The sequence below is a fragment of the Phyllobates terribilis genome, unplaced genomic scaffold (assembly GCF_046119375.1).
Source record: "Phyllobates terribilis strain yellow unplaced genomic scaffold, ASM4611937v1 Scaffold_252__1_contigs__length_2834547, whole genome shotgun sequence".
NCBI classification, from domain to species: domain Eukaryota; kingdom Metazoa; phylum Chordata; class Amphibia; order Anura; family Dendrobatidae; genus Phyllobates; species Phyllobates terribilis.
Window position 1 is genome coordinate 932,107 of NW_027363012.1, and position 55,278 is coordinate 987,384.

The 55,278-nt window shown below is 48.3% G+C and overlaps 1 pseudogene; it reads left to right on the forward strand.

Moving 5' to 3' along the window:
- Positions 1-484: 484 nt before the first annotated feature.
- LOC141218951 (PIH1 domain-containing protein 1-like) lies at positions 485-22,247 on the forward strand (annotated as a pseudogene).
- The last annotated feature ends 33,031 nt before the right edge of the window (positions 22,248-55,278 follow it).

Consider the following 55,278-nt stretch of genomic DNA (forward strand, 5'->3'; position numbering starts at 1 on the left):
CCCTGGTGTCGAGGGCTGTCGGACTCCCGCACCCCCTCGTGCCGTGGGCTGTCGGGCTCCCGCAGCCCCTCGTGCCGTGGGCTGTCGGGCTCCCGCACCCCCTCGTGCCGTGGGCTGTCGGGCTCCCGCACCCCCTCGTGCCGTGGGCTGTCGGGCTCCCGCACCCCCTCGTGCCGTGGGCTGTCGGGCTCCCGCACCCCCTCGTGCCGTGGGCTGTCGGGCTCCCGCACCCCCTCGTGCCGTGGGCTGTCGGGCTCCCGCACCCCCTCGCGCCGTGGGCTGTCGGGCTCCCGCACCCCCTCGTGCCGTGGGCTGTCGGGCTCCCGCACCCCCTCGTGCCGTGGGCTGTCGGGCTCCCGCACCCCCTCGTGCCGTGGGCTGTCGGGCTCCCGCACCCCCTCGTGCCGCGGGCCGTCGGGCTCCCGCACTCTCCCCTTGTCGTTGTCTGTGGAGAAGATTAATACATATTTTCATTTTTCAGGTTTTCTCTTATAAAACAAGATCCCTGAGCTTCTGTCTTTGACCGAAAAAATGGAGTCTGACAAGTCGCTGCTCTCTGCAGAACTGAACACAAACATGGCGGAAGCGCTGTATGAACAGATGCTGATGAAGGTACGAAAGATGAATTGGAGAGGCCAGCAATCACCGGGTGATTGTCTCCTCCGTCATCCGCCGGGGGCGCGGCAGTCTCCAACATTTACCTAATGTGTATTGTTGGCTTTAGACCCCTCACAGTTGTACTATTTTGTTGCAGGAAAAATCAGTTTGCAGAACCATCCTGTTCATGTTACTCACTGATTCTCACTTGTTGCCTCATTTCAGGCCAAACAGGAGATACAGAGCAGAATACCGAACTTACCAGAAAGCAGACAGATCAGACCCCAGCCTGGTGAGATGGGCGTCCTCTGATTATTATCCAGATTACTTTGTGCATATTATGTGACAGATACCACAGTGGGGCAGTGGGGTCTTATTGACTGCAACGGTCACATGATGCAACCAACGTGGGGGGTCACATCGTTTTTTCTTATACAGTTGATTACATGTAAATGCTGCTTGGCTTTTGCCGATTTTATTGTGTTTTTGTTCACTTTTTGTTTTTATTTCTGTGTTAGGTTTCTGCATTAAAACTCGCACATCCAAAAATACCAAAATCTTTATTAACATCTGCAAGTCAAACCAGATCCCAGCGGCCCCGGACCTGACGGAGCAGGAGTTAGTCAGCATCCTGGAATCTGATGATCCCTCCGGCTATCGAGTCCCCATGAGCCTTGGAGAGCCCCACGTTGAAGTTGATAATAGTACGTTTTTTTTTTGTTTGTTTTTTTAATACAGCGCGTCTCTTTTTAAAGGGGTAGTCCAGAGATATCCTTAAAGGGGTTAAAATAGCAAGTATTACAACTTACTAATCCTCAATGGTCAAAGGTGCCATCTCCACAGGTTCTGGTAGGTCCACTTCCAGTCTGCGGAATAAAGTTTGACATCTTGTTGTTGACTTTTGAACTTTTTTTGGTTTAGATTTAGGACTTAAAGGGATTGTCCAATACTTGGATTCCCCTTTAAGAACTTATACCACTTATTCATAGCAGCCCTACTAAGGTCAATGGATTGAGTCGGCACCGCAAAGTATCTAAGTCCTGGTGCACTTTGTCCTACAGGTGGAGGCGGCTGTACGGCGTACGACATAGTGATTAATGGCACCTTCTTTGAGAAAATTAAGGTAACTGCAATTGCTTATTCCGACATACGAGCTGTCTGCTCTCCTTTGTGTCAGCTCCTTACTTTGTATTTTTTTTTATTAGAATAATGAGCTTTTCAGGGAATTTTTTATCACCGTGGCCATGGAGGGACTAGAGAACAAGTACGAAATGGAGCTGTCAAGAGGTAACGACCGCATCACTGATATTTTCCTTGATTTTTCCATCGACCACACAAGGACTTGTTCTTTCGTGGAGCAAGTTTACCATATAATATATTGAACATTTTTATGTACCAACCTGTTGTATGGCACCGTATCAAATGCCTTTGAAAAGTCCAGATAGACAACATCCACTAAGTTTCCCTGGTCCAACCTAGAACTTACCTCCCCATAGAATCTTTTCAGATTAGTTTGCAGATTAGTTAATCTTATTGAGGTGCTCCAGGTTAGTATCTCTTAGAAAACCCTCAAAGATGTTGCCCACAGAACAAGTTAAACTTACCGGCCTATAAATTCCAGGCTCAGATGTTATCCCCTTCTTGAATATTGGTACCACATTTGCTATGTGGGTGTAGCGCTGGTGGATATGGACCCACTGCCCCACGGGAGGGTTGTGACTAGATGTCTATTGGGTCTCCACTAGAACCTCTGGTGGTGAGGCTAGACTGGGCCGCCGGTAGACACCAGGTACCACTTCAGTGCAGTCCCCTGGACTGCAGCAGCATTCCGGAGGTACCAGGGTACCAGACACAGGAGAGCGAAGACAAGGACTAGGTCAGACAATCTGAGATCGGGGCAGGCAGCACAGGTTCAGGATAGAGAAAAATGGCAAGGGGGACAGGGGTTTTTGATACCAGATTACTCCTTTAACGCTTGCAACCTCTGTTGCTTGACTGCAACTCAAACAGTCAAATCAGTCCGTAAGAATTTAGGGCACTTCCATGGCGATATTTTGCATCAGTATTTGTTAGCAGACGCCAGGAGTGGATCCAAAACAGAAGAGGTGAAAGTGTTTCAGTTACTATTTTTCACTGTGTTTGTTCCCCTCTGGTTTTCAGCTTACAAATACTGATGTAAATTAGAGCCCAAAATACTCACTGTTTGAATGAGGTGAGGAAGCTGCTTGTAGTACTGTAATAGAAGTCCTTATTCTGAGGATGAGTGCTGTAATTCTTGTCTTCTCTGCTCCATCAAACTCCCCAGAGCAGGGGCAACCCCTGGGGCAAAACTGCTGGCGGCAGATGTCCAGACGTATGACTCAGTGAAGTGTGATGGACCCCGACTCCCAAACAAAATAAATCAGACACATACAAAATAAATACACAAAGCATTGCAATTAGGTGTCAAATGTTCTCAACTTTATTTAAATTTACATGACACCGAAAATGGCACAACCCTCGACTCACGAAGAGTCACCCTGCAGCGCTCAGGAGAGGAAAACCCCCTGTGGAGGAAACCTCTAGGGAACCATGGCTGGAGGGCTGCCCTTCCCTTGGTCTTAGAGAGTTAGTGCCGATATATGACGGAGTTTTAGAATTTCTACATATTTACAGGGAACGACATAACAAATATAGACTATTAATGTGATAAACTGGATGTGGGAGAGATCTGGCTGCGATATCTGTCACCACATTTATTGCTGGAACGAATTTAGTTGATCTGATTTCCCAGGTGGATCTACCACTTCTCCCTTACAGATCCAGCTCCGTCTCTCAAGAAGTTGGGTACTTGGTTACAGGGGTTGCTCATTATGGATAACCCCTCTTAGGAAGAATATCCCCTCCCCCTCCCAATTTATCACCCATTAAAGTCAAGGATCCATCCATGAACTCCCAAAGAAGAGCAGCTATTTGTACATAGTAACAGAAGGGGATCTTGTTTTGGGGACCCCCCCCTCTGTTACATTCCCTTCCCCCCGGGGTGTCTAAGAAGACAACCCCTTTCCCTGCCAGAACCTCCAAATTACACCAACGTTGGCACATTACGTGGGGTGGTCAAGCTCAAGGTCCTCAGGCGCATCATCAATAATGGCGCTGATCGTGGCAGCGCGGCATTCTTTTATGGAATCTTCTTTATGACACTTGTTTATGCCCTCACAATAGTTGTCATGGTTACTACAAGGGCTATTACTGATGCAGGGTCCAAGTATTAACCCTTTCATCATTTGTAATTCACTTTCATTATGGAGGCAAATAACTGCACTTGTTACCAAGCAGGAGTCTTATCATTACGGCTTCCCTTAGGCACCATAAGAAATACAGATTATAGAACATACGTACAAGTGTTTCAGGAGTGTTTTGCACTTTTTAGATCCATAGATTGGGCTTATAACTAGCACTTTACAAAGCAGAAAGTTAAGAGGAAATTACTTGTAAAATAATATTATAGGGAATTGCATTTCAAGCATTTTCCTAATGTGCATTCTGCATACTTGCATAGTTACATAGGTTGAAAAAGTTTGAACTTTAATGTCCTAGGTCTATCTCCAAAGTTATACATTTTCTATTACTAGATTATTTATAACCCACAATGTCATGTTTTGTTAAAAAAGTATCCAGCCCTTCTATAAATGCTGTTATACTATCTGCCATTACTATATCTTGTGGTTGGCATTCCACAGTCTGACTGCTCTAACTGTAAAGAATACTTTCCTATTAAGTTGCCAGAATCGCTTCACCTCCGCTTGTTATGAATGTTCCTGGTGCTTTGTAAGGTCCTGGAAAGTGATAAGTCATGTGCCAGTACTATGCATTGACCTCATATGTATTTATACATATAAATGTATATTTATGAAGGCGATGATAATTACCCTTCATAGAGGTGTTACGATCATTCATAAATTGCTTTCATAGGTTTGATCTCCAGGATTAGGAGAGATTTTGGGTGTAAACGTAATAAATAGTGTTGAGCGAACATGCTCGACACTGCTCGGTACTCGCCCGAGCATCACGCTACTCGGGATGTTCGGCGAGCACCGAGCATTTCCGGGTTACTCGGGCGGGAGCTCGGGTCTCCGCCCTGCATGTTTGGTGCTCTTTACAGAGCCAATGAACATGCAGGGATTGCCAGCCAGTCACTGTAATGCCGCAGCCATGTTGGTTGTGGGCATTACAGTGATTGGCTGGCCGCACAGCGTCACCTCGAGTATTTAAAATGGGGCGCCGCCATCTTGGACACAGTCGCTCCGGATTAGACAGTGTAGGGACAGCGCTGCTGATTTAGGGAGAGATATAAACTGCAAAATAGTTAGTGTAGGGTCTGTAAAGGCTGCCAGAACAAACAAACAGTCCTTTTCAGGACTAATATCCATCCCAGATACCAGGCAGGAAGGCTGTATAGGAGACACAGTGGTTATACCAGCAAACGCTGCATTACAGTCCTGTGTGCTCCTGTTGCTGAAATTGCTGGACTTAGCACCAGGTGTCGGGGGCCAGGAAAAATCCTTTTTTTTTCATCTAAATCCTCCTTTTTTTTTTCTCCTTCACACTGTACAAATACCCGTCTTATTAACCTTTTGGTGTGTCCCCCTCCCCCCACCCCCCAAAAAAAAAGCGTGTCTCTGATTTTTCAGACACAAATATAACTGTTGAAAATAGTCTGGTGTAGGCTAGAGAAACAGAAGTGTTGTTTTGCACTTCCACGGTTCAAACCTCTGTATTATCCACTTTGGGCCATTTGTATGTAAAAAAAAAAACAGTTTGAGTGTGTCGCTCACTGTTCAGCCGCAAATATCTATATTTAAAAAAGTGTGGTATACCCCAGTAAACAATAACTGTGGTTTTGCCATCCCATGGTAAAAAATCTCTATTATTCAGCTTTTGGTAGTTTTTTTCCGTAAAGAAAAACAGTAGTGTCTCCTGACTGTTGTGACAGAGCAGAATTATCTCTTCATGATTCAGAAAGAGAAGAAATTCGAACTGCACCTGACGAAACAGAGGAATGGAAGCATGTGACCCACAGAAGCAGGAGGATCGAGAGGCAGTCAGCACCCATACTGCTCAGGAACCAGTACCAGGCTCTCACGCAGGAGAACCATGAAGAAATACAGCAAAATAAGACTTTGCCAGCAATGAATAACCTTGTAAGCCCTCAGAATCCTCCTGGATGGAGAAAGAAGAATGTTGTGAAGAAAAAACGGAGAGTGGTGGTCATGGGGGATTCCCTGTTAAGAGGAACAGAGGCCGCTATCTGCAGACCAGACATAACCTCAAGAGAAATGTGCTGTCTTCCAGGAGCAAAAATTAAAGATGTGTCTGACAGGATATCAAGACTTTTCAGACCTACAGATCACTACCCATTCCTGCTAATACATGTGGGGACAAATGACACTGCAAGAAAGGACCTGGAAACCATCTGCAGTGACTTTGAAGACAAGAAAGTGAAAGAATTGGGAGCGCAGGTGGTCTTCTCATCCATCCTCCCAGTGGATGGCCATGGAACAATGAGGTGGAATAAGATTCTACAGGTGAACAACTGGCTACGTCGATGGTGCCGTCAACAAGGATTTGGATTTCTGGATCACGGAATGAATTACCTATACGATGGACTACTTGCTAGAGATGGGGTGCACCTTACGAAGACTGGAAAACATGTATTTGGAAGTCGCCTTGCTACACTCATCAGAAGAGCTTTAAACTAGAACAATGTGGGAAGGGAAGCATAAGGCCAGAAAAAGCCATACAGCTGACAAATACTATTGAGATCTCTGCTACTGGAAGTGGAAAGGAAGAACAAAGACAAAACAATTTAAATAATAAAAATATGGGAGGAAGAGAAACCAATCACAAACTAAAATGTTTTTATACAAATGCACAAAGCATGGGCAACAAACAAGGAGAATTGGAACTACTAATGCAGGAAAAGGAATATGATGTCATTGGAATCACTGAAACTTGGTGGGACGATACACATGATTGGAATAAAAGGCTAAAAGGATACAACTTATTTGCAAGAAACAGACTTGATAAACGAGGAGGAGGTGTTGCATTGTATGTTAGAAAAGCATATATCTGCACAGAGATTGAAGCTTCAGAGACTGGGAGTACTGTGGAAACTGTTTGGGTAAGAATACAAGGAGAGAACAACGGAAAGGACACCATTGTAGGCATTTACTACAGGCCACCTGGGCAAGCTGAAGATATGGATGAACTCTTTATGTATCAAATGACCAAGTTCTCCAAAAAATATGACGTAGTGGTCATGGGAGATTTCAACTATCCAGACATTTGTTGGGAATCTCTCTCAAGTAAAACTAACAGGTCAAGCAAATTCTTATCCTCTCTTGCTGACAACTTTATCTTCCAAAAGGTAGGGGAGAAAACAAGGGGATCTGCTACTTTGGATCTAATCCTTATAAACAGGGAGGAAATGGTTGAGGAGGTAAAGGTGGCTGGGACCCTAGGAGGCAGCGATCATGCTATTATAGAATTTTGGATAACTAGAGGAGGAAGACATGTGAAGACTCAAACTTCAAGGTTAGATTTTAGAAAGGCAGATTTTAAGAGACTCAGAAAGAGAATAGGAGGGATCCAATGGCTGGATGTCCTTAGGGACAAAAATGTCCAGGAAGGATGGGAAATTTTTAAAAATGAGATTCTCAAAGCACAATCGTTAACAATCCCGAAAAGTAGGAAGAATGGGAAGCATTTAAGGAAACCAGGATGGATGAACACAGAACTTAAACACATGCTAAAAAGAAAGAAAGAAATGTTTATTAAATGGAAAGAGGGAGGCATATCTAAAGAAGATTATAATGCAGTCTGCAGATCCTGCAGGGCACGTATCAGGTTAGCTAAAGCTGACAATGAATTAAGGCTTGCAAGAGATGTCAAAAGCAATAAAAAAGGATTTTGGGGGTATGTCAAAAGTAAAAGAAAAGTCAAAGATGCTATAGGATTTTTACAGGATGAAAATGGAGAAATGGTAAGAGAGGATGTTGAGAAGGCCGAACTTTTTAATTCCTATTTTGCATCTGTTTTCTCTCAGAAAGAAAATGTAACATCAACTGATCTTCACTGTCCTTTTAAAGGAATAGAGGAATCCAAGTTATCTGTAAACAGAAAGATTGTGAGGGAATATTTAGCTAACATAAATGAGTTCAAGTCTCCAGGTCCAGATGAATTACACCCCAGAGTACTGAAGGAGATCGTAGAAGAAATTTTAGAACCACTCTCCATAATCTTTGAAAATTCTTGGAGAACAGGAGAAGTCCCAGAAGACTGGAAAAGAGCAAATGTTGTTCCTATCTTCAAAAAGGGGAAGAAGGTGGACCCAGGGAACTATAGGCCGGTGAGTCTGACTTCTATACCAGGAAAGATCTTTGAACAAATTATTAAACAACATGTATGTAAGTACATGGATAAGAATGAAGTGATTAACCAGAGTCAGCATGGGTTTGTAACTAACAAGTCATGTCAGACTAACTTAATTTCCTTCTATGACAGAATCACTGACTGGGTGGATCAGGGAAATGCTGTAGATATAGTATATCTTGACTTCAGCAAAGCATTTGACAAAGTATCTCACACCATCCTTATTGAAAAAATGACCAAGTATGCAATGGACCAGGCAACTGTTAGGTGGATTCATAACTGGCTTAGTGATCGGACTCAAAGGGTGGTTGTAAATGGCTTCACATCCAGCTGGATGAATGTCTCAAGTGGGGTACCACAGGGCTCCGTCCTGGGACCTGTATTGTTCAACATCTTTATCAATGATTTAGATGAAGGAATTGAGGGTAAACTGATTAAATTTGCTGATGACACAAAGCTAGGAGGGATAGCTAATACTAGAGAAGAGAAAGAGAGGATTCAAAAAGACCTAAATAAACTGGAGCAGTGGGCAGCAACCAACAGAATGTTTTTTAACAGGGAAAAATGCAAAGTACTACATCTGGGCAATAAAAATGAAAAAAGCATATACAGAATGGGAGGAATAGAGCTAAGCAACAGTACATGTGAAAAAGACTTAGGTATACTAATAGATCATAGACTGAACATGAGTCAACAGTGTGATGCAGCAGCAAACAAGGAAAATACAATTCTGGGATGTATTAACAGAAGCATACAGTCTAGATCACGTGAAGTCATTATCGGTCTTTACTCCTCTTTGGTCAGACCTCATCTGGAATACTGTGTACAGTTTTGGGCACCACATTTTAAAAAAGACATAGACAAACTGGAGCAAGTTCAGAGAAGAGCGACCAGAATGGTGACTGGTCTGCAAACCATGTCCTATGAGGAACGGTTGCAGGATTTGGGAATGTTTAGCTTGCAAAAAAGAAGACTGAGAGGAGACTTAATAGCTGTCTACAAATATGTCAAGGGCTGTCACATTGTAGAAGGATCATCTTTATTCTCATTTGCACAAGGAAAGACTAGAAGCAATGGGATGAAACTAAATGGGAGGAGACACAGATTAGATATTAGAAAAAACTTTTTGACAGTTAGGGTGATTAATGAGTGGAACAGGCTGCCACGAGAGGTGGTGAGTTCCCCTTCAATGGACGTCTTCAAACAGAGGCTGGACAGACATCTGTCTGAGATGATCTAGTGAATCCTGCTTTGAGCAGGGGGTTGGACCAGATGACCCAGGAGGTCCCTTCCAATTCTACCATTCTATGACACAAAAATATATCTGTTGAAAATAGTCTTGTGTAGGCCCGACATCCCAGTGTGGTTTCGCAGTTCCACGGGTCAAATCGCTGTACTATCCAGTTTTGGGCCTTTGGTATCTAAAAAAAAAACAGTTTGAGTGTGTCGCTCACTGTTCAGCTGCAAATATCTCTATTTAAAAAAGTGTGGTATACCCCAGTAAACAATAACTGTATGTAAAAAAACATATAAGACAAGAAAAAACAAAAAATTATTTTTGTCCATGCGTTTTTTTGTTTTTTCTTGTCTTATATGTTTTTTAATTGTACTTTTTAATTAAGTGGTGCTGTATGTCTTTTCTATAATAAAATTTCTACAATGTTTTCAATACACTGCCTCTATATTTGATTATTTACTATGCTTGGTGCCTGCTCTACCCTTTGCTTTTTTTCTCCCATTTATTTCTCAGGGACTTTGGCACAGGTGTATGTCTTATCATAAGGTGGTGCTGGGTCTTGTATATTTTTCAGACAGCAAGTGATCCCACACTTGGACACTCTGAAGAGCTGTTCACTGGACCATTTCCATATTTGGGCCCCTCGCCTGATACGCTTGAAGTGGTGGAAGAGGAGATCCCATGTTGCGATGCCCAAATATTTGAACAGCCACGGCCACAGGAAGTCGACGTTGGCAATCTGTCACAAGAGGTGGACGATGACGAGACACAATTGCCAGGAAGTGAGGAGGAGGATCGTGGTGCGCAAGTGGAAGAGGAGGAGGTGGTGGATGATCTAGTAACTGACCCAACGTGGAAGGAGGACATGCAGAGTGAGGCCAGCAGCACACAGGGGGAGGGAGGCAGAGTACCCCAACAGGCAGGAAGAAGCAGTGTGGTGGCCACAGACAGAAGACAGGCAACCTTTCCCCGTAACACCAACACAAGGGACGTTGCCAGTACAAGCGGTAGGTCTTCCAGAGTCTGGAATTTTTTTAAAGACTGCTGATAACCCCAAAAAGGCCATATGTTCCACCTGCCATGCCAGCATCAGCAGGGGTGACAAAACTACCAGCCTGACCACCACCAGCATGATCAGGCACATGGCAGCAAAGCACCCGACTTTGTGGGGCGAAACCCAGGGTCCACGACCAGTGTCTGCGGATGTCACCACTGCTTCTTCCACTGTTGTGCGTGCAAGGCAATCCCCTGTCCATACTGCATGTAAAGATGCCCCCTCCTCTCAGTCTTCACTTGTTATGGCAGTTTCTCAAGAAACAGCATCAACGTCCACGTCCCACCGCAGCGTTCAATTGTCCATATCCCAGACCTTTGAACGAAAGCGGAAATTCGCAGCTAACGCCCCACAGGCCACAGTCCTAAATTCGCACATTTCACGACTGCTTGCATTGGAAATGCTGCCTTTTAGGCTGATGGAGACGGAATCCTACCGCAATCGGTACATCTCTCTGACGGCACACTGGGTAAACATAGTAGAAGCCGGGACCCAGTCGGACCTTGGGACGGAACACATCCTCCCCACACCGAGGATTGCTGGCCCTATGTCAGTCAGAGTTGCCCCCACAGTGTACAGCTCCTGCGCATCCTCCTCCTCCTGCGCATCCTCCTCATGTTCAGCCTCCATCTCAGATATCACCACATCAGTTACAAGCTGGAAGCATTGCAGTACTGCCTCCGCCAAGCGGCAACAGGCTGTGCTGAAACTCATAAGCTTAGGTGATAAACCTCACACTGCTTGTGAGTTGTGGACAGCTGTGAAAGAGCAGGCAGATCTGTGGCTGAGACCGCTGAACCTACATCCCGGCATGGTCGTGTGTGACAATGGCCGTAACCTGGTGGCGGCTCTGAGGCGAGGTGAGATCACACACGTACCATGCCTGGCTCATGTGCTTAACCTCGTGGTTCAGCGGTTTCTTAAATCGGACCCCGAGTTGCCAGATCTGCTCGTGAAAGTACGCCGCCTGTCAGCTCATTTTCGCAAGTCGGCTACAGCTTCCGCCGCCCTTGCTTTGTTGCAGCAGCGTTTGCAGCTTCCGGCACACCGACTGATGTGTGATGTCCCCACACGTTGGAACTCTACCCTCCACATGTTGCAAAGGATTTGTGAGCAGAAGAGAGCAGTTGTGGAGTACCAGCTGCAACAAGGCCGTCGATATTGAGGTCAGACTCCACACATAAGACCTCAGGAGTGGACCTGGATGTCTATGTACCATCCTGACAAACTTTGAGGAGGCCACCAAGATGGTGAGTGGCGATGACGCCATCATTAGTGTCAGCATCCCACTTGTCTGTCTTTTGCAACGCTCTCTGCAGAGAATTAAAGAGGAGGCATTGCAGCCAGAGTATGATGAGATGGATCAAGAAGCCGTAGCGGGCGATTACACACAGCACAGCCTCATCTCATCCCAACATGCATTGGGGGACAATGAGGGAGAGGAGGAGGAGGAGGAGGAAGAACAGGAGCTGCTATCATGCGTTGTAGACGGTAGTACCTGTACAAGTGTCATACCGTCGGTTCAGCGTGGGTGGCCTGAGGACAGGGGGGAGGAGGAAGAGGAGGAGGAGCAGGAGAGCATGGTCAGTCGTCATCTTGGTGAGGACACGGAAATCTTGCCCATTACCAGTCTGGCACGCATGGCTGACTTTATGTTATGCTGCCTTAACCGTGACCCTCGCGTTGTCAAAATGTTGGGTGACAGTCATTACTGGTTGGTGACACTTGTAGACCCCCGCTACACGGAGAACTTTCACTCTCTTATTCCTGAGGTGGAGAGGTCTACAAAAATGGGGCAGTACCAGAAGGCCCTTGCTGCAGAACTCTTAAAAAAATTCCCATCTGAACACGCTAGCGGCAGAGGTCACAGTTCGTTGACCAACCAAGGCGTACAGGCGAGAGAGATGCAACTCCAATCCAGCAGAGGCAGGGGAACACTGTCAACGTTCTGGGAGTTTTCTGACACCCGCCCAGCTTACAGGCCCTGAGGCGCGGGGGTACTCTCACAAGCAGTGGAAAGTTTCAAAAGATGGTGAGGGAGTACCTTGCCGATCGTACCAGCGTCCTCCGTGATTCCTCTGTGCCTTTTAATTATTGGGTATCCAAGCTGGACACTTGGAATGAACTCGCTCTGTACGCCTTGGAGGTCCTGGCCTGCCCTGCCGCTAGCGTGTTATCGGAGCGTGTTTTTAGTGCCGCTGGGGGAATTATAACTCATAAGCGCACTCGCCTGTCAACTGACAATGCTGACAAGCTGACCCTTATCAAAATGAACAAGGGCTGGATTGGGCCAGACTTCTCATCACCACCAAATGACAGCAGAGTAACATAAAGTCAAATCCACTGTGTTATTTCGGGAGGTGTATTCACATGCACCGCTTCACACCCACACATAGGTATACGCTTCCTCGTTTCGGCTGTTTTATCTTCTTCTCCTTATCCTCAGCCTCCACCACCACTATACCACCAGGGTGCCAGCATTGCAAGTTCCTCCGTCCTTATTTTTGGCAGCTTTTACTTGCAAGGCATAAGCAAATACTATGGGACACCCACTCCCGAATAATGGGACTTATGTTTGTAATATGCTGTACTGCATGGCTCTTGTAAGAGGCATTGCAAGTTGCTCCGTCCTAATTTTTGGCAGCTTTTGCTTGGAAAGCATAAGCAAATACTATGGGACACCCACTCCCCAATAATGGGACTTATGTTTGTAATATGCTGTACTGCATGTGACTCGCCCCCTGGGCCGTGTGCACACGTGTGTGGGATACCCGGTGCCGGGTCTCTGGGGTCTGTAGTCTCCGTGGCAGTGACCCGGTCCCGTGGCTCAGGCTGGTCAAACCAGTGGCAGTCTTTCTTAGGTTTTGAGGTTAATTGTCCGACTGCGCCACCCGTGGATTGCGGTCAGGGAGTACCACCGCTGCGAGGCAGTCCGCTGAGGCTGTTGTTGTGCGCGCAGCATAGAATGGGATAACTCCCCTCGGGAGGAGTATAGCCTCAGGGCAGTGAGTGTGGATGATGGGGGTGATGGTGCACGAGCGCAGCAGGAACGACTCAGAGTCTTTGCAGTGCAGTTCAGGGTCTTTACTGATGATTATAAGGTAGACCCTCCCGGGAGTACTGGCTAGCATAAGAGGCCTGGTCAGTCTGTGAGCAAGCAGGAGTTCCCCTGGCCAGGTGGAGTTGTAGGCCTCCCCGTCTGTCTGCACTCTTCCTGGCTACCTTGCTGTAAGCGGGTAGAAGTAGCCCACGTCCCTGAGTGTACCTTGTAGTGCTCACCCATATGGCTGGTGACTTGGGGCCTTCTGTTAGCCTCCGCTCCACGAAGGCGGTGCTGGTCCCTTGCTTGTGACTGAGCCTCCGGGCTTCTATGGCCAGAGGACCTGAAATCCCCTGCCGGGTGGTTTCTGCTGCTGGATATATAAGTCCTCACAGCTTCGGACTCCTGTGTCCGGTTCCTATTGTCTTCTGCCAGGGCGAGCTCTGCTCAGCTTCCAGCCCCTGGTCTTTAGCTCCTAGCTCCTACAGAGCTCCTTGCTGTTACTTTCCCTTGCTCTCACTCTGACTCTGACTGTTCTCTGACTCACTAAACCCCGCCCCAGATCCAGTTTATAAGGGCAGAATTCTCCCCTCCCAGGACTGGGGCAGGAGGATGTTGCATGTTTAAGGGATCCTGACCAGGAAACCTCCCACTTGCTCTCCGACGTAATCTCTATTACTGTGGTGACCAGACCCCTGGGGTGCCACACATGGCTCTTGTAAGGGACATTGCAGTACCTCATAATTTTTGGAAAGCCTTCCATTCACTGCTTAGGCCAACAGTGCACAGGAGACCCAGTTGCTATAAATGGAAAAAAAAGGTTTAGTTAACGCCCTCTGACCTCCATGTCATTTCCAAGGGGCATTGGAGTGCCTCGAAAATTTTTGGTAGGCATTGCACTCACTGTATGCCCTATAACTGTGTAGCCGAACCGCTCCTTTTGTTACAGAAACATATCCTACAAGACATATCTGGTTGACTGGCCTGATATTGATGTGAATGGTCCCTGTTCCTCCTGCTCTTTCTCCTTTGCCACTACCTCATCCATCATTTATCACTTGAAGCTTTGTTTTAACGAGAGTCATAGAACTTGGATAGTAGCAGGAAAACATCCAGCAATCCTCGGAGGAGGTAGGATATGCGCCAAAACGCTGACCTCCTCAGGCCTAGCCGCTACTACATACATGCGCTTGCATTACAACAAAACAAAGCAGATGCTAACTTCTATCATCCTCATCATGCTCCTCACCTTGGCACTCTCAACTCCCCTGATGGAGAAGCCAGGGCCCACCGGAGGAGTCTGATAGTCCGGTGGGCTCGGCCAATGCTGCCCTAAAGCAGGCCAGGCTAAGAAAAGTGTGGGAAAGGTTACCGGTACAAATAGGGGTGGCTGGGGACCGAGTATGGACACCCGGCCACCCCCTGGAGGCTGGGGAGCAAGCGGGGACACCCGGCCACCAGGCGGCTGGGGACTGAGTATGGATACCAGGCCGCCGACACAGCCATGGCGTGGTGGCCAGATTCCGCCTCCACATGCCTAAAAGGCCCAATTTAAAGTGCAAGCAAGCAAGCAGTATGGTATTGCAGCCTGGGGGTGGGTGGGTGGCAGGCTGCATACTTGCGCTTGCATTGCAAGGAATGGGAGAGGTACAATTGAACACTGCCCTGGGACAAGGACTTGAATGGGGATAGTTGCAAGTCTGCAACGACAGGTGCAAGGTGGGAGGCATCTTCGCATGTACCATGAACAGGGGTTTGGCATGCACACACTACAGCGGAATAGGCTCTCCTTCCCACTAAATGCACTGGGGAGGGCACAGGTAATGTTTTGGTATACATGCTTAATCTTATGTATAAGGCACACCAGGACAAATATGGGCGGCTGGGGACTGAGTATGGATACCTCGCTGCCGAAGCAGCCATGAGGTAGTGGCCAGCTTCGGCCTCCTCCAAACTAAAAGGCCCCATTTCAAGTGCAAGCTAGCAGTATGGAAGCTAGCAGTATGGAATTGCAGTCTGGGGGTGGGTGGGTGGCAGGCTGCACACTTACACTTGCATTAAAAGAAAACATAGCAGATGCTAACTTCTGTCATCATCATCATGCTCCTCACCTTGGCACTCTCAACTCCACCGATGGAGAAGTCAAGGCCCACCGGAGGAGTCTGGTTCTCTGGTGGGCTTTTCCAATGCTGCCTAAAGCAGGCCGGGCTAAGAAAAGTGTGTGGGGGGATGTTCCAAGGAGAAATAGGGGCTGTTGGGGACCGTTTATGGACACCCGGCTGCCCCCAGGCGGCTGGGGACCGTGTGTGGACACCCGGCCGCGGGGCGGCTGGGGACCGAGTATGGACACCCGGCCGCCGGGCGGCTGGGGACTGAGTATGGATTCCAGGCCGCCAACACAGCCATGACGTGGTGGCCAGATTCCGCCTCCACATGCCTAAAAGGCCCAATTTCAAGTTCAAGCAAGCAAGCAGTATGGTATTGCAGCCTGGGGGTGGGTGGGTGGCAGGCTGCATACTTGAGCTTGTATTGCAAGGAATGGGGGAGGTACAATTGAACACTGCCCTGGGACTAGAACTTCCATGGGGATAGTTGCAAGTCTGCATCTTCTGATGCGGTAAGGATCACTTATGATGGGCACACTTTTAGACAGTGACCTGGGAGTCAGAGATGCTTCCAGGGGTCTTCCCCATGCTGTTCCCTTGTCTTTTCAGCACTTTATGCATGTGTCACACAGCACATGGCCAGATAAGGTTGTAAAATGTTAAAATGACATTTCACGGTGAATGCATTTGTCATAGTTGAAAGCAATACAAAAGTGCAAAAACGCATAAAAAATGCTACTTGTGAACATAGCCGAAGGTGTGGAGGAGTATTTTTGTTTTTGGTCATTTATTTTAACTTATACACAAGTCTTTTCCCTGGAAAGGATGTTCCTTAACATATTTCACAGGAAAAAAGCTTCACTTTCGTTTTTGAACGTTTTATTGTGAGCCCGTAAAAGTGGCTTAATACCTCTGACCACGTTGTTAACAGCAGTGATCTGGGGGTCAGAAATGCTTCCTGGGGCGATCCCCATGCTGTCCCTATGTCATTTGTGCACTGTCACTATCGTTTTGGGCACTTGTTAGGCTTTTAAAAGACTGCCCGGGGTGCCACCGCAAAAATGCTCGAGTCTCCCATAGACTAACATTGGGCTCGTTGCTCGGGTCGAGCACCCGAGTATCACGGCGAGCTCGGCCCGAGCTTCGAGCACCCGAGCATTTTAGTGCTCGCTCAACACTAGTAATAAACAATGAGTAAAACATCAAAGCAAATAAAAAAGGGTTTGTGACCCAAACTGGTAGGTGAGACCGGCTAGCCCCATATTATACGAGGTCACAAACAGGTTTCGCCTGAGGAGGGCAGCACTAATGAGTCCTCAGGAGCGCATAACCCTGAAATATGCAGCGATTCTACACTATCTATTATAAAAGGGTTTCATATGCTACTTACTACCGTGTTTTAGCTAAGATACAAGGCATACTTGTAAGGAGAGATGAAAAAGGTGATGGGGGACAACATATAAATATACTGAGGAACTCTATACACTAGTGGCTAAAATTGAGGCAACACCCCCAAGATTTATGAATTTTTAGCATTTTGCCAATACAAATACAAATTTCATGAATGTTTTTGATTTCACAGTAAAGTTTTTAAGTAGAAATAAAATCTCATATAGAAACACAATATTAGCAGGAAATTTGTTCATTTGTCAACAAATTGGACACTATTGTCACTCAGATGACTGTGGGAGAAAAGCCATTGATTTGTCCTATTTTCATATCTAACACTAAATGTTAATACTCAGTTGGATAGCCCTCGGCCTTGATGACTGCCTGGCATCTACTTGGCATGCTATCTACCAGTTTGTGTAAATCAGATGGTGTGATGATATGAAGCCATGATTTGATGATGGCTGCAATGAGTTCCTGCTTGTGTGAAGCCCGCTGTTTTGACACCGCTCTTTTGAGCCGAGCCCAGAGATTCTCAATAGGATTGAGATCTGGGCTGTTTCCTGGCCAATTCAATAGCTGGACATTTTTGTCCTTGAACCAAGAGAGACATTTTTTAGCTATATGGCATGGGGCTCCATCTTAAAATAAACGGTGTCCCTTCACCAAATACATCACGTGCCGAAGGAATGAGTTTAGGCTGAAGGACTTCCTTGATGTACTTTTCAGCATTAACTGTTCCTTCAATTACCTGCAGCCGACCACCTGCATCTCTGGACACGCAGCCCCCTACCATAACACTCAGAGGAGGCTTCATGGTGGGTATTGTACCCTCTGGCAACCAGTCCTCTCCAGGTCGTCGTCGAACGTAGCAGACACCGTCGCTGCCAAAGATGGATATGCGTGTCTCATCGCTCCATATAACATTTCTCCATTGTTCAATGGTCCATTTACAATGTTCTTTGGCCCCTGCAGACGTTTCTGACGCTGTGAGGTTTTCAAAAATGGCTTTTTACCTGGTATTCTGGCTCTTAACCCCGCATTTACCAATCGTCGTCGAACCGTCCGATCAGACACTGTCACTCCGGTGTTGACAAGCTCCTTGACATCAGTTTATTTCCTGTTATTTAGGGCGATTCTAACAATTCTTCTATCAGTCTGAGGACTTGTAGCCTTCTTCCTTTCTCTACCTGGTTTATTCTTTATCGAACCAGTCTCTTGAAACCGCTTACACACTTTGAGAACGAAAACATGTAATTGCTTACCTTTTGATGACAAACTGGCTTTAAAATATAAAAACCGCATTTTAATCGCACAATATCTGTCTTAAATCACACTCAGGTCACTATAAACCAACATAGAATACATATGGCAGAAGAGGGCGTGTGTACAAGTAAGTAGGTCAGTGAAATCCTCCATTAAATATTGGTGATGGTGAAAAACTGAAGGTGTTACCTCAATTTTCGCCACTAGTGTATAACACAAAATATAAACAAAAAAGAAAGGGAAGAACATTTCTGCACAAAAAACCTGTCGCTCGGCAGGAAAATCCCCTTGATATTGCTTTTTTTTAGATTTTTTTTTTCCCGTTCTTTAGAAACGCTGCAAAAATACTGAAAGAATAGACATGAAACTGCTTCAAATCTGCAAGGATTCACTTTTCCTGCTTTTCCTGGTACTATCAAACATAGTGTTTTTGGGAACTTGGAGCTCTATATTACAAATATGTCCGTCCCTCCAGTTGAAAGAAATTAACATTTTCCTGGAAGGAAGTTTTATATTTTACATTATGTCAGTTTTTGTCTATCGATGATAAAGTGCAGTTTGCAGCAATTTTTATTGTGACATATACCCAAATCATTCACGAAAATATTTCAAATTCAACGCGCGTCGGGCGGGCCTGCGTGCTCTCACATGCCAGAGCTGAGTTTCAGTTCCAGTCCGACCCTGTTAATCATCTATGGTTTCCCTTCAGAGTGGAAAATGCCGAAAAATCGGAAGTTCCTGGGATCCATTTTTGAACAGAATATCAGAACCAAATCAAAACCGATGATTCAGGAAATGAACATAATGGGGTAAGTCCCAACTCTAAGGTACAAGTCTATGGCATACAGTCTGTAAAAGACGACAGAGTAGGCTGCTGTTGAGCATCGGCGGCTTCTTCTCTGATGTTCCTCGCTCATCCATGCAGTACATGGTCGGCCATTCAATTGATTGGATGTCTTATAATACCACATTTCCTCTAGGTACACAAAGTATGAAGAGCGCCACTCCTCCTGGTGATAGGTTATACCCAACAGAAGCGGCAGCGCCACTCCTCATGGTGATGGGTTACACCCAACAGATGGGGGAGCGCCACTCCTCATGGTGATGGGTTACACCCAACAGATGGGGGAGCGCCACTCCTCGTGGTGATGGGTTAAACCCAACAGATGGGGGAAGTTGCAGAATGGCTTGTTATGGTGCAAGAACAATGTGGACATTGTTTTTTTTTTTGTTTTAACTATTATGCCTTTATGGTCTTTATTTTTTTCCTACAGACCCTCCCAGCTAACTCCAAGCAAGTCCCTCATCTCAGAAGTTGAAAGGTTTGGGTTACTTTGAGGTTTAATGCATGCATTTACTTTTTTTAAAATCCCATCTTGCAAAAGATATAGGATATCCAACTTCTTGGACTCCAAGAATAAGGGGGCTGCAGCCTGGAAGTAACCCCGCTGCCCTTTTTAAAGAATAAGCTGGTGTGGGGCAGCTACCCGGATTTTCACTGTGCAGGAGAACTGCAGCTAAGCCCATTCACTTTGCTGGATCTATGCTGTCGTTCCGCTGCACAGTGGAGGCCATGATGCCAATGTGCAGGGAATGACCCTGAAAGGGGCTGTTCCTCATTACCAGCATCAGTGCCCCTTTATTATATTAGAGATTGACCCCAACAGATCATAAATTGATGGTGTACCCTTGCAATATACTGCTTCCTTCCTTTTTTTATCAGTTCACCCGTGAAACCAGATTACATGATTGTGGCGGAACCTCCTGTAGGACACCCAAGTTTTCTGGTGGCTGAAGTCTCTTTACCTAAAGTGGTGAGACCCTCAGATGTGGTTTAGGATTGTGACCTTTTTGCATTTCATGTGATTTCCAATAGTCTTCCCTTATTAAAAGTCTGTGCCAACCTCGTGATACCGGTCCTCCTCTGCCAACTTTTATCATCACAGCTTTGATGTGTCCACAGTAGCCAATTGCTGGCAGTTGTGACACATTTACTGGATGATGATGATATAATTATTTTTTTCATACCATGGTGGGTTGTTTGCAAGCTGTTGGAATGGGAAAGAAGATCTCTGTAAACGACTCTGTCAGCGGAGAATGACTGTTCAAACCAAGCACAGATGCCCAGTGCTTCACGGCGGGACCAGTCATTTATATAAGCCTTCCCCCCTGCTTGTTTCCCCTCCATCTCCACCATCACCTCTTCTTTGACAGTTCTGGCTTCATAGATCCAGAGAGGAGATAGAGGGAAAACAAGCTGGTGGGAAGATGTATATATTATTATTATTATTTAATTATATAGTGCCATTGATTCCATGGTGCTGGTGCATATAAATGATGTTATAATGATGATATAAATGATGAAAGAGGCTTGTTGCAATAGTGTAGAACACGCTGCTCTTTATTTTTTCTATATTAATGCGACATTTGGAGGAATCGCACAGAAAATGCTTTAAATGTATTTATTTTTTAATTTGATTTTTCTCATGTCCATGATTCACATTGCGTTAAATGAGGCATAATGAAGATGAAGAATTTTTCAGCTAATGTAGCCTTCATCAGACAGGATAATGTAGCTTAAGGGTCCCACTTGGTTAAATATAGGGGTCAGTTCTGGTCTTCCCAAAAAGCAGATTAAGTAGTCACCACACAGGAATCTGGTGATTACGGGGTTTGCTTTTGGGGACCCCAGATTTCTTCATATAACCGAGTGGGCCTTCTGCCTAATGAAGGCTACATTATCTGAAATTCTGGTACCATTCATTATGCCTCACTTAAAGGGGTTGCCTGGCACTTTAATATTGATGACCTATCCTAAGGATATTCCATTAGTATTAAAGTGAAGGACAACCCCTTTTAATGCAGTGTGAATCCTAAAAAATATTTTTCAGCCTTTTCTGTGAGCAGTTCCTCCACGTGTCAGATTTAATGTATGAGACGTGTGGAGCTACACAGTAACTTCTAGTTGGCCACGTATCAAGATAAAAGTTTAGATTTTTGTGCACTTGTTGGTTACAACTTTCTTTCCCGTACAGAAGCATTCAGCGACATAAGCGTTGTTACCACGCTGGTCTTCTCTTTACAGTCTTCTGCTAGATCTCTTGTGTTGGACTTGGGTGAAGACAGAATAGTCAGACGTCCCGATTTGTATCATCTAGACGTCTTCATTCCTTACAATATCATCCAAGAACAAAGTGGAGCTCAGTTCAACAAGGACAGTAAGGTGAGACAATTAAGCAAAGCTGGACATGTCTTATAGCCCATTCTGAAATCTCCTTCTTAAAGAGGTTCTCTAAGAAAATGTATAAAATAAAATTTTAAAAAATGTATACATTTATTTAGCAAAAATAAATTCTTTTAATTAGTGGATAATTCTATGTGAATACTTTTATGCCCAAAAATGGCAAAAGTATTCTTGGAGTGATACCTTTATTGGCTAACCAGAAAAAAAATATATATGCAAGCTTTCAGAGCACAGAGGCTCCTTCTTCAGGCAATATTACACATGAATTCTTAACATTTGTAATCCTGCCTGAAGAAGGAGCCTGTGTGCTCTGTAAGTTTGCATATATATATATTTTTTTTTCTGGTTAGCCAATAAAGGTATCACTCCGAGAATACTTTTGCCATTTTTGGGCATAAAATTATTTCCATCAAATTTTCTGGCTAACACGGTACCACAATATAAATTTGTACTGTACATCACAATTAGGGGATAATAATTGCGTATGGACATAATGGCCAACGATGTCAGCAGCCATCCATCCTAGATGGGTGAAGGTAAACTGATTGAGACGGACATCTCTGACCTACCTGTCGGAATCAAGAACGTTCATCTGTCATTGTTTGACTGACTGATCACGTCCATGAGTCAACATGTTGTAAACCTGTCATGATGAGTGAGCAGATAGGATGCTGCCCCTCACCCTGACAGGAACTTATCTATCACAACATATAGTTGCCCAGAGACATCTGAATGCATCGGCTTTCCTTTATGCCATTCATCAAACATGTCGTATATTTTGTGTATAGCGAGTCACAAGCCTCGCACTGCTCTGCGTCTTATCATTTGGTTCTATGAGCTGCAGTAAAACGTGACGTATATTCCAGGTGCTGACGATCACAATGCCGGTGCAGCCAGCATAGCGGTGGGCTCAGAAGATCAGCTTTGGAAAACGTTCCTCTTATATAGATCCAGTGGATCCTACTTACATTCGCTGCTGTTTACATTGTATGGTTACAAGTCTATTTAGACTTCAATATGACTCCAGAATAAATTTTTGTCGTTCTTAAACTTGCCGTATATTTTTCCCAAGGAAGGGGTTTAGGTATTGTGCTTTTTTTTTTTTATTTCTACTGTAATATTTCATAATATCTGTGAATAAGTCTTGAAAATAATTTGCATTGAAAAGGTTGAGATCCTCTGAATCTACAGGGATTTTTAGGAATTAAAAATCTACAGCAGTAAATCTGCAGCAGAATTTAAATTTTGCACCATGTCTGGATTTAGTAGCCGCTGCCCCTTTAAATGGAATATGTCAGCAGGTTTTTGCTATCCCATTTGAGAGCACCATAATCCGAGGCCCTGATTCCAACGATGTATCACTTACTGGGCTGCTTGGTGTTATTTTGATAAAATTGCAGTTTTTTTTTTCTCATGCAGATCTCTGAATGCTGAGCTCTGTATAATAACCCCACCCACACCTCTGATTGGCAGCTTTCTGTGTACACTGTATTTAAACTGCCAATCAGTGGTGGGGGGCGTGGTTGGACTACCTGGCTGCAGGTTTACTAGTCCTCTAGTGATAATCTTCTGCTAATAAAAGTGTGATTTTTATCAAAACTACAACCAGCAGCCCTGTAAGTGAGACGTCCCTAGAATCAGGGTCTTTGTCTCTACATCATGCTGCTCTCAACAACAACCAATATATAGTACATCCGACAAGGGGTCAATGTGTCAAAAGACCTTTATTATAATAATTTGGGTACATGGCGGGAAAGAAAAGAGCACACACACATATATATAGTAATACCATATAATAGTGAGGAGGTATAATGTAAATATTTGAATTGCAGAGACACCAGGGCTAAATAGTAGTAGCTCCAATTGTGCTAATGCATACTGATAGTATATCCTAGGTCACATAGTAAAAGGATATAATCCCAAATAATAAAAGCCAATATAGGCATTCCCAAGATAATGACCTTTTGGTATATACATATCAAGGGATGTATTATATCCAAGTAGGTTAATTCCCAAGTAACAATAATGTTGTATTGGATTCATTCATACCTGGTATATATTGTCTGCACGTCTTGCAATAGCTCTGGGCTCGGTGGTCCTACTCCTAGTGCGGCGCTCACCCCATCATGCTGCTCTCAGAATAGCCAAGAAAAACCTGCTGACAGATTCCCTTTACAAATAGCTGAAATGGCTCCTAGATACCAGAGAAGGAAAACGTTATTAAAACGGTTTTGTTTCCTAAATAGAAAAGCAAATTAAACACCACTGGATAATGTGGTGTGTGAAACCGTCCATTGGATTGCTGTTTCGGGTGGGCTCAGGAGCAGAGCCCCCATCCTACACAGCTGACATCTTGCTGTAACAGCAGCGGCCAGAGCGAAGCGTCAATCACTGCTGTTTAACCATTTATATGCTGTCAATCACTGATGGCAAGTTAAATAGCGCAATCGCCGGTACGCTATGCAATGTTACTAGAAATTTTTTTTTTACTTTTCCATTTCCTTGAATTACTTGTTGTGATTTGCGGATCCATTGACTGGCCACGTGGAAGGGCTGCAGCCGATCATTCATGTCCGTAGCAGATACACATTTACATGTGTAAATAGGCCCTTATAGAAATCAATCAATAGAACGTATACCTGGATATCCAGGTTTATCCTTTGCATACATTTAAAGAGGTATAAGTCATGGCATATTACTAGGATGTCATTCTTGGGGGTCTGACAGCCTAATTTAGAAAGAAGTGGATGCATTATTTTTTTCACGCTCCCAATTTAACAATTTGAGTACAGTTGGATCTATTGTTTTTTTTATTTTTTGCACTATGGGTGGGTGGTTGAGAGCACAGCTGTGCAGGAAAAAAAAAGCTTACAGGTTCTCAATTCCTTCATTCTTGGGATCGGTGGCGGAACCACAGGTCGGACCATCGCCAATCAAGATATTATATCCCTTCACACTCATCATTGCTCCCAATTAACAATTTGAGTACGTGCATTTTTTTAGGGTATTTTTGCGCAATGGGTGGGAGCACAGCTGTGCAGGAAAAAAAGCTGATAGGTTCCCCATTCCTTCTTTCTCAGAATCAGTGGATGGAACATCGCCAATCACAATATTATATCCTTCACACTAATCGTTGCTCCCAATTATCAATTTGAGTACGGTTATACCTATTGTTTTTTTAGGGTTTTTTTTTGCACTGTGGGTGGTTGGGAGCACAGCTGTGCAGGAAAAAAAAAAGCTGATAGGTTCCCCATTCCTTCATTCTCAGGATCAGTGGTGGAACCAGAGGTTGGATCATCTCCAATCAAAATATTATATTATTCACACTAATCATTGCTCCTAGTTAACAATTTGAGTACGGTTGAACCCATTGTGTTTTTTTGGGGTTTTTGTTTTTTTTTTGCACTATGGGTGCAAGTTATAGTAATATGTGTCACCGTAAAAAAAAAAAACTAATAGTGTCTCCTGATTGTTCAGACACAAATATATCTGTTGAAAATAGTCTGATATACACCAGTAAATTATAACTGTGGTTTTGCTGTTCCACGGTAAAAAATCTCTATTATCCTGCTTTTGGCATTTTTTGCCGCAAAGAAAAACAGTAGTAGTGTCTCCTCATTGTTCAGACACAAATATATCTGTTGAAAATAGTCTGGTGTAGGCCCGAGAAATACAAGTGTGGTTTTGCAGTTCCACGGGTCAAATCTCTGTATTATCCTGCTTTTTTGCATTTTTTGCTGTAAAGAAAAACCGTACTGTCTCCTGATTGTTCAGACACAAATATATCTATTTAAAATTTTCTGGTATACCCCAGTAAACAATAACTGTGGTTTTGCCATTCCACGGTAAAAAATCTCTATTATTCACCTTTTGGTATTTTTTCCGTAAAGAAAAACAGTAATAGTTTCTCCCTGATTGTTCAGATTGTTTAAAAGAGTCGGGTGTAGGCCAGAGAAATAGAACTGTGGTTTTCCTCTTCCACGGTTCTAATCTACTTTATTACCCTTTTTCCATTGATGGTGCGAGTGTAAGCTATTTTACTTACTTTACAATGGGCAAGGCGCGTGGCAAGGGACATGGAAGTGGACGTTCTGGTGATGGTGCATGCAGAGGACGGGGCCGTGGCCAAGGTGAAAATGTGCCACAACCAACAGCCATATCTTCTCGCTCCCACTTCTTGACCGAATTACTAGGGAAGCACAGAACAACACCAGATCAGTGTGAACAGGTTATTAATTGGATAGCAGATAATACTTCCAGTTACCTGGGCACCACCACCTCCGGTCTGTCTTCCACACGGTCAACTCTTAGTAGCCATGAGTCTCGACCGCATACTCCTCCTCACCCTGATGCTCCTCCCTCCCACCATGCCGAGTGTCGTCAGACAGCAACTGATCCCACACTTGGACACTCTGAAGAGCTGTTCACTGGTCCATTTCCAGATTTGTGCCCCTCGCCTGCTCCGCTTGAAGTGGTGGAAGAGGAGATCCCATGTAGAGATGCCCAAATATTTGAACAGCCACGGCCAGAGGAAGTCAACGCTGGCAATTTGTCACAAGAGGTTGACGATGACGAGACACAATTGCCAGGAAGTGAGGAGGAGGATCGTGGTGCGCAAGTGGAAGAGGAGGAGGTGGTGGATGATCTAGTAACTGACCCAATGTGGCAGGAGGACATGCAGAGCGAGGCCAGCAGCAGACAGGGTGAGGGAGGCAGAGTACCCCAACAGGCAAAAAAAAGCAGTGTGGTGGCCGCACACAGAAGGCCGGCAACAGTTCCCCGTAACACCAACACGAGGGACGTTGCCAGTACAACCTGTAGGTCTTCCAGAGTCTGGAATTTTTTTAAAGACTCTGCTGATATCCCCAAAAAGGCCATTTGTACCACCTGCCATGCCAGCATCAGCAGGGGTGACAAAACTACCAGCCTGACCACCACCAGCATGATCAGGCACATGGCAGCAAAGCACCCGACTTTGTGGGGCGAACCCCAGGGTCCATGACCAGTGTCAGCGGGTGTCACCTGTTGTGTGTGCATGGCAATCCCCTGTCCATACTGCATGCAAAGATGCCCCCTCCTCTCAGTCTTTATGGCAGTCTCTCAAGAGTGTGCAAAGCAGTCATCAAAGCAAAAGGTGGCTACTTTGAAGAACCTAGAATATAAGACATATTTTCAGTTGTTTCACGCTTTTTTGTTAAGTATATAATTCCACATGTGTTAATTCATAGTTTTGATGCCTTCAGTGTGAATGTACAATTTTCATAGTCATGAAAATACAGAAAAATCTTTAAATGAGAAGGTGTGTCCAAACTTTTGGTCTGTACTGTATGTACCATCTTGACAAACTTTGAGGAGTCCACCAAGATGGTGAGTGGCGATGACGCCATCATTAGCGTCAGCATTCCACTTGTCTGTCTTTTGCAATGCTCTCTGCAGAGAATTAAAGAGGAGGCATTGCTGCCAGAGTATGATGAAATGGATCAAGAAGCCGTAGCGGTCGATTACACACAGCCCAGCCTCATCTCATCCCAACGTGCATTGGGGGACAATGAGGGAGAGGAGGAGGAGTGTGATGAACCTGTAGCCGCCATCTTGGTAATGATAAATCATATCCAGGGATGGCCACACTTCAGCAGCCCCCACCCTTGGGACCTTCTGTTAAAACGTCAACTAGATAGTTTCCCCCCATCCAGGCTCCTGTAAGATAAGAAGCCTACTTAACACTTGAATGCTAGGAGCTTCAAAGACTTCGAGAGGAAACACAGCCAGCAGGGGGGGGTGCTTCGTCTATCTGTACCTGACCATTTGTCCCATAGGACTAGTTTCTTTGTCTGTCACAAGCATGGAGGCATAAGATATAGAAACATGAATAGTACACGCATGTTGCGTGGGATGGGCCAATAAAAAAATATCACGGCGTCCCGGAGCCATTGCGCACACAAGCCTCCGCGGTAGACGTTTGTACGTGCTCTGGAAGCCAAGATATAGCGCGGAGCCATTCCTGAGGACCGTATGGTATCATAATTGATATCAAAAGGTCGGTTACGGCGGCCCGAATCCATGGGAACCCCTGGGGGTATCATGAGACCATCCCAGAAGAAGTTATTGGGTTCCATAGAATTTGGGCTTCTGATCGAAGTTAGACCTGAGGGTGGAGACTGAGTCAGCTGACCTCACCAGCAGTGGGCGGGACAGGGCAGGTAAGATAGCAGGACAGACAAGAGACAAGTCAGTCTTGACCCAAGAGTGGTGTGCTGAACATCTGAGCACCAGCTGAGGCCACCAAGGGGAGGAGCAGTTTGACCATGCGGTGGTAGGCCTCAGCCTGTAACAAAGAACCGTGCCTGCGATCGCAGAATCCTCTCCCTGCGTCACAAGAAAATCAAGAAACCGGTAACTGATATGCTGTGGTGATTCTGTGTGTTGTATTCCATTGTTGTATAGTTTAGCCTGACCTTATACCTGTGTATATTTAGTTGTATATCGTGTATCTAGTGTATTATTATAATCAATTACCTCAAGTAATTGTGGGCCTGCCTTTTATTCTGCATAACGAACGCACGTCCGTGTGAGCTCGGCTCAAGCCAAAAACGCTACCCAGGGTTGGTTCCTGACCCGATATAGGCCCATTCACGGACTGGGCGTATATCTAAAATAGGGACTGGTGGCAGCATACCAACTGGGGATTGGGGAAGGCTGGTAGTGACGGTCGGAGGTTCAGATATATATATTCCTGGCGCGGCCAAGGAAGATATATATACCGCCCTCACTACAGAGGGCCCCGATACCCAGTAGGTTACAGGACAGTCTCTCTGGCGACCGCTTATCCTAGGTGCAGTTCCTTGACTGACCTGAGGCTAAGAGGGCGCTAGCGAGTTGTGCTGTGTAGTGACGTTGAAGGGATAACACACTACCGTGTTCCCTGCGCTGGTTGCAGCTACCTGGCACTACTTTCTCTAGGTGCAGTACCTTGACTGACCTGAGAGGTAAGGGGGCGCCAGAGAGCTGCACCCACCGGCCGGCTTTCATAACATTGGTGGCAGAGCGGTGGGATTGCAGAATAATAGTGTTGTGGGACCCCTACTCCCAGGCACTAAAGACTGCCAGTGGTAACTTCCACTGCTGGAGTCTTAAGGTCAGCCCAACGTTAGACGGTCAGGCTAAAAGTATAACAAGGTGTGTGCAAACTCAGGGTTGCAGCGGTGTCGGTTACCAAGATGGCAGACGGCACCAGGAGCAAGACCCTGCAGGAGGCTAATGCTACGGTCCGTGTGGCAGGAGGGGAGGACATTGTTACTCATGGCGAGGAGGAGTCCAGCCCGGGCACCTCAGGGAGCCAGTCCCCAGTATACGGTCCCGCAGTGGGCTGCCCACCACCTACCCAGCCCAGCCTGTCCAGATCACAAGCCCTTTTACAAGCGGCTATGGCAAGTCTCCAGTCTCATGGCGATGCCGTCTACAAAACCCTCCTGGCAGCATCAGAGAAGGCAGCGGAGGAGGAGCGTGCAGAGCGGGCTGCGGAGCGGGCTGCGGAGCGGGCTGCGGAGCGTGAAGCTGCAGAGCGCCGGGAGGCTGCGGAGCGTGAAGCTGCAGAGCGCCGGGAGGTTGCGGAGCATGCAGAGCGAGCTGCGGAGCGCCAGCACCAACTGGACCTGGCCCAGCGGGGGCTTCCGCTAGAGCAACCAACCCATCAGGAGACCAAGTCGTCCAAAGTCCGAGCTGAGGACTTCCCTCTACTGGAGAAGGATGGGGACCTGGACTCCTTTCTGGTGGCATTTGAACGGACCTGTCTTCAGCACCATCTGGCCCGGGATCAGTGGGCCAGATACCTGACCCCCCGTTTGAGGGGTAAGTCCCTGGATGCCTTGGGGGACTTACCTGCCGGGGAGGTACAGAACTACGACTGCATCAAGCGGGCCCTGATCCGGCAGTACAACCTCACTCCCGAGTCGTACTGCCAGAAGTTCCGGAGCCTGCTGCGTGGCCCCAAGGACACCTGGACCGATCATATGCGGGCGCTGTTGAGAGCCGCAGAGCACTGGACCTCGGGTCTAGCGCTTACTACCCGCCAGGAGGTCCAGGAACTGTTCGTCACGGAGCAGTTCTTGTGGAACTGCCCAGAGGACCTCCGACAGTTCCTCCGTGACCGAAAACCAACAGGGGCTTCTGCTACAGCCGCCCTGGCAGACGAGTATGCCAATAACAGGGCGCCTGAGCTGAAGAAGTCTGCCAGCAGCACCTGGAGAGGGGGTAAGCCCAGTCATGCCCCTGTTTCCCCGGCCCCTAGAACACAAGGGGTGTATCCCCCTGTTGCCCTCTCCAGGCAAGGACCAGACGTAAGACGTTGTCATCTATGCAACAAACCAGGACACTTTAGGGCTGAGTGTCCCCAGCGCCAAAAGACCCCATCCCAGTCCCAGAGAGCGCCCAATGTTTTGTGTGTGGGAGGGGGTGGTGGTAGGTCCCTGGACAACATCCAACCCGTCACCATAGGCCGTTCTGCGGTCATGGGACTGCGGGACACGGGCGCTGAACGAACACTGGTACGGCCTGAGGTGGTGTCCCCCCAGGACTTGGTACCAGGAAAGACTCTTTCCGTCTCCGGGGTTGGAGGCGTGGAGCCGGCACTTCCCGTTGCCATGGTGTATTTGGACTGGGGTGCCGGAAGGGGGATGCGGGAGGTGGGAGTAACGCCAAATATTCCCGCAAATGTTTTATTAGGGACCGACTTGGGGCGTCTAGTATCGCAGTATGTACCCTCTGAACCCCCAAGTTCGGCCCCCCAAGAGTGTATTGATTTGTCTGCTGCTAATGCCAACCATGTTGTATGTAGTGTGTGTCCTGCTGAGGAGGAGGGAGTGAAACCTGAGGGTAACACCTGCACAGACACAACACAAACAGGGTTAGTGAAAGCAGGTGGGGAGTGTGGGGATGCCCGCAGAGGTGCTCAGCCGGCGTGCCGTGACCTCTTGTCCTCCGGTGAGGGAGGGGGCGGGCAGGATTCTGTAGAGGGAAGCTCAGGGATGGAGAGGGGGGCAGCTACCGGCAGTGTAGGGCTCCCAGGGGTATCCAGGCTGCTGAGTATAGGCCCACTGCAGGGGGAGGAACAGGCCATGGGAGGTGGGGGTGTCCCAAGAGAGGAGCCGCCAGGTAAGACCCCAGGGCAGGAGTTCCCCACATCCGAGATGTCCAAAGGCCTAGGAAGCCTGCCTGATCGGGCGGCTTGGTCAGAAACAGAGGGGAAGCAGGCACTACCCACGGTCACAGCGGTCATAGCCGCTGTCACCAGGAGTGGGAGCGTCGGAGCCCAAGGAGCCTTGCAGAGGTCCGACGGCTTCCCCACTTCTGACCAAGTGTCTGCCGGGTCAGACAGCGGCCAGGTGACATGCCCGGAGGGGCTGACGGAGGATGTGGCAGTTTCGTCGATTCTGGCCACATCAAGTCAGGAATTTCAGGCTGCGTTGGAAGCAGACGACAGCCTGAAAGCTCTCAAGGAACAGGCGGCACAGCCTCCCATGGAGTCAGACTGCGAGCGTGTGGTCTGGGACCAGGGACGGCTGTACCGGGTAACGGTCCAGCAGGGTTCACCGGAGGCGTGGCCCAGGGACCGACAGTTAGTGGTACCCTATCCGTTCAGGGCGGAATTGTTGCGGATCGCACACGAGATTCCGATGGCCGGACACCTAGGGATCGCTAAAACCAAGGCCAGGATAGCTCAGCATTTCTACTGGCCTGGGATGGGAGCCGCGGTGGGTGCCTACTGCCGTTCGTGTGACACCTGTCAGAGGGTGGGGAAGGCGGGGCCGCGCCCCAAAGCCCCACTGGTAACTCTGCCAATCATCGAAGAGCCTTTCTCGAGGGTCGCTGTGGATCTTATTGGACCTCTGTCCACTCCCAGCCACTCCGGGAAATGCTTCATACTCACGGTAGTGGACTATGCCACCCGGTACCCGGAAGCGGTAGCTTTGTCGTCCATTCGGGCCGACAAGGTGGCTACCGCCTTACTGGAGATCTTCTCCAGAGTGGGTTTCCCCCAAGAAATGCTCACCGACCGAGGGACCCAGTTCATGTCGCGGCTGATGGAGTCCCTCTGTAAGCAAATGCAGGTGCAACATCTGGTGGCCAGCCCGTATCACCCACAGACTAATGGCCTGTGTGAGCGGTTCAATGGCACCTTAAAGCAGATGCTTAAGATGTTGGTCGACTCCCACGGGAGAGACTGGGAGCGTTACCTCCCACACCTCCTATTTGCTTACCGGGAGGTTCCGCAGGCCTCAACGGGGTTCTCCCCCTTTGAGCTCCTGTACGGGCGACGGGTACGGGGCCCCCTGGCTCTGGTGAAGGAAGCATGGGAAGGGGATTTGGCCACCCCCGAGGTGTCGGTCATCGAGTATGTCGTGCGCCACCGGGACAGGATGATGGCCTTGGCAAAGCTGGTGCAGGACAATATGGCCCAGGCCCAGGCCGACCAGAAGCGGTGGTACGACCAGAATGCTTGTGAGAGGACCTACCAGGTGGGTCAAAAGGTGTGGGTACTGGTCCCCGTACCACAGAACAAGCTTCAGGCAGCCTGGGAAGGTCCCTACTTCGTGCACCAGAAACTCAATGCCGTCACCTATCTGGTCACCCTGGATCACGCCCGTGGAAGGAGGAAGGCCTTCCACGTGAACATGATGAAGGCTCATCATGAGCGGGAAGCGACTGCCCACCCAGTGTGCAACCTTCCCGAGGAAGGAGAGGTAGAAACCCTCCTGGATCTGCTCACCCAAGCCAAGGCGGGTGGGTCCATCGAGGATGTGGGGGTTGGCCACCAGCTCACGGAGGACCAACGGTCCCAGCTGGGGACCACCCTGCACCCCTTCCGGGGGCTGTTCAGCAGCCTGCCCGGAAGGACTGAGATGGCTGTCCACGACGTGGACACTGGCGATCACCCGCCGATCCGGCGTTCAGCATATTGGGTCTCTTTCAAGGTGCAGGGAAACATGCGCCAAGAGATAGACGAGATGCTGAAGCTGGGGGTGATCCAGGCATCCAGCAGCGCGTGGGCCTCGCCTGTAGTCCTCGTACCAAAGAAGGACCGAACTACACGGTTCTGCGTGGACTACCGGGGGCTCAACGCTGTAACGGCCACCGATGCGTTCCCCATACCACGCATCGATGACCTGCTCGATCGGATGGCCGGGGCTAAGTACCTGACCATCATGGATCTGAGCCGGGGGTACTGGCAGATTCCTCTGACCCCCGCGGCAAGGGAACGCTCTGCCTTTATCACCCCTTTTGGACTGTACGAGTCCACAGTGATGCCATTCGGCATGAAGAATGCCCCTGCCACTTTTCAGCGGATGGTCAATACGCTGCTTGAGGGACTTGAAGGGTACGCGGCTGCGTACTTGGACGATATTGCAGTCTTCAGTCCCACTTGGGAGGATCACCTAGAGCACCTGCGGCAGGTGCTCGGTCGGATCCACCGGGCAGGCTTGACCATCAAGCCGGAAAAGTGCCAGCTGGGCATGAGTGAGGTCCTCTACCTGGGTCACCGGGTAGGCGGGGGGGTTCTGAAGCCAGAACCTGGGAAAGTGGATGCCATCGCATCCTGGCCCACTCCTAGGACCAAAAAGCAGGTGATGTCCTTCTTGGGGACCGCCGGGTACTATAGGAGGTTCGTCCCACACTATAGCACCCTGGCCAAGCCCCTGACGGACCTCACCAAGAAGAAGCTGCCCGTCGCAGTCGACTGGACAGTCGCCTGCGAGACAGCTTTCGGGGCACTCAAGGCCGCCCTAAGTAGCTCCCCTGTACTGCAAGCTGCCGACTTCGACCGGCCGTTTGTGGTACAGACCGACGCCAGTGACTTTGGCCTCGGTGCTGTGCTAAGTCAGGTCAACACGACAGGCCAGGAACATCCTGTCTTGTACCTGAGCAGGAAGCTACTGCCCCGGGAGGTGGCTTACTCCACGGTGGAAAAAGAATGCCTGGCAATTGTATGGGCCCTGCAGCGTCTGCAGCCCTACTTGTACGGGAGCCATTTCACCGTGGAGACGGACCACAACCCCCTCAGCTGGTTACACACGGTCTCTGGGTCGAATGGCAGGTTGCTACGCTGGAGCCTCGCTCTCCAGCAGTACCACTTCTCCATTCGCCACAGAAGAGGCCGTGACCACGGTAACGCTGACGGGTTATCCCGGCAAGGGGAGGGTGCAGAAGGACGCACGGGGGAACACAGGAATGTGCTACCCCCTCGCGCCCTCGTATAGGGGGAGGTGTGATGAACCTGTAGCCGCCATCTTGGTAATGATAAATCATATCCAGGGATGGCCACACTTCAGCAGCCCCCACCCTTGGGACCTTCTGTTAAAACGTCAACTAGATAGTTTCCCCCCATCCAGGCTCCTGTAAGATAAGAAGCCTACTTAACACTTGAATGCTAGGAGCTTCAAAGACTTCGAGAGGAAACACAGCCAGCAGGGGGGGGTGCTTTGTCTATCTGTACCTGACCATTTGTCCCATAGGACTAGTTTCTTTGTCTGTCACAAGCATGGAGGCATAAGATATAGAAACATGAATAGTACACGCATGTTGCGTGGGATGGGCCAATAAAAAAATATCACGGCGTCCCGGAGCCATTGCGCACACAAGCCTCCGCGGTAGACGTTTGTACGTGCTCTGGAAGCCAAGATATAGCGCGGAGCCATTCCTGAGGACCGTATGGTATCATAATTGATATCAAAAGGTCGGTTACGGCGGCCCGAATCCATGGGAACCCCTGGGGGTATCATGAGACCATCCCAGAAGAAGTTATTGGGTTCCATAGAATTTGGGCTTCTGATCGAAGTTAGACCTGAGGGTGGAGACTGAGTCAGCTGACCTCACCAGCAGTGGGCGGGACAGGGCAGGTAAGATAGCAGGACAGACAAGAGACAAGTCAGTCTTGACCCAAGAGTGGTGTGCTGAACATCTGAGCACCAGCTGAGGCCACCAAGGGGAGGAGCAGTTTGACCATGCGGTGGTAGGCCTCAGCCTGTAACAAAGAACCGTGCCTGCGATCGCAGAATCCTCTCCCTGCGTCACAAGAAAATCAAGAAACCGGTAACTGATATGCTGTGGTGATTCTGTGTGTTGTATTCCATTGTTGTATAGTTTAGCCTGACCTTATACCTGTGTATATTTAGTTGTATATCGTGTATCTAGTGTATTATTATAATCAATTACCTCAAGTAATTGTGGGCCTGCCTTTTATTCTGCATAACGAACGCACGTCCGTGTGAGCTCGGCTCAAGCCAAAAACGCTACCCAGGGTTGGTTCCTGACCCGATATAGGCCCATTCACGGACTGGGCGTATATCTAAAATAGGGACTGGTGGCAGCATACCAACTGGGGATTGGGGAAGGCTGGTAGTGACGGTCGGAGGTTCAGATATATATATTCCTGGCGCGGCCAAGGAAGATATATATACCGCCCTCACTACAGAGGGCCCCGATACCCAGTAGGTTACAGGACAGTCTCTCTGGCGACCGCTTATCCTAGGTGCAGTTCCTTGACTGACCTGAGGCTAAGAGGGCGCTAGCGAGTTGTGCTGTGTAGTGACGTTGAAGGGATAACACACTACCGTGTTCCCTGCGCTGGTTGCAGCTACCTGGCACTACTTTCTCTAGGTGCAGTACCTTGACTGACCTGAGAGGTAAGGGGGCGCCAGAGAGCTGCACCCACCGGCCGGCTTTCATCACAAGGAGGAAGAACAGGAGCTTGTATCATGCGCTGTAGACGGTAGTACCTGTACAACTGTCATACTGTCAGTTCAGCGTGGGTGGCCTGAGGACAGGGGGGGGGGGGGGGAGAGCATGGTCAGTCGTCATCTTGGTGAGGACACGGAAGTCTTGCCCGTTACCAGTCTGGCACGCATGGCTGACTTTATGTTACTCTGCCTTAACCGTGACCCTCGCGTTGTCAAAATGTTGGGTGACAGTCATTACTGGTTGGTGACACTTTTAGACCCCCGCTACAAGGAGAACTTTCACTCTCTTATTCCTGAGGTGGAGAGGTCTACGAAAATGGGGCAGTACCAGAAGGCCCTTGCTGCAGAACTGTTAAAAAAAAATTCCCATCTGAACACGCTAGCGGCAGAGGTCACAGTTCGTTGACCAACCAAGGCGTACAAGCGAGAGAGAGGCAACTCCAATCCAGCAGAGGCAGGGGAACACTGTCAACATTCTGGGACAGTTTTCTGAGACCTGCCCAGCTTACAGGCCCTGAGGCGCGGGGTACTCTCACAAGCAGTGGAAAGTTTCAAACGATGGTGAGGGAGTACCTTCCCGACCGTACCAGCGTCCTCCGTGATTCCTCTGTGCCTTTTAATTATTGGGTATCCAAGCTGGACACCTGGAATGAAATCGCTCTGTACGCCTTGGAGGTCCTGGCCTGCCCTGCCGCTAGCGTGTTATCGGTGCGTGTTTTTAGTGCTGCTGGGGTAATTATAACTGATAAGCGCACTCGCCTGTCAACTGACAATGCTGACAAGCTGACCCTTATCAAAATGAACAGTAGCTGGATTGGGCCAGACTTCTCATCACCACCAAATGACAGCAGAGTAACATAAAGTCAAATCCACTGTGTTATTTCGGAAGGTGTATTCACATGCACCGCTTCACACCCACACATGGGTATACGCTTCCTCATTTCGGCTGTTTTATGTTCTTCTCCTTATCCTCAGCCTCCACCACCACTATACCACCAGGGTGACCGTGGTCCGTGTTGCCATTATTGAAAGTTCCTCCGTCCTTATTTTTGTCAGCTTTTGCTTGGAAGGCATAAGCAAAGACTGTGGGAGACCCACTCCCCAATAATGGGAATAATATTTTTAAAATGCTGTACTGTATGGCTCTTGTAAGGGGCATTAAAAGCGTCTTGTTAAGCTACTGCGACCTCCACCACTTTTCCGAGGAGCATTAAAACCGTCTTGTTAATCTACTGGGACTTCCACATCTCTTCCAAGGGCCATTCAAACCGTCTTGTTAAGCTACTGGGACCTCCACGTCTCTTCTGAGAGGCATTAAAAGCGTATTGTTAAGCTACTGGGACCTCCACGTCTCTTCTGAGAGGCATTAAAAGCGTATTGTTAAGCTACTGGGACCTCCACCACTTTTCCGAGGGGCATTAAAACCGTCTTGTTAAGCTACTGGGACCTCCACCACTTTTCCGAGGGGCATTAAAACCGTCATTTTAAGCTACTGGTACCTCCACGTCTCTTCCAAGGGGCATTCAAACCATCTTGTTAAGCTACTGGGACCTGCACCACTTTTCCAAGGGGCATTCAAACAGTCTTGTTAAGCTACTACGACCTCCACCACTTTTCCAAGGGGCATTAAAACCATCTTGTTAAGTTACTGGGACCTCCACTTTTCCGAGGGGCATTAAAAGCATCTTGTTAAGCTACTGGGACCTCCACCACTTTTCCGAGGAGCATTAAAACCATCTTGTTAAGCTACCGTGACCTCCACGTCTCTTCCAAGGGGCATTCAAAGTGTCTTGTTAAGCTACTGGGACCTCCACCACTTTTCCGAGGGGCATTAAAAGCATCTTGTTAAGCTACTGGGACCTCCACCACTTTTCTGAGGGGCATTAAAAGCGTCTTATTAAGCTACTGGTACGTCCACCACTTTTCCGAGGGGCATTAAAAACGTCTTGTTAAGCTAGTGGGACCTCCACGTCTCTTCCAAGGGGCATTCAAACTGTCTTGTTAAGCTACTGGGACCTCCACGTCTCTTCCAAGGGGCATTCAAACCGTCTTGGTAAGCTACTGCGACCTCCACCACTTTTTCGAGGGGCATTAAAAGCGTCTTATTAAGCTACTGGGACCTCCACCACTTTTCCGAGAAGCATTAAAACCGTCTTGTTAAGCTACTGGGACCTCCACGTCTCTTCCAAGGGGCATTCAAACCGTCTTCTTAAGCTACTGGGACCTCCACGTTTCTTCCAAAGGGCATTCAAACCGTCTTGTTAAGCTACTGGGACCTCCACGTCTCTTCTGAGAGGCATTAAAAGCGTATTGTTAAGCTACTGGGACCTCCACCACTTTTCCGAGGGGCATTAAAACCGTCTTGTTAAGCTACTGGGACTTCCACCACTTTTCCGAGGGGCATTAAAACCGTCATTTTAAGCTACTGGTACCTCCACGTCTCTTCCAAGGGGCATTCAAACCATCTTGTTAAGCTACTGGGACCTGCACCACTTTTCCAAGGGGCATTCAAACAGTCTTGTTAAGCTACTACGACCTCCACCACTTTTCCAAGGGGCATTAAAACCATCTTGTTAAGCTACTGGGACCTCCACTTTTCCGAGGGGCATTAAAAGCATCTTGTTAAGCTACTGGGACCTCCACCACTTTTCCGAGGAGCATTAAAACCATCTTGTTAAGCTACTGTGACCTCCACGTCTCTTCCAAGGGGCATTCAAAGCGTCTTGTTAAGCTACTGGGACCTCCACCACTTTTCCGAGGGGCATTAAAAGCATCTTGTTAAGCTACTGGGACTTCCACCACTTTTCTGAGGGGCATTAAAAGCGTCTTATTAAGCTACTGGTACGTCCACCACTTTTCCGAGGGGCATTAAAAACGTCTTGTTAAGCTAGTGGGACCTCCACGTCTCTTCCAAGGGGCATTCAAACTGTCTTGTTAAGCTACTGGGACCTCCACGTCTCTTCCAAGGGGCATTCAAACCGTCTTGGTAAGCTACTGCGACCTCCACCACTTTTTCGAGGGGCATTAAAAGCGTCTTATTAAGCTACTGGGACCTCCACCACTTTTCCGAGAAGCATTAAAACCGTCTTGTTAAGCTACTGGGACCTCCACGTCTCTTCCAAGGGGCATTCAAACTGTCTTCTTAAGCTACTGGGACCTCCACGTCTCTTCCAAGGGGCATTCAAACCGTCTTTTTAAGCTACTGGGACCTCCACGTCTCTTCTGAGAGGCATTAAAAGCGTATTGTTAAGCTACTGGGACCTCCACCACTTTTCCGAGGGGCATTAAAACCGTCTTGTTAAGCTACTGAGACCTCCACCACTTTTCCGAGGGGCATTAAAACCGTCTTTTTAAGCTACTGGTACCTCCACGTCTCTTCCAAGGGGCATTCAAACCATCTTGTTAAGCTACTGGGACCTGCACCACTTTTCCAAGGGGCATTCAAACAGTCTTGTTAAGCTACTACGACCTCCACCACTTTTCCAAGGGGCATTAAAACCGTCTTGTTAAGCTACTGGGACCTCCACTTTTCCGAGGGGCATTAAAAGCATCTTGTTAAGCTACTGGGACCTCCACCACTTTTCTGAGGAGCATTAAAACCATCTTTTTAAGCTACTGTGACCTCCACGTCTCTTCCAAGGGGCATTCAAAGCGTCTTGTTAAGCTACTGGGACCTCCACCACTTTTCCGAGGGGCATTAAAAGCATCTTGTTAAGCTACTGGGACCTCCACCACTTTTCCGAGGAGCATTAAAACCATCTTGTTAAGCTACTGTGACCTCAACGTCTCTTCCAAGGGGCATTCTAACCGTCTTGTTAAGCTACTGTGACCTCCACGTCTCTTCCAAGGGGCATTCAAACCGTCTTGTTAAGCTACTGGGATCTCCACTTCTCTTCTGAGGGGCATTAAAAGCGACTTGTTAAGCTACTGTGACCTCCACCACTTTTCCGAGGGGCATTAAAACCGTCTTGTTAAGCTACTGGGACCTCCACGTCTCTTCCAAGGGGCATTCAAACTGTCTTGTTAAGCTACTGGGACCTCCACGTCTCTACCAAGGGGCATTCAAACCATCTTGTTAAGCTACTGCGACCTCCACCACTTTTTCGCGGGGCAGTAAAAGCGTATTTTTAGCTACTGGGACCTCCACCACTTTGCCGAGAAGCATTAAAACCTTCTTGTTAAGCTACTGGGACCTCCACTTCTCTTCCAAGGGGCATTCAAACCATCTTGTTAAGCTACTGGGACCTCCACGTCTCTTCTGAGAGGCATTAAAAGCATCTTGTTAAGCTACTGTGACCTCCACAACTTTTCCGAGGGGCATTAAAACTGTCTTGTTAAGCTACTGGGACCTCCACGTCTCTTCCAAGGGGCATTCAAACCGTCTTGTTAAGCTACTGGGACCTCCACATCTCTTCCAAGGGGCATTCAAACCGTCTTGTTAAGCTACTGGGACCTCCACGTCTCTTCCAAGGGGCATTCAAACCGTCTTGTTAAGCTACTTGGACCTCCACGTCTCTTCCGAGGGGCATTAAAAGCGTCTTGTTAAGCTACTGTGACCTCCACCACTTTTCCGAGGGGCATTAAAACAGTCTTGTTAAGCTACTGGGACCTCCACTTCTCTTCCAAGGGGCATTCAAACCGTCTTGTTAAGCTACTGGGACCTCCACGTCTCTTCCAAGGGGCATTCAAACCGTCTTGTTAAGCTACTGCGACCTCCACCATTTTTCCAAGGGGCATTAAAACCGTCTTGTTAAGCTACTGGGACCTCCACCACTTTTCTGAGGAGCATTAAAACCGTCTTGTTAAACTACTGGGACCTCCACGTCTCTTCCAAGGGGCATTCAAACCGTCTTGTTAAGCTACTGCGACCTCCACCACTTTTCCTAGGGGCATTAAAACCGTCTTGTTAAGCTACTGGGACCTCCACCACTTTTCTGAGGAGCATTAAAACCGTCTTGTTAAGCTACTGAGACCTCCACGTCTCTACTGAGGGGCATTAATAGCGTTTTGTTAAGCTACTGTGACCTCCACCACTTTTCCAAGGGGCATTTAAACCGGCCAGTTAAGCTACTGGGACCTCCACGTCTCTTCCAAGGGGCATTCAAACAGTCTTGTTAAGCTACTGGGACCTCCACTACGTTTCTGAGGGGCATTAAAACCATTTTGCTAAGCTACTGGAACCTCCACCACTTTTCTGAGGAGCATTAAAACCGTCATGTTAAGCTGCTGGAACCTCCACGTCTCTTCTGAGGGGCATTAATAGCGTCTTGTTAAGCTACTGTGACCTCCACGTCTCTTCCAAGGGGCATTCAAACCGTCTTGTTAAGCTGCTGGGACCTCCACGTCTCTTCTGAGGGGCATTAATAGCGTCTTGTTAAGCTACTGCGACCTCCACCACTTTTCCAAGGGGCATTAAAACCGTCTTGTTAAGCTACTGGGATCTCCACGTTTCTTCTGTGGGGCATTAAAAGCGTCTTCTTAAGCTACTGTGACCTCCACCACTTTTCCGAGGGGTATTAAAACCGTCTTGTTAAGCTACTGGGACCTCCACCACTTTTCCAAGGGGTATTAAAACCGTCTTGTTAAGCTACTGGGACCTCCACATCTCTTTTGAGGGGCATTAATAGCGTCTTGTTAAACCACTCTGAACTCCACAGCTCTTCCAAGGGGCATTGATATGTTGTTTTTAATTAACTCTAACCTCCACGACTCTTCGAACGGGCATTGCAGTTCCTCTTAATTTTTGGCAGCTTTTTCTTGGAAGGCATAAGCAAATACTATGGGAGACCCACTCCCCAATAATGGGAATAATGTTTGTAATATGCTGTACTGCATGGCTCTTGTAAGGGGCATTGCAAGCTCCTTCGTCCTAATTTTTGGCAGCTTTTGCTTGGAAGGCATAAGCAAAGACTATGGGAGACCCACTCCCCAATAATGGGAATAATGTTTGGAATATGCTGTACTGCATGGCTCTTGTAAGGGGCATTGCAAGTTCCTCCGTCCCAATTTTTGGCAGCTTTTGCTTGGAAGGCATAAGCAATGACTATGGGATACACACTCCCCAATAATGGGAATAATGTTTGTACTATGCTGTACTGTATGGCTCTTGGAAGGGGCATTAAAAGCCCCTCTTCCGAGGGGCATTCAAACCGTCTGGTTAAGCTACTGGGACCTCCACGTCTTTTCCGAGGGGCATTAAAACCATCTTGTTAAGCTACTGTGACCTCCATGTCTCTTCAAAGGGACATTAAAACAGTCTTCTTAAGCCACTCTGAACTCCACAGCTCTTCCTAGGGGCATTGAAATGTTGTTTTTAATTATCTCTAACCTCCACAACTCTTCCAACGGACATTGCATTTCCTCCTAATTTTAGTCAGCTTTTGCTTTTCAATGCAAAGGCGAATACTAAGGGAGACCCACTCCCCAATAGTGGGTAGAAGGTTTTTAGTACGCTGTAATCCACGTCTGTTTCAAGGGGCATTGCAGTTCCTCATAATTTTTGGAAAGCCTTCCATTCACTGTTTAGGCCAACAGTGTACAGGAGACCCAGTTGCTATAAATGAAAAAAACTGTTTAGTTAAGGCCCTCTGACCTCCATGTCATTTCCAAGGTACATTGGAGTGCCTCGAAATTTTTGGTAGGCATTGCACTCACTGTATGCCCTATAACTGTGTAGCCAAACCGCTCCTTTTGTTACAGAAACATATCCTACAAGACATATGTGGTTGACTGGCCTGATATTGATGTGAATGGTCCCTGTTCCACCTGCTCTCCTTTGCCACCACCTCATCCATCATTCATCACCTGAAGCTTTGTTTTAACGGGAGTCATAGAACTGGGATAGTAGCAGGAAAACATCCAGCAATCCTCGGAGGAGGTAGGATATGCGCCAAAACGCTGACCACCTCAGGCCTTGCCGCTACTACATACATGCGCTTGCATTCCAACAAAACAAAGCAGATGCTAACTTGTATCATCATCATGGTCCTCACCTTGGCACTCTCAACTCCCCTGATGGAGAAGCCAGGGCCCACCGGAGGAGTCTGGTTCTCTGGTGGGCTCGTCCAATGCTGCCCTAAAGCAGGCCAGGCTAAGAAAAGTGTGTGGGGGGATGTTCCAAGGAGAAATAGGGGCGGCTGGGGACCGTTTATGGACACCCGGCTGCCCCCAGGCGGCTGGCGACCGATTATGGACACCCGGCCGCCCCCTGGCGGTTGGGGACCGAGTGTGGACACCCCGCCCCCGGGCGGCTGGGGACTGAGTATGGATACCAGGCCGCCAACGCTGCCATGACATGGTGGCCAAATTCCGCCTCCACATGCCTAAAAGGCCCAATTTCAAGTGCAAGCAAGCAGTATGGTATTGCAGTCTGGGGGTGGGTGGGTGGTTGGCTGCATATTTGCGCTTGCATTGCAAGGAATGGGGGAGGTACAATTGAACCCTGCCCTGGGACAAGAACTTGCACGGGGATAGTTGCAAGTCTGCATCTTCTGATGCGGCAAGGATGACTTCTGATGGGCACACTTTTAGGCAGTGACCGGGGAGTCAGAGATGCTTCCAGGGGTCTTCCCCATGCTGTCTCCATGTCTTTTCAGCACTGTATGCATGTGTCACACAGCACATGGCCAGATAAGGTTGTAAAATGTTAAAATGACATTTCCCGGTGAATGCATTTGTCACGGTTGAAGCAATACTAAAGTGCAAAAACGCATTAAAAATGCTACTTGTGAACATAGCCCAAGGTGTGGAGGAGTATTTTTTATTTTTTTTGTTATTTATTTTACCTTATACACAAGTCTTTACCCTGGAAAGGAACTTCCTTAACATATTTCACAGGAAAGCAGTTTCAGTTTAGTTTTTGAACGTTTTATTGTGAGCCCTTAAAAGTGGCTTAATACCTCTGACCACGTTGTTGACAGAAGTGACCTGGGGGTCAGAAATGCTTCCTGGGGCGATCCCCATGCTGTCCCCATGTCATTTGAGCACTGTCACTATCGTTTTGGGCACTTGTTAGGCTTTTAAAAGACAGCCGGGGATGCCGCCGCGAAAATGCTCGGGTCTCCCATAGACTAACTGTTAGAACCTTGCTGTTAGGTTTTTTTTCCTTTGCTGGTCACATGACCTTGTTGGCCTATTTAATCCTGCTCCGCCCTTCTGGCTTTGCTGGACTTCATTGTATATCTACTTTCTAGCTAGCCTGTGCTCTGTATCTACTCTGTTAGTTTGCTTGGTCTACGGACCTCTATGTTCTATCTATTTTGTTTGTTCGTCTGTCTGCTACTATTTCTGTTAGGAGGTGTCCCATATTCCTCCCAGTCCTTAGTACTTGTAGGGATTCCCTCCCCACATCTATAGGTCTTCGTACAGACTAGATTAGGACTTTAGCAGGTCTGATCGCAGGATCAGGTTCCCTGTTACATCGTAGGGATTCAGCTGAGTCCTATAGTAGGGACAGATCTCCTCTCTTTCCTTAGCTTTGGTAGCAGAACATAACAGTAAGTCCAGCCTGTAAATTCTCTAAGGAAAGATTTTTTTTTGTTCCATCATGGTGTCGGTTCAGGATTTGGCTAAACACCTGCAGGGACTCTCTCTGGAAGTGGCCGAGCTCCGTCAGCACGTGAGTAACTGTCCTGGAGCATATTTCTTGGAGCCTAAGGTATGTTTGCCGGATTTATTTTTTGGTGAACATCGAGAATTTTTTTCATTTAAAAATGCTTGCTTATTGTATTTTCGTTTGAGACCCAAGTCCTCTGGGGATGAATCCCAGCGCGTAGGGTTCATAATGTCACTTTTGCGCAAAGAGCCTCAGGAGTGGGCCTTTTCTTTGCAACCTAGTGATACATGCTTCAGATCAGTGGATAGTTTTTTTTCTGCTTTAGGACTATTATATGATGATCCTGACCGTGTGGCATCAGCTGAGACTGAGTTGAGACGTTTAAAACAAGGATCAGGTAATATGGAAAAATATTGTACACATTTTCGTCGTTGGTCCACTCAAACAGGGTGGAACGATTCTGCTCTGAAAAGTCTATTTCTTGCTGGGCTCAGTGAAAGGGTTAAAGACCTGCTAATTGCTTATCCTACACCTGAGGATTTGCAACAGGCTATGCAATTAGCTATACGGGTGGATAGAAGACTGCGTGCTAGGGTTAATGAGAGCAAATCCTCTGCTATGTCAGTTTCTGGTTATGATAATGTGTGTACTAACAGTGGTGAACCGATGGAGATTGGATCGGTGGCACCTCGCTCTCAAGAAAAACACCGTCGTTTTTCAGAAGGCTTGTGTTTCTATTGCGGGAAATCTGGTCATTTGATTAAAGGCTGTGAGCTTCGTATGAAGAAAGAAAAAAAAATGGTCAGTCACGCCCGTATTGCCTGTTTAAATTCCAAGGGTATATTTTTAGCTGCTTCCACGATTGCTCAGGAAAAATTAATGGAATTTCGGGTGTTTGTTGATTGCGGGTCTACACTGAATGTAATTGATGGGGGATTCGTGGAAAAACTCAATTTAAAACCTGAACCTTTATCATCCCCCATTGCTGTGGTTTCTGTGGATGGCTCCCCTTTGAAGAATATTACTCTCAAGGTCTGTGAATTTCCTCTCACTATTAATGGTGTTCACCATGAGAAATTGGATTTGGTAGTGTTGAATAACTTGCCTTCTCCAGTAATATTGGGTTTGCCCTGGTTAAAATTTCACAATCCTGTACTGGATTGGTCTACCAGTGAAATTAAATCCTGGAGCCATAAATGTTATGACAAGTGTTGTAACGGGCGTATTGCAGCTTTGGATAGGGGAGAATTGCCTGTTCCTATTCAGGATTTTTGGAGAGTTTTTTCTGAGAAAGAATCGCAGGTTTTGCCTCCCCATAGAGACTATGATTGTTCTATTGAATTTGTCCCTGGAGCGACTCTTCCTAAAAGTCGTTTATTTAACCTTACTATTCCTGAGAGGAAGGCTTTGGAGGAATACATACAGACAAGTTTGGCCGCCGGTCACATTAGGCCCTCTAAGTCTCCTGTGGCGGTTGGATTTTTTTTTGTAAAAAAAAAGGACGGCGGTTTACGTCCTTGTCTGGATTTTCGTGAGATTAACAAAATTACGGTACGCAATCCTTACCCACTGCCATTGATTCCTGATCTGTTTAACCAGTTATTGGGGGCCAAGTGATTCTCTAAAATTGACCTTAAGGGGGCATACAATCTGTTGCGCATGAAGGAGGGTGATGAATGGAAGACTGCTTTTAACACTCCTGTGGGTCATTTTGAGAATCTGGTTATGCCTTTTGGTCTTACTAATGCTCCTGCATTTTTTCAGAATCTGATTAATGACATCCTTAGACCTTTGATCGGTAAAAATGTGGTTGTGTATTTGGATGACATTTTGATTTATTCGCCAGATCTGGAGTCTCATTGGCGGAGCGTGCGTGAGGTATTACAGTTATTAATGGACAATTCGCTTTTTGCTAAGCTGGAGAAATGTGAGTTCGCTGTACAGAGAATTAGTTTTTTGGGCTACATTATCTCCAGCAAAGGTTTTGAGATGGATCCGGTTAAGGTTCAGGCTGTGCAGGAATGGCCTAGGCCTATTGGTTTGAAATCGATACAGAGGTTTTTGGGTTTCGCCAATTACTATAGAAAATTCATAAAAATTTTTTCTAGTATTGTCAAACCTCTGACTGATCTCACCAGGAAAGGTGCTGATGCGGTTCAGTGGTCTTCTGAGGCCATTGAAGCTTTTGTGTATCTCAAGGAGAGGTTCACCTCTGCTCCCATCCTTATGCAGCCTGATGTTACTAGGCCGTTTTTGGTTGAGGTTGATGCTTCCTCTGTGGGGGTTGGCGCAGTATTGTCTCAGGATAACGGGGATGGATTACATCCCTGTGCCTTTTTTTCAAAAAAATTTTCGGAGACTGAATTGAATTACGATATTGGTAATCGGGAATTATTGGCTATTAAACTCGCATTTGAACACTGGCGCCACTTCTTGGAAGGTGCGGAATTTCCCGTTCAGGTTCTTACGGATCATAAAAATCTGATATATCTTGACGCTGCCAAGCGCCTGAATGCCCGTCAGGCTAGGTGGGCACTGTTTTTCTCGCGGTTTAATTTCTCCGTTACTTACATCCCTGGTACTAAGAATGTTAAGGCGGATGCCTTGTCTCGCAGTTTTTCTCCCATAGTCGGTGCTGAGAAAGAGGAAAACATTTTACAAGAAGGTGTTGTGATAGCTGCTTTAGACTCCGTTTTGGAAGATGAGATTCTTAAAGCTCAGGAGAATGCCCCATCTAACACTCCTCATGGGAGGTTGTTTGTGCCTGGGACCTTTAGGAGAGATTTGTTTGTTGAGTGTCACGAATCTCGGTTGGCAGGTCATCCCGGAATCTCTGAGACCAAGAGACTGGTGGGTCGCAGTTTTTGGTGGCCTGGATGGCAGAAGGAAGTCATTAAGTGGGTGCGCCAATGTACTATATGTGCTAGATCTAAGTCCTCACATACTCCTGCTGCGGGGTTGCTTTGTCCTTTGGAGGTCCCCAGTGCTCCTTGGACACATTTGGCTATGGACTTTATAACTGACCTTCCCCCCTCTGAGGGTTTTACTGTCATCTGGGTGGTCGTGGACCGTTTTAGCAAGATGTGTCACTTGGTTCCCTTCGTCAAACTGCCCTGCGCTAAAACTCTCGCTAAGGCCTTTGTCAAGGAAATTGTCAGACTTCATGGCGTTCCGACTGACATTGTTTCTGATAGGGGTCCTCAGTTCGTGGCTCGTTTTTGGCGTGCCTTTTGTGACAGGTTGGGAATTCATTTGTCGTTTTCGTCCGGATATCATCCTGAATCTAATGGCCAGACAGAAAGGAAAAACCAGGATGTTGAGCAGTTCTTGCGTTGTTTTGTGGCAGACAATCAAGAGGGGTGGTCTGAGTTTCTGCCACTTGCCGAATTTGCTCTGAACAATCATACATCTTCTTCTGCTGGTTGTTCGCCTTTTTTTTGTTGTTCTGGGAGACATCCGTCGTTTGGGTCGTTCTCCAAGTTGGGATCTGCCGTGCCTGAGGAGGAGAATTTTTCCGGTGATTTGGAAAGAGTTTGGACGGATGTGCGTGGTAATCTTCAGGAGGCCAACAGAAAATCTAAAGACTACTTTGATAGGAAACGACAGGAGGTTTTGTTCGCTGTTGGTGACATGGTTTGGTTGTCCTCTAGGAATCTGCGGTTAAGGATTCCTTCTAAGAAATTGGGTCCCAAGTTTGTAGGGCCCTTTAAGGTGCTTCAGGTTGTCAACCAATCTGCTGTTAGGTTGGAGGTTCCTACCTCCTGGAGAATTAATCCGGTCTTTCATGTCTCTCTGTTAAAAAAAGCTGTTGTGTCGGATGGTGACGCCTATGCCTCTGTTCCTCCGGTGGTGGAGGACAGGGAATATGAAATTTCTCGCATCCTTGACTCTAGACGGTATAGAGGTAGTTTGCAGTATCTTGTGGCCTGGAAAGGTTTCGGACCCGAGGATAACTCTTGGGTGAGGTCAGATGATGTTTCCGCGTCCAGACTTATCAGAGCGTTTCACAGGAGATTTCCTGATAAGCCTGGTCCTAGGGGATCCGGAGGATCCTCTTAGAAGGGGGGGTACTGTTAGAACCTTGCTGTTAGGTTTTTTTTCCTTTGCTGGTCACATGACCTTGTTGGCCTATTTAATCCTGCTCCGCCCTTCTGGCTTTGCTGGACTTCATTGTATATCTACTTTCTAGCTAGCCTGTGCTCTGTATCTACTCTGTTAGTTTGCTTGGTCTACGGACCTCTATGTTCTATCTATTTTGTTTGTTCGTCTGTCTGCTACCATTTCTGTTAGGAGGTGTCCCATATTCCTCCCAGTCCTTAGTACTTGTAGGGATTCCCTCCCCACATCTATAGGTCTTCGTACAGACTAGATTAGGACTTTAGCAGGTCTGATCGCAGGATCAGGTTCCCTGTTACATCGTAGGGATTCAGCTGAGTCCTATAGTAGGGACAGATCTCCTCTCTTTCCTTAGCTTTGGTAGCAGAACATAACACTAACATTGGGCTCGTGGCTCAGGTCGAGCAACCGAGTATCATGGCGAGCTCGGCCCGAGCTTTGAGCACCCGAGCATTTTAGTGCTCGCTCTTCACTACTAAATACCCTTCATTATTTATTATTTTTGCACTTTGCGATTTACCCATTTACTTCTAGTTACTTGGGTATTTTGCTTGCCTTTGGTTTTTCTTTGTCTAGTGTCCTTGTGTGAACATGCATTTACATTTTGCATGCACATCAATTTATGTTTCAGTTCAGAATTCTAGGTTTTTTCTTTGTAGTTCAGTGTGCTTTAGTACATATTAGGGTGTGGCCACCCTTTGTCTGAGCTGAAATGTTTATTCTGCCTCAGGTCTATGCTTCTACTAGGGGGTCAGTCTCTCTGCCCTTATCCATATGTACGTCACTTGACAAATGGTAAGGTTTTAATATTAGAGTTAGGACTGTCCCATAAGGGTTGCTATGACGTGGCGGGATAGCTTTTACATTATTTTGATCAAAATTATGTTAACTAAATACCCTTCATTATTTATTATTTTTGCACTGTGCGATTTACCCATTTACTTCCAGTTACTTGGGTATTTTGCTTGTCTTTGGTTTTTCTTTGTCTAGTGGCCGTGTGTGAACATGCATTTACATTTTGCATGCACATCAATTTATGTTTCAGTTCAGACTTCTAGGTTTTTTCTTTATATGATATATATGCTGTATGTGCGGGAAGGGAGCTTGTCTGTACACTGCTTGCTATGTGTGGGGGAGGGAAGCTGTCGGACAAAGAGGGGTCCTGCAAACATCCAACTAATGGCCCCCCATATATATTACAGGAAGGTAGGTCAAACCCAAGGATTTTTGCTGGAGCAGCCGACCATGTGCTGTGTATGGGGCCATCTCCCCCACACATATAACCACATTCATGTATATGGGGGAGTCGGGATGTGTTGTGTGGACAAGCGTCCGGTCTAAAGCTAACTAGTGTATGGGCATCTGAGACTAAGGCAAGTTATCATCCAGAAAGTCATTCTCCAGCCTGCTGCAAAAATACCGGATAGAGAAAGGCTTTTATCACCTAAGCCAGATCTCACTGGAGGGGAAGCAAGAAGAAAAAAGGAGAAATGTAAAATAAGACACAAGTTCAGACAGTTGTCATCCAAAACTTTATCTGGTATCGACCAAGAAAATTACAATCAGTAAAAGTATAATCCACATTTAGGAAAAACACAGATGAGCTGCGGGACCATCGCTTCTTCTTCTGGGACTTTTTGGCGGACAGGTTGCTCTGCTGTCGGAGGCCTTTCTTGTTCTTGGACTTCTCCTTCATGTGGATTCTGAAGACTAGGAGGCTCCTGAGGGTCCATCTCTCCTGCCGGCAGCTCAGAGTGACTTGGAGATATGTTTCCTTCAGTCCAGGAAAGCAAGAGAGGAAAAAGATGAATGTGATGTAATAACAAGACAAACCTAAAAAAAAACATGTATAAAAAATCATGTAACTGCAAACTGCACAAAAATGACCCCAATAACATAAGTGCTGTAGCATTAAAGAACCTGCAAAACGAGTGGTGTGAAAAGACCTGCGACTTGTCAGAAATATGTAATGTTTTGTCTAAAATGACAAAAAAAAAGAAAAGATTCAAGGGATCAGCAGCATTTTATAACAGGTAAAAAATATACAAATTTGTGACAAGTGACCGGTATTAAGTATTGTGGATGATAACCAGACGTTTATTTCAAATGAAGAGTTTAATGAACGTCTTGTATTCGGCCAATTGGAACCTTCCCGGAAATGTCTGCGCCGGTGATAAAATCTACTTACTAATAGAGTTCCCGACTGGACACAAAGAACTGCAGCTCATGGAGGAATGAAGCTTCTTTCCTTCTCAGCCAAGAACTTCTTATACCAGTCCCGTACGGCCTCTATCATGTCCTGATATCTAGCAGAAAGAGAAAAAATCAATTATAAACTAAATAAAATTTATTAAAGAAAAAAAAACCTCCTGCGAACATGAAGCATTTGTAGCAAAGCACAGCCATTATTTACAGAGCACAATTGTTTTACTTTATTCTATATTAGTGGCCTCTCTGTGCAAAAACTTGTGGGAAATTACTGCAGCACTAATATTGTCCGTCCAGAGAGCACCCAAGTATTCCCCAATTTCTGACTCCACCGCCCGATTGCCCCCACAAGCACAATGCTGCACCGCTGTCACCTGCCTGGTACAGGCTCCTTTATAGGGTCCTTTCAGCTGTTGTTCACCAAGATGTGAAGTAATCCGAGTACAGGGTTTCCCATGTCTGAGTGCAGGGGTGGAGAGCAGAGAGGATCAGACAGGGACAGGCCCATACACAGACTGTTGGTATATAGAGGACAAATCTCACTGAACAGCAGCCACAAGAAGCTTCTGGATGGGGGCAGTGGGGGTGAGACAGCACTTCAGCAACGTGTTTGGGAGAGAAGGAAGAAAATAAGCAAATGAAGAAAATTTATAAAGTTCACAAGTCTGCAATGTGAGGAGGATAATTACATGAAGAAAACCCTCTAGGTGCAGCGTCCGCAACCGGAAAACCGCCCAAGGTCCACCTGTGTCATCAGCGCCCCCCTGCTGGACCCCTAATCAGTTGTACTGCAGACTCTGATGATTGATAGTGACACTAGGTCAGCTCTTTCCCAATGGCGGCACTAGCTGACCATCCTGTGGATAGGACAGGTGCCGGATCATTCAGTCCTTTCCCTCTTCCCCAACGTGAAGCAAACATCCCTCTGACCAGACAAACATCCCCCTGACCAGACAAACATCCCCCTGACCAGGCAAACATCCCCCTGACCAGGCAAACATCCCCCTGACCAGGCAAACATCCCTCTGACCAGGCAAACATCCCTCTGACCAGACAAACATCCCCATGACCAGGCAAACATCCCTCTGACCAGGCAAACATACAACCCCTTTTTTTCTTTCCCATTTTACTTGCTTTATTAATTTCACCTCCAACATTACTGACAACTCCAAGTTCAATAGTTTGATAGTCTCATCTCCTGCCTTTGTATGTGGAGGAGACAATAAACAGCCGTATACATCCTAAACCTGTCACAAGGACTTTCTCTGCAACTCCCTACTCTCAGCTGTCCCCCTGTAACAATCCACCTTTTTCTCTTTCTCGCTCATACATTTCAGACACTTTATTAACATGTTAATCATATTTCCAAACTTACTGCATTCCACTTCATCTGATCGTACATCACCGTTTAAAAGAATCACAATCACTTACTTGTCTGCTGCGGTAATTCTTGGATTGTTTTCTTGCTGTTGCTTGGTCTTATTTTGCTGTTTGCTGTCCTTAAACCACCATCTGCCGCACAGTGTCCACATCTTGTTCCACCGGGTCGCTCTTTTGATCCCTGCAACAACAGACACTATGCGAGTATGACTTCACATGTGACATTTCCAAGTCCCTTGACCATTGTGGTGCCAATGGAGTACCCCTTTTCTCGTTATCATGCCACCAAAGCACACCATTTCCAGCTAGCATGCCACCGTAGCACACCTTTTCCCGTTAGTATGCCACCGGGCACACCTATTCCAGTTAGCATGCCATCGGAGCACACCTATTCCCGTTAGCATGCCACCGGAGCACACCTTTACCATTAGCATGTGACCGCAGAACACCTTTACCGTTAGAATGCCACTGGAGCACACCTTTACCATTAGCATGCCACCGGAGCACACCTTTTACCGTTGGCTTGCCACCGGAGCACGCCACTTTCCCGCTGGCTTGCCACCGAAGCACGCCACAGTCCCGTTGGCTTGCCACCGGAGCACGCCACAGTCCCGTTGGCTTGCCACCGGAGCACGCCACTTTCCCGTTGGCTTGCCACCGGAGCACGCCACTTTCCCGTTGGCTTGCCACCGGAGCACGCCACTTTCCCGCTGGCTTGCCACCGAAGGACGCCACAGTCCCGTTGGCTTGCCACCGGAGCACGCCACAGTCCCGTTGGCTTGCCACCGGAGCACGCCACTTTCCCGTTGGCTTGCCACCGGAGCACGCCACTTTCCCGTTGGCTTGCCACCGGAGCACGCCACTTTCCCGTTGGCTTGCCACCGGAGCACGCCACTTTCCCGTTGGCTTGCCACCGGAGCACGCCTTTACCATTAGCATGTGACCGCAGAACACCTTTACCGTTAGAATGCCACTGGAGCACACCTTTACCATTAGCATGCCACCGGAGCACACCTTTTACCGTTGGCTTGCCACCGGAGCACGCCACTTTCCCGCTGGCTTGCCACCGAAGCACGCCACAGTCCCGTTGGCTTGCCACCGGAGCACGCCACAGTCCCGTTGGCTTGCCACCGGAGCACGCCACTTTCCCGTTGGCTTGCCACCGGAGCACGCCACTTTCCCGTTGGCTTGCCACCGGAGCACGCCACTTTCCCGCTGGCTTGCCACCGAAGCACGCCACAGTCCCGTTAGCTTGCCACCGGAGCACGCCACAGTCCCGTTGGCTTGCCACCGGAGCACGCCACTTTCCCGTTGGCTTGCCACCGGAGCACGCCACTTTCCCGTTGGCTTGCCACCGGAGCACGCCACTTTCCCGTTGGCTTGCCACCGGAGCACGCCACTTTCCCGTTGGCTTGCCACCGAAGCACGCCACTTTCCCGTTGGCTTGCCACCGGAGCACGCCACTTTCCCGTTGGCTTGCCACCGGAGCACGCCACTGTCCCGTTGGCTTGCCACCGGAGCACGCCACTCTCCCGTTGGCTTGCCACCGGAGCACGCCACTTTCACGTTGGCTTGCCACCGGAGCACGCCACTTTCACGTTGGCTTGCCACCGGAGCACGCCACTTTCCCGTTGTCTTGCCACCGGAGCACGCCACTTTCCCGTTGGCTTGCCACCGGAGCACGCCACTTTCCCGTTGGCTTGCCACCGGAGCACGCCACAGTCCCGTTGGCTTGCCACCGGAGCACGCCACTTTCCCGTTGGCTTGCCACCGGAGCACGCCACTTTCCCGTTGGCTTGCCACCGGAGCACGCCACTTTCCCGTTGGCTTGCCACCGAAGCACGCCACTTTCCCGTTGGCTTGCCACCGGAGCACGCCACTTTCCCGTTGGCTTGCCACCGGAGCACGCCACTTTCCCGTTGGCTTGCCACCGGAGCACGCCACTCTCCCGTTGGCTTGCCACCGGAGCACGCCACTTTCACGTTGGCTTGCCACCGGAGCACGCCACTTTCACGTTGGCTTGCCACCGGAGCACGCCACTTTCCCGTTGTCTTGCCACCGGAGCACGCCACTTTCCCGTTGGCTTGCCACCGGAGCACGCCACTTTCCCGTTGGCTTGCCACCGGAGCACGCCACAGTCCCGTTGGCTTGCCACCGGAGCACGCCACTTTCCCGTTGGCTTGCCACCGGAGCACGCCACTTTCCCGTTGGCTTGCCACCGAAGCACGCCACTTTCCCGTTGGCTTGCCACCGGAGCACGCCACTTTCCCGTTGGCTTGCCACCGGAGCACGCCACTTTCCCGTTGGCTTGCCAACGGAGCACGCCACTCTCCCGTTGGCTTGCCACCGGAGCACGCCACTCTCCCGTTGGCTTGCCACCGGAGCACGCCACTTTCACGTTGGCTTGCCACCGGAGCACGCCACTTTCACGTTGGCTTACCACCGGAGCACGCCACTTTCCCGTTGGCTTGCCACCGGAGCACGCCACTTTCCCGCTGGCTTGCCACCGGAGCACGCCACTTTCTCGTTGGCTTGCCACCGGAGCACGCCACTTTCCCGTTGGCTTGCCACCGGAGCACGCCACTTTTCCGTTGGCTTGCCACCGGAGCACGCCACTTTCCCGTTGGCTTGCCACCGGAGCACGCCACTTAACCGTTGGCTTCCCACCGGAGCACGCCACTTTCCCGTTGGCTTGCCACCGGAGCACGCCACTTTCCCGTTGGCTTGCCACCGGAGCACGCCACTTTCCCGTTGGCTTGCCACCGGAGCACGCCACTTTCCCGTTGGCTTGCCACCGGAGCACGCCACTGTCCCGTTGGCTTGCCACCGGAGCACGCCACTCTCCCGTTGGCTTGCCACCGGAGCACGCCACTTTCACGTTGGCTTGCCACCGGAGCACGCCACTTTCACGTTGGCTTGCCACCGGAGCACGCCACTTTCCCGTTGTCTTGCCACCGGAGCACGCCACTTTCCCGTTGGCTTGCCACCGGAGCACGCCACTTTCCCGTTGGCTTGCCACCGGAGCACGCCACAGTCCCGTTGGCTTGCCACCGGAGCACGCCACTTTCCCGTTGGCTTGCCACCGGAGCACGCCACTTTCCCGTTGGCTTGCCACCGGAGCACGCCACTTTCCCGCTGGCTTGCCACCGAAGGACGCCACAGTCCCGTTGGCTTGCCACCGGAGCACGCCACAGTCCCGTTGGCTTGCCACCGGAGCACGCCACTTTCCCGTTGGCTTGCCACCGGAGCACGCCACTTTCCCGTTGGCTTGCCACCGGAGCACGCCACTTTCCCGTTGGCTTGCCACCGGAGCACGCCACTTTCCCGTTGGCTTGCCACCGGAGCACGCCTTTACCATTAGCATGTGACCGCAGAACACCTTTACCGTTAGAATGCCACTGGAGCACACCTTTACCATTAGCATGCCACCGGAGCACACCTTTTACCGTTGGCTTGCCACCGGAGCACGCCACTTTCCCGCTGGCTTGCCACCGAAGCACGCCACAGTCCCGTTGGCTTGCCACCGGAGCACGCCACAGTCCCGTTGGCTTGCCACCGGAGCACGCCACTTTCCCGTTGGCTTGCCACCGGAGCACGCCACTTTCCCGTTGGCTTGCCACCGGAGCACGCCACTTTCCCGCTGGCTTGCCACCGAAGCACGCCACAGTCCCGTTAGCTTGCCACCGGAGCACGCCACAGTCCCGTTGGCTTGCCACCGGAGCACGCCACTTTCCCGTTGGCTTGCCACCGGAGCACGCCACTTTCCCGTTGGCTTGCCACCGGAGCACGCCACTTTCCCGTTGGCTTGCCACCGGAGCACGCCACTTTCCCGTTGGCTTGCCACCGAAGCACGCCACTTTCCCGTTGGCTTGCCACCGGAGCACGCCACTTTCCCGTTGGCTTGCCACCGGAGCACGCCACTGTCCCGTTGGCTTGCCACCG